The 72089-nt window shown below is 26.7% G+C and overlaps 2 protein-coding genes across 2 annotated transcripts; both read left to right on the top strand.

Moving 5' to 3' along the window:
- The first annotated feature begins 36013 nt into the window (after positions 1 to 36013).
- LOC145842143 (vasoactive intestinal polypeptide receptor-like) lies at positions 36014 to 49105 on the top strand. Its single transcript, XM_082949534.1, has 15 exons — positions 36014 to 36181; positions 38396 to 38500; positions 38988 to 39112; positions 39332 to 39444; positions 39782 to 39998; positions 42678 to 42831; positions 43293 to 43350; positions 43423 to 43498; positions 44858 to 44955; positions 45092 to 45230; positions 45571 to 45612; positions 46866 to 46997; positions 47226 to 47315; positions 47478 to 47588; positions 48158 to 49105. The coding sequence occupies exons 1-15, from the start codon at positions 36049 to 36051 to the stop codon at positions 48347 to 48349; spliced, it is 1785 nt and encodes a 594-aa protein (XP_082805660.1). The 5' UTR covers positions 36014 to 36048; the 3' UTR covers positions 48350 to 49105.
- An 8822-nt stretch (positions 49106 to 57927) lies between these two features.
- LOC145841964 (uncharacterized) lies at positions 57928 to 63215 on the top strand. The gene is made up of 9 exons (XM_082949282.1): positions 57928 to 58131; positions 58509 to 58663; positions 59261 to 59415; positions 59859 to 60076; positions 60503 to 60702; positions 61250 to 61363; positions 61716 to 61826; positions 61978 to 62084; positions 62935 to 63215. Exons 1-9 carry the CDS (start codon positions 57933 to 57935, stop codon positions 63071 to 63073), a joined length of 1398 nt encoding a protein of 465 aa, XP_082805408.1. The 5' UTR covers positions 57928 to 57932; the 3' UTR covers positions 63074 to 63215.
- Positions 63216 to 72089: the final 8874 nt, after the last annotated feature.

Below are 72089 nucleotides of genomic sequence, written 5' to 3'. Positions count from 1 at the left end.
TATAGAAAACATCGTAACTTCGAGCAAAAATTTTGTAGTGATATTACGTAAATGGTTTTGCATTAGGATGAAAATAAACGTTAAATAAAAAAAAACATATTAATATATTATAAAAAAAGAACACATTGGAATAACTTATAAATTGTAAAAACAAAATAAATGCATCAATAAACAACAACACAAATCAAAATAAATGCAGAAGTCACTCTGCGATGCTTTCATTCTTCCAATCTGGAAAGCTTTCATTCGCCCAATCAGGAGAGCTCACAGCCCGCCATTCTGTTTCGCTCGTTTCAGTCAGCCACGGATGCCCAAGTATTTCTTCCGAAGAAAACCTGTCCGCGATCTTTTTTGACATCATCCTACCTAGCAAGTCTCTCACATCATCGCCGACATGTCCTCCAAATGCAGGTTCTTTATCCGTAACGGCACTTTCCGTCTCGAAAGCTGCTCTGCCGTGAGCGCAGTAAAATACTATTTGTGCTACCCCCCACAAGTCCACATCTACACCGTTGCAATTCTTTTCATTATTGACTTGTTGGGGGGTGCGGAAGTTGTCTGTGCCACTAGACGTCACTGACAGATGATCTCTCTTGTCAACAGCGTGGCCGAAGTCAAGCAGCTTTATCCGCTGCTCCTGTGGGCAGTATAGAATGTTACTAGGCTTCAGATCAAGATGGAAAATTGAGCGCTGATGGAGTTCGGAGATCAAACTCAACAATACTTTGAAGATAATCTTGCATTCCATTTTGCTCATGTTATCGCGAAGGTCATCGTAAAGAATTTCGCGCAGCGATTTGAAGCTTTCGTCGTACTCGGTAACTATGACATAGAAGTTGTCAAAGACGTACCAATCTTCTACTTTTAAAACACTTCCTTTTCCGTTTGATACACAGATATCCTTTGCTGTATCTTGCAATAGAAACTCATATGGTACACTGTTATCATTTAGGAAGTCGTCTATGTTTTTGCCACAGTAAAACTTTTTGATAGCGACCGCTAAACTGGTAGTTCGTTTTTTTCCAACATACACAAAACTACGATTATTGTGCATGAGAACTTTGTCATTTTGCTGGTAATCGAAGTAACTTTCGTTAAAATTTTTTTCAGTACTACTCGCCCCTTTCTTCCAACTTTTTTCGTCTATACCACACGATATTTTGTCGTCGGAGTTAGAACCGTCGCACGATACTATTGAACTGTCACTCGAACCACTTGAATCTTCATACACGGTTGAAGCGCTTGAATCAGAAAGTCCGCTTGAGGCTTCACTATCACTGTTGCCGCGAGACCCGCTGCTTCGCGATTCACTTTCCAGCTTCGCTTTTTTCTTGCGGGGTTCGGTTAAGGAGCTCTGGGAGGCACGGGTGTACGGGGGAGCACCGTCATCGAGACTTTCTTCAACACCCCCGTCAGCTGCTGAGTCGCCTGGCAACCTGGCATTGCTGAATTTTTGAAACTTTTTTTCCATTTTTATGTTCAGTTTTACAAATCAAAAATGCTGTCAAAATAATTGCTTGAGTCAATCAATAATTTTATAATTGTAGGTAAAAATAAATTAAAAACCGTTAGTGAAAAAAAAGAAATAATAAAAGTATATATTAATAATAGTAAAAAGTCGAGTATTAGCAACTAGCCAAACTAAATTTAATGCGTTTTTTCACTATTCACAGTTTAAACAACAATAGTTGTTTTTCTATCAAAAATTTCTAGTAAAACATAACAGTGTTTAAGTGGTTTGTATATAGTTAGAAATATATTATAATACTATGTAAATTAACTTGATGATTTTTTTTATTGTTATTATTATCAAAAAATAAATGTTAAGTTATGTTTTAAATTCCTTTAATACAGTTCAAACACTTGTTAAGTTAAGCCTACAAAAGTTGTTGTAACAAATAAAAATTTAAACAAGTTTGTAAGACTTAAACATTATATTCTACTATTGCTAGTTTCAACTTGAAATAAGTAAGTACTATTTATACTGACAATAAATCAAGTTTTACTAATAGAACTTAGTGTATAACTGTCTTGTTATTATTACTACTTCTAAACTTCAAATTATCACTAGTTTTTTTTTTCGTTATTCACAAAAATAGTCAGAACTGTTGATTTAAAGGCATAGTGTTTTATAAATAGTTACCTTTTATACTTTTGCAGGTTTTAGAAATAGAAAAATTTTCGTTCATAAAAGCTGTCGTCTTTTTTTAAACGACAACATAAAAATTAATATATATTAACTTATTATTTTAAATTTAACTACGCTTGACAGTAACATTGCTTCACCTAAATACTATTTTGTTTACGTTATCTAAAGTTGAACATTAGTAATCTGTGATTAATTTATTCACAGTATTAAACATTTTTCATCTGACTGAGTTGAAATTCTTAGTATCATTCTTATAAGACATACAAACAAGCTTAGTCTTTTAGCGACGTTTTATGATTTCTAATTATTTTATACTTAATTTTTTCCTATTAGTTATAAACTTTACTAAAAGAAAGCATATCTATTAACAAAAAAAGCATCAATTTTTCCTAGCATACACAATCGGTAAATGATGATCTTAAAATCTAACAAGTTCTTTATGTAGCTATAGTTTTATTGGGAACGGGTCTAAACTGCGCGAAGACAAAATTGCACGAGGTTACTAAATTGCATGTGGGAACTAAATTGCACGAGAACAAAATTACACGAGTGTACAAAACTGCACGAAGATAATTTTGCACGAAGACTAGTTTGCACGCGGGCACAAAATTTTGCACGGAAGGTCAATTTTGCACGAGTGGCAGTTTTGCACGGAGGGTCAATTTGGCGCAAATAAATACTAACTTGAAATAACTAAATTTAGAATTTAAAAAACCCTTTATATTTTATATAAAAAAATAATAAGCATGTATTGGTGTAATTCATTTTGACTTAATTAGCTTTAAATCAACTTTATTTTACTTTTTTTTTATATAACTGTTTTTTAATTGAAACTAAATTATTGTGTTTAAAAACTAATATGAATTTAAAAAAAAATTTTAATAAAGATAAAACTAGAATTTTATTTTAATAAAAGTAACCCTTATTAAAGAATAGAAATGAATTGATGTAAACTTAAATTAAATTAAATTTGTACTGAACTTCAATATGAAATAAAAAAAGATTAAAAAAACAAATTAAATTATATTTACATGGGTAGGTCTTAAAATTGCACAAGCGTACAAAATTGCACGAGGGACAAAATTTCACAAAGATACTTTTGCACAGAAAGATAACGAGCATTCGAAATAGTGAGACAATTAGATAAATTTAAAAAGGAGAAAATCCGTCTGATGAAATTTTTATTGTGCACTGTATAGAAAGTTCTGTTATGGCTGTGTAGTTCATATGTATAAATATCTTTGTTTTTAAACTAAAATAAGGCAAATTAAACTCATGTTTTAATCTATTTCGATTTTTAATAGCTTGTTTAGTAGATACTAAATACAAGTTCTTAAAGTAAAAAAAGAATTCTTTTTATTACAAATATTTAACGTTAATTTAAGATTTAGGCTATATAGGGTGAAAAATACTGAAATTTTGAGATCTTTTAATTGAAAATCTGGCAAGGTATGCCAATTTTCTGTGATTTATTTTTATATCTACAAAACCTAAGAGTTTTAAAAATACAAACATAATTTATATATCGTTATTTTCTATTTGTTAAACTTTATCTTAGTTGCATCACTATTTGCACGCGTTTTACTCTAATTAGCTCTAAAAATTCTCCTGCTATTTTTTTCTTCTTATCTAATCCAGACTCGTGAAAAAGCTCTGTCAGAAGCTATTTTCTTCTTAATTTTTTAGAAGAAAAAGGAGATACAAGCTTTTGAATAAAATGAAACCAACAAAATAATACAACAGCTACAATAAGTTAATTTCTATTTTTAACAAAAAAAAGTCTTCGTTAACATAAACAAAACTTTTTTTGGTAATTATGTTTTAATAACGGTTAGAATACAATTTTACAATCTAGTATTTATTTTTATTTATATAATTATTTTTCTAAGTTTTTGTTTAATTATTTAATTTATTCATTCATTTAATTTCGCTTTTTCTATTAATTTTTATTTTAGACTTTAATTTAATGTATTTATTATTTAGTTTATTAATTTTTAATTTATATAAGTATTATTTGTTTTTTGATTTTTTAAAAACTTATTATTTAGTTACTTGATTTTTTTAATTCTGACTTTTTATTTATTTTGTTTTAATCTATTTAACATTTAATTTATAATTTTTTACTTAAATTTGTTTTTTTTTTTTAATTCACTTTTTATTCAGTTATTATTATTATTTTTTTATTCATTATTCGATTTGTTTTTTTTTACTTAATTTTTTTGTTTACTTTCTTTATTAGATTTTTAATTCTGAGTTTTTTATTTTTTCAAGTACTGTATAAATCTTTTTCGTGCAAAATTGTCACTCGTGCAATTTTGTCTACGTTCAATTTTATTTTCGTGCAATTTTGTGCTCTCGTGCAAATTAGTCTTCGTGCAAAAGTATCTTCGTGCAATTTTGTGTTTTCGTGCAATTTTGTCCACTCGTGCAATTTTGTAAGCTCGCGCAATTTAGACAGCTACCCGTTATTTGTATTTTAGTTAATCAAAAATTATATATCAGTAATAAAATTGTATCTGTTCACTTATACTTAATTCCATTGTATTAAACAAATTTAATTATATAACATCATATCACTTCTAACATGCTACTTTACAGCAAGATAAATGAAGTACTAAAATAAAAGGAATGTTATAACCTAGTGAAGAAACACACTTTGGATATTTTATATATGTACTATAGATAAAAAGGCAACTTACAACACAAGTTAAAAATAAAAAGAAAAGTAAATACCATGTTTAAAAGTCGCTGTTAATTATGTATATGTTATGGTTTTGAATAACTTTGCTTAAATTAAAATAACACATTTTTATTTTGAGTTTTTGTTATTCATGTTTTAATCCTTTTAAACTATAAACTTTAAAAATTTTTAAAACAAAATAGAACACAGAAAAAATGGACACTATTTGAATATCAACGGGTGAACTCTTGTCTACTTATTTTTTAACCAAGGTTGTCTGAATTTTAGTGGTGATTTAAGGTTATGTTATATATTTGTATGTTAGTTTTTTCTTAAAACTGAGTTCTTTTTTTATATTTAGATGTTTTTATATTGAGTAATAAAGAATAAATACCAGTATATTATTAGTTTTTAGCACATACTTTATTAACAATGGTAATAAAAAACCTGCTTTTTAGTTTTTAAAAGACACATCTTTTATGAAATGTGATAAAAAACGCTAAAAATAAATTTGCAATTGTTTCAAGAATTTATAAATTGGAACTAGTTTGGATCTTTATTCAGAAATATTTTGCAAATAAAACTTTATCATAGCAGAAAACATAGAAATAAATTAGTGGTATCTAAAAGAGCTAAGATGAACGCATTTAAAACTAAAGAGTTTTTATAAAAATAAAGTATACTTGATTTTAAAATACTAATTTTTTGAGTTTTTGAGAATGTCAAGATGAGCTTTGACCACTTTTAATTGCTAAATTTCTATTAGTACTATTATACAGGGTTGCGACTTTACCTGGAAATCTGGAAAAACTTGGAAAAATTTTTGAAAAAACGAAAGGCCACCCTGTATTATATCTCTATTCTGTTTTAATATACTTTTATACCTTCCTAAACTTTTAAAATAAAATAATTAGTTTTAGAGGTAAAGGTATAAACATTTATTGACATCATTATTTATAATGTATTATATTTACTAGCGGATTTTTTTCGTCTATGTAGTTTAAAAAATTTCAAATATAAAAGTTAGTTTTGATGTGTTTGTTTAATAAAATTTCTTTACGAGTTTTTTTAAATAAGCTTAAAAATTTATTTTTTTCTAATTTCCTGGCTTGTTTGCACTTTCCCAATAAATTCACTATAGTTTTGATAACTGAAGAATTTTTTCTTATACCAGGTATTAGATTTCAATTGAAAAGAATTCGTTTATCATTAAAAATAACATTAACAGTTTCAGTTTTTTCTATCGCAGATTCATTTTATAAATTCAGGTTGAATTTATGACAACCCTGTAAATATGAAAAGATTAGTTTATAATAAGTTTTAAGAATAAGAACTTGAAGTTGAAAAAAACTATTGGTGAATTTAAAAGGTTTTACTCTAAACAATGAAGATTTGTAGCTAAAACAATTATGTTTAGTAATTTCATATATTTGTTATCCAATTCTTACAATATTTACAATAAAACAAGGTCAAAAACAAAGCATAGTAAATGCTAGCTAACTTTATTGTTCGTTTAAAGTTGCAAAAAACAGATCCGATTCCGGCCAGAACATAATTTGGGAAAAAAATATTCTAATACTAAAATGTAAAGTTTGTGCTACCCAACATAAAATTCCTAAAACCACCCTTGATACTTGATAAATATTGTGAATAATTGAGTTTTTGCAATAATATTTTTCTGTTTAAGTTATTTTTTGAAATGTAGTATGTTTTTTTAGACAACCTCATATTAAAAAAATATTTAATGTAGTTTATTAGCTTCCTAGTTTACGTTTAATAAGTACAAGTATTTGAAAACTAAATATTACATACTGGCTTTTTATACAAAATTGATATTAACCCTTACTTTAGTAGCACATAAATGAAACTATGTTTACATTTTCAGTGCAGAATATTAGTTTGTAGTCTCGATAGTCTTAATTTTAGTTTGGTTATTGGTTAATAAAAAATGTTTTAAGTTTCTGTAAAAGTACGTGTTTAAAAAAAGATATGTGGAGTCTAGATTAACTGAATTTATTTCTAAAAGAATAATGACTTAGTTGCTGTAGTATTTTTTTGTGGATATCTATTAGTAAGTTTGCGATGTAATAGTAATGATTTTTTGTTTGATATTTAAAACTTTATATCATAAGTTACAGCATCTATACTTTTATAGAAGTTGAAATTTTAAAAGCTACGATTTCTAAAACTTAAATAATTCAAAAATTTATTTGATTTTGTTTAATTAAAAAACTAAAAGTATCAATGTTCATAAAAAAATGTTTTTCAATCATAATAAAAACGCAATACCTACAGTAATAAAAACTTTATTTATGACTATTTACGTGATGTTTATTTTTACCTTGCTTATTTTTTTTACTTGTCTGGTTCATTACTTAAAAAAATTTGGAATAAGCATAAAAACAGTGTGGTTATCATTAGCCTATAAAACAAAAATTAATTTAAATTTTTAATAAAACGATTTTATATTAAACAAATGTCATGAAGTGATTACAGTACACTATAAAACTTGTTTTATATGGAATACACCTTGTTACAAAACTTAGAGAGAATCCTAATAACGTTTAAATTAGTTATAATTTTTCTTAAACTGTCTTTAGTGTATCTTTCTTAACTTGTTTTAGCTGTTCCTTACCAAACTGTTGTAAAAAAAAACTTTTTAATTAATGCAAAAAAATTAAACAAGTGGTTTATAAAATTGACAATTACTAAAAATGCATATAAAAAACCCGAAAATTAAACTACTCTTGATTACCTGCTTCTCAGAACTAACTAATATTATTACTTACCAATAAAACTTAGTGATAATATCGGATTCAATACTATGGTGACAATTTAAACCTCTCTAAAGCTTCTTTATTATATGAAATAAGACAAAAAAACAAAGATCTTGGTAAGTCTCTAATTTACTCATGTCAAGGTTTCATTTTGCTAAATACTTTACTTTGTTTTTTACTTTTGCATAAAGTTTGAACGTTTAGAAAACTAAAACTACTTTGTGATTTTTTCTACATTTTCTTAAAAATTTTTTTTTACTCCATAACATTTTAAGCGCCTCGAAAAGCTCGTGATGAAGCAACTGCCGACTTGAATCCTTTTCACGATTATTTCTCTGAAAACTACTGCAAGCAAAAAGTTGGTCCCCATTTTTCAACAAAATCTTTTGCAGAAGTTTTAGATGAAGCATTCAAAAATAAAAAAAACATTAAATAGTGAACAAAAAAGTTGTTGATAACTTAAATTTCTATATAGTTAACAACCAAACCACTTAAATGTTTAAAACATGGACGCTTGTAAAACGAATAGAAGTTTGAACTTTAGTTTTGTTAAAACACGCGAAACATATACTATGTTTTACGCATTACCAAAGTGCTCTAATTGTTGCTTATTTGAGTTTTACATTTCAAAATATTTTCTTAATGAACACATTTAATTTATTTAATTAAAAACCAATAATTAGTGTACTATTGATTTATATAACAAAAACAATCAAATTGTTTAAGATTCAAAAGTAACTTAAATTGAAATATTGTAAAGTTTAATTTTACGTCAAATAGTTGTTATATGTATGATTTTTTTTTCACAGCAATGTATCTCCACAATAAAAAAAGCATTGGTTCAAATTATATCTGCTCAAATGTTTTATGCGATGAGAATATTTCAAAACTTTTAAATTCTTGTTTTGTCTGTTGGGGTCAGAGTATAACTAGTGTCTTCAATAGAGAAAAGTTTGATTCTACAACAGTTTTAGTTTTAATAAATTTAAATTTTAGTTTAACGTTTTACTTTTTAGCTTTTAAAATACTTGTTTACAATATTTTTTTGGTTCACTAGTTTATATTTAAAACAATGTTTCTCTAAAATAACACTAATAATGACATCGTCAATTGTAACAAATATAATTTCCAAAAAAAAATATTATACACCGTAACTTTATTAAATTGCTTTTACATTGGTAAAGAAAACCTTATGGTTTTTAATATAAAGTTATTAAAGAAACATTTCACTGTGTTTTTTAATATTGTTTATTTAATTTTTGACATGTGTAAAGCACTTTTTTTACGCTACATAACAAATATATACTTTTGTCAATGTTCGATTTAGTGTTTAAAATCAAAATCTACCTGATCAAGTACCTTGATCCAAAAACTGCTAGATCATGAATTTTTTTGCTGAGATCGAGATCCGACCATATTCTACTTAAAGAAAAACATCCGGAACCTATTTGAAAACCCTCTTTTTTTGATCTAGTAAAACACTAGCTAAAAAACAATTATTTGTTAGTATATGAAATTTAACTTATTTGTATTACTTTTTTACTAAGTTCCATTATTTTTCTATTGTTTAATTTATTTTAATAAATTAATATATAACTTTAGGAGATAAAATTTTTTTAAAGTTAAGATAAAATAACAACATCAAATATTTGTTAAACTAAATTATTTAAATAGCTGTTCAATTTGGACTGTTGTTATCTTATCATGTCGTATTTGATACTATTTCAATCTAAGTCGTATAAATTAAAGATTTTTTAGTTGTACTTAACAATTTATCAAACAAAACAATTGGGTTTATAAGTACTGTCTACAAACACATTTTTGGAATTCAGTAGAGTTTTAATGTTTCTACCAAGAAGAGAGCTCCTTACTAACTTTGATAAGAGTTGAAGACATGTTCAATTAAGTATATGACTTTATGGTTGGTAAAAATTGTTTGACGTTTAAAATAAAAAAGTATTTATATTATTTTTTACGTTTACTTAGTTTTTTGTGGGTTTCAAACTTCATCAGCCCATACTTAGCCGAAACTTATAAAATTTAAAAGTATATTTAACTACTTTAAAAACTAAAAATTTAAGTAAAATATATATAGACTATAAAATTTAACTTTAAAATGAGAATTGAAACCTTACAAAAGTAATTAAAAGTAATCTGAAAGAATAAAATTAACATCTATGTAAAAAACTAAAAAAAAACACTCCAAAAATTCTAAGTACTTAGTCAATCGATTTAATCAATTGTTTACTGCGGTTTACTATCATTTCTAACCCGCTATCATTTCTAACCCGATCACTTCTAACCCAATCATTTCTAACCCGATCATTTCTAACCCGATCATTTCTAACCCGATTTATTCTAACCCGATCATTTCTAACCCGATCATTTCTAACCCGATCACTTCTAACCCGATCACTTCTAACCCGATCACTTTTAACCCGATCACTTCTAACCCGATCATTTATAACCCGATCACTTCTAACCCGATCACTTCTAACCCGATCACTTCTAACCTGATCACTTCTAACCCGATCACTTCTAACCCGATCACTTCTAACCCGATCATTTCTAACCCGATCACTTCTAACCCGATCACTTCTAACCCGATCACTTCTAACCCAATCACTTCTAACCCGATCACTTCTAACCCGATCACTTCTAACCCGATCACTTCTAACCCGATCACTTCTAACCCGATCATTTCTAACCCGACCACTTTTAACCCAATCACTTCTAACCCGATCACTTCTAACCTGATCACTTTTAACCCGATCACTTCTAACCCGATCACTTCTAACCTGATCACTTCTAACCCGATCACTTCTAACCCGATCACTTCTAACCCGATCAATTCTAACCCGATCACTTTTAACCCAACCACTTCTAACTAGATCATTTCTAACCCGATCACTTCTAACCCGATTTAACCCGATCACTTCTAACCCGATCACTTCTAACCCGATCACTTCTAACCCGATCACTTCTAACCTGATCACTTCTAACCCGATCACTTCTAACCCGATCACTTCTAACCCGATCAATTCTAACCCGATCACTTCTAACCCAACCACTTCTAACTAGATCATTTCTAACCCGATCACTTCTAACCCGATCACTTCTAAACCGATCACTTCTGACTAGATAATTTCTAATCCGATCACTTCTAGCCTGATCGTTTCTAACCCATTTTATTTGTTTTTATTATTTTTTTGTTATCTAGATTTCATGCAAAAACAAACTAGTCTTAATAAAGTTTTCAAAATAATAAAATTTTCTCAAATATTTATTTACATTAAAAAATAATGATTTTAATGTGTTACGTAAAACCTTATTTTAGTATAAATTTTAATTTTGTACTAAAAAAATTTAAGTTAAATTGATTTTTATTACCTCATTTTTATATTTTTCATGCTTCACATACTTTCTTTTTTCGTTATTTATTACTTTTTGTTTTTTCAATCTAATAAAACAGACTTTTTTCGTTAATCGTATTTAATTTACTAAATCATTAATTTTACAATAATTTAAACTCTTATTTGTAGGATTTTAAATTAAGCAGTTAAAACTTTAATTAAATTGGAGCTCCTTATAATTCACGTGACTTTAATAATTTTAGTTTAAGCAAATATTAAAAATTTGTAAACTTTTATAATTGTAATATTCAGATACAAAAACTTTTATATTTCGGTATAAAAGTATACTGTAAGTCTGACGTAAATGTTGTATTATTGCTCACTAATTTATTAATATTTTATAGTAGGTTCGTTTCAAGTTTCATCTTAATTACTTATACAAATTGTTTAACAACTTGTATAGGCTTAGTAAGATAATGGAATTCAAACAAACACTAGGAGAAATAAAATACATTTGTTATATTAAGTGAAAAAGCATGACTTTTAGGTATAACCTAGGTATTAAAACAGTTATGTCATATAAAAAATCGCAAAAGTAATCGATTGACCGTCTTGATTTCACACCATTAATAAATTGCTACTTAGTGTAAGTCCTAGAACAAAAAAATCCACTAATAAATAAATAAACATGTTTATTTTCTATAACAAGTCCGACGGTAATTAATTTTCGCCTAAATATTATTTTTCAAAACGTTTACTTAATTTATATAATAAACGAAATGTTTCTATTACGACTTAAATTAGTATTTTAGTTGACAAATATTTTAAAATAAATAATAAATAAATGATAAAAATTAAAAAGAAGTAGTTGGTATTACACTATTAGAACTTTTTACCTATTGTAGTAGAGTGCCTCAAGAAAAGGTTATTGGTCAACTCTTATTTATAACTTTGCAAATGATATGATAAAAAATGAAGTTAATGTTGGTAGCAAAATTAATCTCTTTGCAGACAAAACAAATATTTTGCCATTCTTATTTAGTTTAAAAAAATTGTTTAGAAAAAATTTACCATTGGCTAAAGAAAAAAAAAAAATTTAAGTTCTTATAAATGACAGGTTCTAAGTATAAAAAAAACGTCAACGTCTACTTTGACTTAGTATTAAGCAGTATACAGTTTCGTTTTAAGAACTCAGAATTTAATGATAATGATTTTAAATGAAACCACTTACAAATTACGATAATTGAATTTTATGAAATGTTTTATTAAATGTTTAATGTATACTGATATTAATGTTCTTAAAAAAAATATATCATAAAAACTAGCCCTAAATTTATATACAACTTGCTAATCTTGCATCCACAAAAATATATACTAAACATATAGAGTTTTCTTCAAAGAAAAGATACAAAACAGTCTTTTACCGCATCATTACTTATTATTTTTCTATCATTGACAACTATCATAATCTTAAGATCACAGAACTTTTATACTTTTCCTAGTGCTTTTAAAACTAGTTAACTACAGTTAATTTATAATCCATTTTTGAACCAGATTAAAATAGTTAACTAACACAAAAATAAAACGATAAATTCATGCAGTCATGGTTTTTTTTCAATTTAAATTTGGACTAAGCTTTTAAACAAAAGTAATTTTTGCAAAAAAAAAAGAACAACTTTGATGTAAGTTTACTTTATTAAGATAAAATACTTAATATTTGAAACTATAAGTAGTTTAACAATTCAATGCACTCAAATTTTTGATTTTTTTTACAATTGTCTGTACACTGACTTCAATAATGTTTGTTTTGATGGTATTGATTATGCTTTATCAAGGCTACAAAGTCAAATTATAAAAAATAAATGAAATACAGAAAGATTGCACAAAAGTGCAAAACCTAACTCTAAAAGTCAAGATGTGTATATACGGTTGATGTTTAACAAGAAGAAAATTCATTTATGAATTTTTGTAGTTTGTTTGAATAATGAGATTCTGCTATGTTCTTAATGAGTTTAATAAAATTAACCCTGAATCTTATTATTATGTAGAATTGCGTGATTCAGACTATTTTACTGATTGTTGCACTAAAATCTTAAAAATAATTTATTAAATCGTCTCAATTTAAGTTGTTGAATTTCGCTGAGAAGGTTTTTTTGTTAATAATAAATTGGAAGTTGAATCTAAAATGAAAGATTGTGTAGCTGTGTTTGGTTTTATTTGAAGTCACTGATCGTTGAAAGAGTTGATGTTAAATTTGCTTATTATAAAGTTAAAACCAATCTTTTTAACAATCCTCTACTCCAAATCATAAATAAGTTAATTAGTATTATATTAAAGTGTTGATTTAATTTACTATAAATCTTTTAAAAGTTAGTTAAAACTGTAGATTTTGAATTTTAAGTATATAAATTTTCGTCTCTTTGCTTTGTGTCATTCAGTATAAATGACCCAGATTTTGATGCCTTGGTCTAGCGTAGGACAACAAACTTCCAATAGAAATGAACGTCAATATTTAAATTTTAACTTAAAAACTATCTGAACATTATGTTTTATTTTAGACAAAATAAACAAAACTTTAATAAATGAAAACTTTGTTGAGAATAGTTTCTTTTGAAAAACAAATCCTTTTGTTAAAAAATTATAGATAACATTTTTTTAAACTATGTGTAAAAGCTCGTAAAAAACTTTATAAGCATGTGGTATACGACTCAATAACCGAAACGTCCTTTTGTACACCAGGTCTTTAGACCAAACTTTTTGAGCGCTTTTATGTCTTACTTTTCAATTTCAATTAACAACCTCTTCAGATCTTTTTTTTTAGTTGTTTTTTTTTCTGGTAATATTTATTGAATAGCTTTTAGAATTTAAATAAACCTATCCGTTAAAGTACTCCAAATCATCTCAAAAAAAAAAACACGAAACCTCATACAGATCGGGTTAGAAATGATCGGTTTAGAAGTGATCGGGTTAGAAGTGATCGGGTTAGAAGTGATCGGGTTAGAAATGATCGGGTTAGAAGTGATCGGGTTAGAAGTGATCGGGTTAGAAGTGATCGGGTTAAAAGTGATCGGGTTAGAAGTGATTGGGTTAGAAGTAATCGGGTTAGAAGTGATCGGGTTAAAAGTGATCGGGTTAGAAATGATCGGGTTAGAAATGATCGGGTTAGAAATGATCGGGTTAGAAGTGATCGGGTTAGAAGTGATCGGGTTAGAAGTGACCGGGTTAGAAATGATAGCGGGTTAGAAATGATCGGCTCTCGTTTACTGCATTGAATACATTACTTCATCAATAAAACTTTCTAATATAATAGTACTCTTTCTTAAAATCTAAGAACTATAAATTGTTTCTTTAAAATGTATTTTGTGCTAATTTTGTAAAACTTAAAACGAACATTTCTTCTCCAAGCTTTTTTTGGGTTCTTCGCATAAAAGTGTTAGTAAGAATTTAATGTTGTGAAATGTACTATAAAGGTATTTTTATTCAAAGACTACGTGAAGCTTTCACTTAAAAAGGTCGCAAATTGATAAAGTCCTTACTTAATTACTGTAAAATTTACTTTGAAGTTTTTAGATAATTTTACTATTGTTTTCACTAGTGAACTACCGGATCTATAATTAGGATCCGGATCTTATTCACAAATTATGATCCGGTAGGATCTAAATATAGTATAACTTTCGAATTTATGCCATAATATCTAGTATAAAATTAAAAGTTTTCTATAATATATAGTGTAAGTTTCAAACCTCATTTCAAGTCCGGATCCGGCCAGATACATCTTTTTAGTATATTTTCTATTTTCGATGGTCAGTTATTCTGTATTAGTGATTAGTGATGTCGCGTGGTATTTTTGTTAGGGGTTGCGGCGAATAAAAAAAATCTTGAAACTTCAAACTTAAATTTTGAATAATTTGATTATTGTATCTAAAGATCTACTCTTAGATAGTGAGACTTAAAACATACTAATAAACGTGACTGAACGCCTTGTTAATTTTGAACTAATTTAAGAATTTTTGATATTACAACTACACATTTGTTAGCGTAGAAAATTTTTTTTTTTTAATAAAGTCAAAGTAATTATAAAAAATATTTAGTCAAATAAATTACAATTTCTTTATATTTATAATTACTTTTTATCACATAAAAACTATGCTAATCCTACTCGAATAGTTCCTGTTCGAGTTGTCACTGCTCGAGATGCTCCTGCTCAAGTTTAAGTTGTCACTATCTGTCTTATTGTTTTAGCGTTGTAGTTAATTTTCAATAACGTAAGATTACTACTTCTAACTCACATGGTGCTGAAGTTTAATCAGCTCCAGAATCAAGCTACTCAATAAAGTTATGTTTGAAAATTTGTATATGTTTAAGATGCAGCTGACACATATTGAGCTTTCAGCTCCGACTTATCAAATGTTTGAAGGTCAAAGGTATTAATTTGAAAAAAAAACAAATATATCAAATAAATTCAATGAATAAGCAAAAATCTGAATTTATTCGTAAATTTTATTTTTCTTCTTTTAGTTTTGACTACGTGGAACAACACCTCCAGCGTTCCACCCTGTTTTATGTATAGTATTTTTATGGATTTTATGAATTTTGTTCGACCTCACTCTTATTTAGGATTACTACTTTTTACTCTTAAGATATTTAATGAAAACAACATTTCAAAAGTTTTGTTTACAATCCTTATCTAAACTTTGAAACCTCTTGTTTGTAGATGTTGTTATGCGAAAAAAAAAATTAAATTAAAAAACACCAGTTTATAGATAACGAAATATTTTAGATGTTTTAATTTAATTCACTTTAATTGAATATTCAAATGTTGTAAACCATTTTGATATTTTGATATGTTTTTATAACTTTAAGTAATTACAATTATAAAGTTTAGAAAAAAAGTTAAGTAGTTAAAGTAAGTGATTGTGTACATATGTTTCACTGACTAAAAAATACATATTATTTTTTTAACAGATGGTTGTGCTCCTGAGTTAGTTTATAAAAAAAATGATTGAAATAAAGGAAGAAGATCAAAGTACGGCCAATGGATCCGGCCCCTCAAGCCTACAGTTTGTTACGTTTTATTTAGGCTAATAACAACTTTCCAAAAAAAAATATTTTACAGTTAATTTTCACAATTTTTTTATGAGTTATACAGTGTTTTCAATATAGTTTTCAATGTTCAAATGGACTGAAAATATTTTTTGACCCGTGTGCTTTTCCTAAATAAGTCTGATTCTTTACGTATAAAAGGCTACTAAGCCTTTGTTAACAAATAAATATTTGATTTATTACAATATTTAAAACTAGTTAGCTGAATTGAACTAAGTATATTGACTTTAACGTAGACAACTTTAAACTGTCTTAGAAGCTTTTATTAAAATGTTTTATCTACAAATTCATACGTTTAGATTTAATTAATCTAAATACATTCTCTAAACATTATTAACATCTAGACCAGGGGTCGACAGGCAGTTGGTGCTCGCGGGCCAAATTTCAAGTTTTCAAAATCTTTGCGGCCACAGTTTTAGTTTTAGTGATATTTGAATAAACTTTTGGCTTTAGTTTTGGTCACACCAGAGATAGTTTTATTTTATTCACTTTATTACTTCAAATGACTTTTAGCTGCACATAGAATGCCTACTTAATAAATAAATATCTATTGGGATAGAATTTACATTGCTTAATATGCTTAAGTCTTAATGAAATATGTATTTTCTTAAACACTTAATGAGTTAAACTTAATAAGTTTTTTTTTATTTACAATCTAACTCTCTATAAAAACCGAGCTTGAAAAACATGTACGGGTCACTTTTGTACATTTTTTTTATTATGAACCACCTTTTCATATTTAAAAAAATGTTTACTTTTAAAAGTAGTTTTTGCGTCTTAAATAGTTTGCACCACTCTTTAGAAAACTTAGTAATTAGTAAACTAAATAAAATTATACCTATTTGTACTGTAGATAAGCTAAACCAAGTTTTTTAACACAATTTATGCTCGAATACTTTAATAAAATACCTTATTAGTAATTTATTAGTCTTTTACACGGTAGCCACTTTAAAAGAAATAATGTCTGAATTATATTAAAAGTTTACTTAAAGTTAAAAAAGCTAAAACATTCTCTAAATCAAGCTTAAATACATAACTAAAATATCATTATTATAAAAAAGCACAATATGTAAATATACAAAAAAATTACAATTAGTAAACTACACTACAGTCATAAAAACTATTCTGAGAATTTGAAGATTCATTCAAAGTGTTTTAAATAAAAGTTTCAGGTACACCTGAGTTTTATAACAATTTCTTAAACAGCTTAACATAGTCTGACTTTAAATTTTTTTAAACTAAACTGTTTGATTGGCAACCCTGTTTAAAATAAAGTTCACAAAACAAAGAAATATCGAAGTTTCTTAACAGAGAATTAATTATATAACTAAAAAAAATATTATAATTCAGCTAGCTTGAATAGACAATTAAGTTTTTAAACATTTCTAACAATTGTATAAAAATTTATTAAGCTATTAATGATTTAGAAAAATGATTTAATGATTTTATTGAGCATTATAGCAATTCTTTATCTGCAATAAAAATATTGCATTTAAAAAGAGCAAACATGGATTATAAGATTAGCTATAAGAACTATAATACGTTAGTTTGGAGTTATTGCAAGAAGCGAAAAAAAAAAATCGTATAAGTCAGTTTCAACAACGCACATGATTAATTTCAGTAACTACAGACTGATCAGAAAAAACTGTTGAGAAACGTTATAAAGTAGGAAAAGCAATTACTAAAAAAAGATACCGTTTAGAGTTGAAAACTTATTTAAATAATTTGTGTTGGCACTAATAAAATATTTTTGTTTATTTCTTCAATTTCAACAAGAAGTCGTTTCTAGGAAACGTCTGAAGATTATTAAGCCGCATAATTCAAGTTAGGACTTGAATCAATCTGTTAAGATGAGAATACTGATACAACAGATGTTGCTCATTTTAGAACTTTTATTTCAGGTGGTTTCACTAATTTTGAAATTTTAGAAGAATTTTTAGGTTTAGTTCGAATACAAAGCACGACAATAGGTAAAGAGATTTTAAAAGTAAAGGTACAATGCACCAATATAAAGTTTTTAAAAGTACAACTTTTTGATTCTATTTTTAGTACATAATTAAGTTAAAGGTAAAAAAATGTCTTGAATAATATAGAAAAAATTAAAAGGTACTGTTAAGCTACTTTGATGTGTTCATTAATAAAAATTATATATATGGTAAAAATATTGTGTCAAATCGAAATTTTATTACTTAACATGTAAAAATTGTTTAAAATTCCAGGTTTTTTCGATAATTCTTAAATTCAAGGCTTTTTCTGATTTTTTTTTAGCGAAAAATGTCAAATTCCAAGCTTTCCTGGGACTTTTTTACAACACTAGTTGATCACACTTAAATGTATACAATTAACATAAATAATAATTCAGATTATATCAGCTACAAGACTTAAAATTTGAAATAAACTTTAATTCAAAACAATACTGTGCATTGAACAAAACATACATCATAATTTTTTTACCACTTTTTAAAGCAAAAAAGTCAGTCCGAGTGAAAAAAACTAGACTGATATTTTAGCATACAAAAAGCAATCAAGCCAAAAACTTAAAAATGACTAAACTTTGCCTGAGATCTAAAATCTTCAAATAGTCATAGTCTGAGTGTGTGGCAATTTTAATTTGTTTATTTGATCTAATTTTGATTAAAAATGTACAAACTTAGTAAATAACCATTTCTCAATCTAAATTGTATTAAATAGGTTGTTAAAAAAACAGCAACTATTTATATTAGTGTGCAACGCATAAAAATTAACTTATTTTGCCAAAAAACATTGTTTGAAAAATAAAAGTGTATACCTAACAAAAACTTTTTAATTTATGTCATATATTTTGTTTTAAATGTGTCTGTACGCACTTAGATATTACATGTAGAAACAATAATGTTGTAAATTTATGCATAAATTAAATTTTATCTCGTTAAGTATTAAATAAAAAGTGGTTTAAAATATGAGCATCTTTGTTCATTGGTGTGCATAGGAATTAATTTTAAATGCAAAGAAAACTTCTAAAAAAATAAAGGTGCCAAAATCAAAATAAAATTAACCCTATTTTTTTATTATTCTGTTGTCTTAAACATTTTTGTGCACACTAAAACATAACATTTATTAATAAAACATCTGTAATAGAAACTTAGGTATCAAAAACGTGTAAAAAAACTAAACGTTAAAGAAATGACATTTTATTTAATTACTGTGCATTACTTTTGTACAAAACGGAAAACATTTGCATTTAGTTTATTTACTAAATAGGTATAATATAACTATTTTAGTAATTCATAGCACTTTTTGCAATCTTTTTTCAGAAAATGTTTTGCTGTTGTAAGAAGAAAGTTATTATGAAATTGAGAAAAAAAGTTTAGTGGAATGCTAACCTGTCTTTTTCACATTTTTAAGCTAAATCAGTAAAGTCTTTTAATTGTTTTAAAATGTTATACAGAGACTAAAAAGTAAATTAGTCAAAGAAATTTAACTTATAATATATTTTTGCTCAGCGGGACACATTTATATGCTCGCGGGCCGCAAAATTTTCTTTTGCGGGCCGCATTCCATTCAAAAAAATAATGTGCTCGCGGGCCGCAGTTTGCCGACCCCTGATCTAGACAGATGCATATTCTTGCGCATTAATTCTAAAAAATTGACTTTAATACAACAGCTCAGTAATTTTATCCTAAAAATATTTTTAAATTATTCCTACTTTTTATGTTCTAATGAAACATTTTTAAATTATTTGTTTTAAATATTTATTTTATCGTTTTTTTTTCTTAATATTTAGTAGATAGCTTGGAAAAGGCATTTGAAAAATAAAATAAAAAACGTTAGACTGACTAGAAAAATGTTTTTAAAAGGTCTACAAATGTATATTAAAAGTTATAAGAATATAACTTTGTTTAGAATTTTTTAGTTTAAAACAAAAAGAGCGTACAATTTTATATTTTCTAATTGCATGCATTCCTTAAACAAAATCAAGCAAGAGAGCTAGAAAACATTGTTAAAAATTGAAATTAAATGTTTGAATGCTTAACATCTTTCTCAGCTTGTATTCAAAGCTACAGGAAAAGTTTGATAATATCTACCTTTGGTTGTCTTTTAAATGAGGTAGTGTTAAGACCTCGTACAAATAACAAAAACTGCCGCGATGTTTATTTAAAAGTTGCAGTAAAGTAGTTAAGCAGTTATTTAGAATTCTCTTAGTAAGACTTGAGTATTTTGTTTGATATTAAACTTTCCAAAAGTTTTTTAAATTGTTACAAACTTTTATACATTTTACTTATGTTTTTGCATAACCATTAATTCTTCTTTTTAAAAGGGATACTTTTTATAATTTAAAATTGTGAATGTAGAGCAAATGTTAATATTCAAAGATAGGTTATAATCCCTGAATGCAAGCATATAAATAAAAATAATGATGTTTTTGTTAATAACATATACAACTTTTATTACTATAAATATCAATACAAAACGCATAATGTTAATTTTGAAAAAAAATTACTCTGGTCTTCTATAAAACAACGGTCAGTTTATTTTATTTAACTTTTAAAAACCCTTATAAAACTTACCAAAAAACCTGAACATCAACAGTACCATGTACAAAGAAGACTATTTATTCTCAATGTACGTTTTGAAGGAAATCGCCTCCACCGACGGCGACTTCAAGCTGATCAAGAAGTGCTTCGAAGAAACGATGACCAGAAAAAAAGTTGACACTCGCAAGATTTACCGCGCAACAACGCGCACGCAAAGTGTTTTGGCGGGAAAAAGCGACAACGTCATGCTCTTCCACGGCACGAACGACGAGTGCTGCGCCGGAATTGTCAAGGACGGATTTAAAAGTCAGCTGAACGTTCGGGAAGGTCAACGGAACGTTCGGGCCGGGGGTATACCTCACGGCGAGCTCCAAGTTGGCAGTCATGTACTCAACTGGCAAAAGAAAACTTAAAAAGGGCTGTTACCGCTTGAAGAGAAGCGGCAAATCGACCACTTTGTTCACTGTCATCGTCAACGAAGTGCTTGGGTCGGACAGGTTGAAAGTCTTGGAATCTTTTCCCGGCTAAAGCGCGCCCAAAAACAGTTTCACGAGGTACGTCGTGCAAGGGAGGGTTGATGAGAACGAAACTTACGAAAGGGACAGCGGGGTAGGAGGATCAGGAGTAGCAAGGCATATTTTTTCAGACGATTCCAACCACTACGTTTGCCACGAAAGCTGCGTGATACCGAGGTATTTCGTTCAGTTTACCCAAGTATAACTTGAAATACTGCGTTTTTAGTTTATCGTTGTTAAAGAATAAAAGTTATAATTGAAAAAACTTTTAGATATAATTTATATTTAGTAATGTTTAGAATTTTGTGTTTGATAAACTCTGCCTTTAGAAGTGAACAATCTAAAATGTTAAGAAATACTCTTTGATTATTTAAACTGTAATGTTGAACTAACTGCAAAGTTTTTAACTATAATCTATTTATACCTAAGAAGTTTTAATTTGTTCCTCACTGCTCATCGTGCATTCAGCTGTTGACCTGTATACATTCTTGGTTAATACCTATTTTTTTAAACGAATCTATCCAATTCGTGTATACTGAAAAGCATTCGACTCAATTTCGAACCAAAGGTTTAGAAAACTTTAATTCGATATTAAATGCATGAAATCTTAGTTAATTTTTGTTTATTAAGCTAAGCTAATTTGATTTAGTTTAAGTTTTCTAGCTAACAGAACACAAAAAGTACTTGTTAAAAGACTTTATAAAATTATTTGACTGTTTCTATTTAAGTACTAGAGGTTAGATTAATCGGACCGCGTCTATTCATTATTTGTGTAAATGACATCGCATGAAAGCATTCAAAAACGGAAACAAATTTGTTAGCAGATGACGCGAAAATATTCAGTTTAGTCAAAAGATGCCTTACAATTAAGTCTTCATAACTTTTAACAGTGGTTAAACACAAAAAAAAAACTAAATCCCTAATAAGTTTCAAATCCTCAACGTTCTTAAAAGCAAACCTAACCCTGTTGATCTCCTAATAAATAAAGTTTAAATACCCTCAGTCACAGTATTAAAAGGCTTCGGAATCTATATTTCTGAAAGTTTAAAATGATCTTATTAAATATGCACTCAAATTTGCATCAATATCATCTAACATATATTAAAAATAAAAAAGCTATGAGCACAACCGCACTACCAACTTTACAGAACAAAGTCTAAAGAAAGTGGAGCTTTCTGTCAAAAGAATTTTGTTTTAACGCTTAGTTTAAACAAGAATATTCAAAATTTAAAGAATTTCTTGATAGTAAGTTGCAAGGAAAGCTAAACAAAATTTTTGAAGCAAAGCTTAAGAAAGCAAATACTACTGATAGATAAATTTCTGGGTGAGAAAGTACAATCACACTAACTTTGCAAAACAAAGCCGAAAGAAAGCGGAACTTTTATTTTATTATCTAATTTTGATTAAGCAATTTCGAATGATTTCTAAAACATTTAGTCGTAACAAATTCTCCATCTAAGTGGTATAAACAAATGTTAAAAAAATAATGAATTTTATACACAAGTGATAAAAACTAGTTTTTCTACATTAAACAATTTTTAAATTGTAGGTGAAAGTTTAATATTAAATCGTTTCAAATTTTAAAAAGTACATAAGTATTTTGGTCCTAAAAAAGACGTTAGAAGGTATCCAAGTGGTGAAAGACTCGATAACCATAAGGTTTTTTTCGTGCACCAGGCCCTAGAAAAAAAAAATGTTTAGAGCGCTTTTTTTGGTGTTCAATAAACAATAGTAATAAGTTTCGTGTATACATTTTAAGGTGCTTTCAATGTTTTTAAACAGCGAGAGTTTGAAACTGTTCTACTTTGAATTAAAGACGTTAGTAAATTAAATATCGTATATTAAATGCGCACAAACGTCTAGTAGTCAGTAACATAAAAAAAAAGTTAACACGAAACGCTATAAGAGTATTTTTATCAGTAATTAGGGTACTTGATAGAAATTAATATGATTTTTTTAAGTTTTATACGATCTTATCTAATTACGAAGGTGATTTATCATTAAACTAATTATTTTTTGTTGAAACAGCGACAAAGCGTCGATAAGCATCAAAGTTGTACGATATTCTCCTTTTAGAAACAAATAATATAATGCTTGTTTGTTTATACGCTTTTACTTATATTAATTATAACTTTGAACTCTTAAGGTGTTATTTAATTGTGATAAAAACAGCTCATCTTTACTTAGTTAAATCCCTGTAAAAGTGTTTAGTTTTTACACAACTTATTGTTTTATGTACGAATTTTTATAAACTAAGCAACGTATTCATAAACTAAGCAAAATATAAATCATGAAAATTTGTGTTAGTTTTATAAAGACTTTTATGAATAAAAAATAAATAAAAAGTATAAAAAATTACCGTTTATTGTTTATATAAAAATACTTAATAAAACTTATTGACAAAATTTTATAACTTAAAAATATTAAAGTTCGAAGGTACTTTGTTAATTAAGAAGTTCAAAAAAGGGAGCTTGCAATTTAATAAAACCAACACGATTTTTAAATTGTTTTGATCATTATAAACAAAATAGTTTTCTTAACTGGTAAATTCAGAGGCAAGACAAACCTTTGTAACTTGTTTACGAGTATTATAAAAAATTCAAATTATTTTCAAATATATAAACTAAATACAACGTGTATAAGTTATTTCGGTTTACTATTTTTTATAAAGTTATAAAACTTTACAAATAATTTTACTGTATTATCAATCGTTTTTTTTTTTTACTTTTTAATATAGGTAGGACTTTTACAGCTTTGTCATTTTTATAAAATTTACTCTTTTGGTTTGCAGTAAGCGATAACACACCACGTAGTATCAAAACTAACAAACAAAAAAATTTTTGTCAGCTATAGTTCACATTACTGTTAAAGTAGTATACACACAAAATTTCAAAAGTATTTTAAGCTGATCCGAAAAAAATATAGTTTCCTAAGCTTTTTGTTTAGTAATTCTAAAATGTTTTTTTCTTTTAGAACTACTTTTTTTGGCTAATAATTTTAATTTTCTAGCTAATATTTATTTTATAAATTTAATAGCTATTGCTACATTCAAATACAATAAAGTTTTAGATAAAAATCTAAAAATGAGTAATCTACTCGTCATAATATATCTATTTGTATTTAAAAACTCAGTACTAAAATAAATACATACAAACATCAACGTAAAAATATATATTTTTAGTTTTGTTAGAAGTATGAATTTTTAAAAACATATTATTTAAAACGTATAAAATAGTAATTATACATTGAAGTCAAGCTATAAACATTTTTTCACTTACCAATGATACTTCCTTCAAAACCAATGATAAATTAATAAAATTTAACCTAGTAAAGTGTTTTAAAAAATAAGTTTTGTAATAATGATTTTTTTCAAAGAAAATAATAAAATAAAAGTCATCTTAGATTCAATGATAATTTATCAATTTAATGACTATTTTATGTCAGTTTAATAAATGTTTGTTATCTTTTACTTTTATAGTTTAAAAAAAATCACAAAAAAACCCAAATTTTAAGGAATTAAAAAAATATTATTCATAAAAATATTTACTCTATTGCCAAAAGTGAGAATTTTTAGTTTAAGAGTATATATACTAATATAAAGCTTATAAAACATACTCTTCTTTTAAGGCCCATGGTAATAAATAGATTTTAAAATGTTAAAAAAAGAACGTTTTTATGGTTTTTTATGTGTTTTAAAGTTTTAAAGTATATATAAATATTTCAATTTAGTATTATTAATTATTAGTTTGTATTTTTTTAATATCATTTTTATTTTCTATGAAAGACTTGCTGGTTTTTGTGTCTATTCACTCTTTATCTTAACTAAAACAAGTGTACACTATTAAGATACATTCTTATTTCAGAACCTTAAGTACAACATACAACAAATATTAATAACATATTTTAATATTATACTATGAAGTTTTTTCTGATAAACAGTTGCTCATAGAATCATAGAAAATTTTTTGGAAAAGATGATATTTTTAGTACTTAGCTAAACTCCTGCTGTATTTAAATATTATAAAATTATTTTTAAACTTGTATTTGTAGGCAATATCGCAACTTCTAACTTTGTTTATTAGTTGCACAATAATATTAATAAAATGCTTTATTTATACGTTTTGTTTTAAAAAATTTTATAGCCATATTTTGTTTGATAGGATATTTTTTTTTGAGATCAAACATTATGTTTGCATAATAATAGTTATACTTTGTTTGAAAAAGTTGGTTCTTTTTAAAACTAAAATATAAATTTTAACTTAATTGATTTTTCTACTTCATTGTTGTTCAATAACAAAGACTTAGGTTTAATTTACCATAAGAGGACTACATTAAAACTTTAAATTATGTATATAATAAATTATAAACTTATAACTCAATTGATCAGTTTCAAATTAAAATTTAATTAATTATAAATATTATTTAAACTGTATCGGTTACGAAATAGCACTACTATTTTAATGTAAAAAATATAAAACTTGTTTCATGTTAAATTTATGTTCGTAAGAGTAAAATTAGAAATAAAACTTGTGCGAAACTTTTATATGTATACTATTTAAGCATTTTTTGTTTAATTTCTTCGTACTGCGATAAACTGTAAATGTTAAATTTGTTTTTGCAACAAACCACTCGAAAATAGATTGATATTTACAATTAAAACAATTTAGAAATGTTAAATTATCTAATATAAGTGTTAATATCGATATATATTATCTTGTGTACAAATAAAAATAAAATAAAAACTGTATATTAATTATTAAGACACTTAAAATTAAAAATTTAGATAGAACAAATAAAAAAATAGTAGTTTTTTAAGAGTATTTATATAAAAGAATAAAAGTTTACTGACTAGCCAAAGTTTTAAAAAAATATATTTCTGTTTGTGTTCCAGATACAGTTTAAATATTTTTTCTATATACTATAAGCTTTTAAAATCTAAATCAATTTAACAAACTTAGTCTTACCTCTTATCAAAATATTTTGATTTAAAAAGTATATGGAAAATATTTTTTGTACAAGATATACAAGTATCTACTTTTACAGCAATGTTTAAACCTAAGCTTGAAGGTACGTAAGTATTAAAAAAAAAGAGCATTTGTTTTTGACAACACATCTGTATTGCTACTCTTTTTTTAATATTTTTTACTTTTGTTACATAGCTTTTTAGGTGTTTTTACTGGAACAGACATTAAATTATGACCATTGTCGTGGATGACTCGACAACCGAAAGGTTTTTTTGTGCACCTGGTCCTCATAAAAAACTTTTTGAGCGCTATTTTTTGTTCAACAAAAATACGAGCTTTAGTTTTCCCATATTGGTCTTTTTTTGTCAGTTCTTACAAGCCAATGTGGTATTTTTTTTGTTAAGACAAGCTTAAAAAGCTAAATAAATTGTTTAGTAAAACAAATCTGTCAATAGAGATTGAAACGTTTATGATTTTGTTTTGCACAAAATAAAAGATCACTAAAGTTTGAACTTTTGTTCTGCAGCATAAAGCTTTAATAAACCGAATAGTTCTAAATGTTATTCAAATACATTATAAAATTTTTACAGTAAACAGTTTTAATTCAATCTGTAAGATTTTCTATAATATTTATATAAACTCAAATTAAACTAAGTTTTTTTTCAAATATAGACTCAAAGTTAGGACCGGCAAACTGCGGCCTAAGTGGCAAATGCGATTCCCAAGTAAAATATTCGGCTCGCGACATACTTTTTACCTAAAAAACATGCATTTATAAAACAAGAACAGGTAGTTTGTTAATCATTTATCAGTTATCACTACAGCCTTGTTATTGATTTTTTCGAATCTTTATTTTTAATACGATTCTTTTATCAACTACTAGGATTTTTTTTAATAAATACGGCCAAAAAGCAAATTTTTATTAAAAAAATTATCCGTTACTTATATAAGGCTGCTCACCCCTGTCTTAAAATGGAGAATAATCTAGTTTGTTATTTAAATAGGTCTAAATTATCATAAATAGAGCTAAAATTTATAATTTTCTAACTAAATAAAAAAATTTAAAACACTGTTACGTTGTAATAAAAGCATCAACACCTTAAAAATTGTCGTTGTTTTTAAGTTTTTAAAATTTGTATAAAAAACCAAACACAATAAAATGTAATAAACTGTTTAAATTTTTGAAATTTAAAGTTCTTAGAATAAACTATAATAATAACAGACGTAAATAAAATGTTATTTTTTTCAATCCTTAAGACTTTACGTAAGTTCAAACAATTTTTATAAAGTATTACAAAAATTAAAAATTAAATAAAATTAGTATTTTTAATTTTTATAAAAGCACCTTCTGTTTCAAGAGTTTTGAAATTTTTTTACTATATTTGTTTGTTGACGAAAATGTTTAATATTTCTCCTTAAGTTTTAAACAACCACTTTAAAAAAATTTTATCGCAGCAGATGTGACATTTAGGTTATTACTTATAGTTACAGTATTCAGAAAAAATGAGTTTAAGAAATAGATGTTTTAGAATATGTAATGATGGTTAGGACTTTGTAGTTCTATAAACATGTTATAGTGAGCGGTTGGGCAACTTTTATTATTCGTCTGTCCAGGTTTTTGTAATAATTATTTTTCGACCGTACTTATCTGAACATTTTCCGCAGGCAGTGTATTTCAAAATATTAATCTATTAATATTTTAAAAGTATAATTCTAAAGTACAAATAATGCAATGAAAAATTTATTAATCAAGTGGTTTACAAATTAAATTATATATAAATAAAAAACTAGTACAACTTATACAAGTATAATTTAAACTGTTTATCATAAATAGCTCAATATTATTTGTTTTGCAGAAGTTTTTTAAGAGAAAATACTTCGCGGCCCTCAGGTTGACTTGTGTTAAGCTATTGGATACATTCTGTAAAAATAAAGTTGTTTAAAGTAAAAGTAAACAATTTAAAACATAATTAAACAGTTAGTTTTATGTATAAGAAACAACCAATACCATACCCCACCCTACGATCAATTCAAAACTTTCAATAATCTTTTTTCATAATTTCTTACTAAATTATTCATAAATTAAGGCGCCGGTAGCTTGATGGCTGGCATGTTGTGTTATCATTGAAATATCTTTAAAAGTTAATAAAATTGTTTGTAGTGTAAATATGCAGAATCGTATAGAAGTTGTTTTATTTTACAAATTTGGTTAAAAATAAAAATTACGAGTTTATATAGTCAACAATTTTAAAATACTAAGAAATATAAACTTGAGGTTTATTTTTCCAAATTTGGCTTTAAAACTAATAACTTTTAACTTTCAATTGAATGTTACTTTTAAAACAATATAAATATTTGTCTATGCATTAACAAAATCATGCTGTAAAAATAGTCGTAATTTTTATTTTAAACGTTATTTAAAAAAAAGGTATAATAGCTTACTTAAACTAAAATAGTTGTATGTTAAAAACTAATAAAAACTTTAAGTTGCCGACAAAAGAAACATATACATCAAGTACTCATTCAATTTTACTTTGAAAATCGACTTCCGATAAAAAGGAAATACAAATTTAGATAGTCTATTTTAAAAAGAAACTTTATAGTTGTTTGTCTTAACTAAAAAAGATTGCTCTATTTACTGAAATGTAAAGAGCTTGCTTAAATAAAAATAAACAAAGTAATTATTTAACTTTTATTTACAAAAAAAAAACAATATATTTTAGATCAAAAATTGTTTTGAATGTAAAAAATCAATTAAATATATTCACTGTTGAACAGTTGTCTCAAAACTTTGATTTTTTGTTTTAATAAAAAAATTCACATGACTATATTAAGCCTCAAGTAAAATTTCCATTCACTAAATTTACCAAAGTGTTAAAAAAGTAAGACAGCGATTGAATGGCATAAAAATTTATGACGCACGGCTAGTTTTGACAAAAACAAAACAACCTATTGAGAAACTTATGGAACACAATCATTATGAAACATACCTTTTAATTTCATTTGTAACCACATATAGTTTTGTCAATTAACTTTACTATGGATAACTACTATTAATTATTATAGATTTCGGCAAAGAAAAAAATCGTTTCACATTTTTGATGTAATCTTAAAGTTTTTCTTTGTAAAGTTGTCGTTTTAAAATTTTATAATTAGAAAACTAACAACAAATTTATCGCAATTTTACTTTTCGTAAAATTTTAAACCAAATCAACACCAGACAGCAATACACAGTTTGAAGGCTATTCTTAGAATAGTTCAGAAAAATAAACCTACTTGAAGCTGAAAAACGAGGGGGGATTGCGAGGCTCCAATGGCCAAAAAAGGAGAGAGCACTTCAAGTGGCGGCCGCTATTGTGCGGCAAAAGTCCTTACCAAAAAATTTCAATTGATTTCAGTCGCGCTCCCGAGTAGATGCATGTATGTGCTTGCTGGAAGAAGTTTTTATTAGAAAAGGTATTCTATAACCTTGTGTTGTTTATTACTAGTGATTGACGCGAGGGTTAAATCAATATTTTAAAGTTATGAAGGTTGTAAACCGACGATGAAAGCCTTGCGGTTTGCTCGCATGTGGTAGCTGGTGCAACAGACGTTCAGAGTTTTTTGAAAGCTTAGTTTGTGTTGAGTTGTATAACTTTCCTAATCTATTTAAAGTTTTTTTAAAAACTGGTGAAAAATTGTTTTTAGTCGATTTAAGTTTAAAAGTATAGACTGTTTAAATAAAATTTTTTGCCTTAGTGAAACGAAAGTACTTTAAAGTTTAATGCTTTTAACTAAAACTTGTATGTATAAATTGCTTCTGACTTATCAATTTTTTATACAAACGTCTCATTTTTATTGATTACTGGAGGCTAGGATAGGCAAAATTTAAAACACAGTTTTCGTTAAATAATTAAAAACTTGTAAAAAAGTACGTAACTGAGTTTGAATTTTACCTACTGAGTTAAACAGCTTTTAGAATTTTTATCTGTATATACTGAGCTTAGTTTTTTGATTTTGTTTTAAATAGCTAACACTTAGAAATAAAGAAATATTTTACATGTATCTTTATCTAGACCGCAACCTGATTTTTTATTATAAGAATCTTCTTATTCAATTATGTTTGTTTTATTTATAGTAAAATATTAAAACTTATAGAATGCTTTTAAACTAGAAAAGAACACATGGTTATAATCTAATGCTTTTTTAAAGCCCTTTAAACTTAAATAACGTTTTCTTTGATTTGAACTACGTAAATCTTAATTTGAACTGTTAACTTACTAGCATATTATAATCAAGCACAGACTTACTTTACTCGATTACTTGTGTAGTACTTTGAAATAGTTTACTAAAGATTTTTTTGAGGAACGGTAATCATACAAAAATATTTTGCATAGTTTTTTTCCTAACTTGTTATACCTGATTTTTTTATTTCGACATGTTTATTACTTTACTTGAATATTTCAAAGTGCAGTTTAAACAACTAAACAAAAATAAAATTTGTTTTTCTCGAAAACTCATAAAGCAGAATAAAAACAATTTTACTAAACAACAAAATAATTAATTGTATATGGCTTATTAATAATTTCATACTTGTAAACCATAATCAATAAATTTTAATTTAATACTTCAAAGTTAAAAACAACCGTAAAAGGGTTGACCAAGTATAACCCGTAAACAACAAATTTAAATTTTAACCTAAAACATTAGGAGTTTATTATTTTGGTTTTAAATGAATGATCTTTTTAAAATTTCAACATCCGGCTAAAACGACTAAGGTATACTCCAAATATATCTTGACTAATTTGCGTATGTGCTCTTTGAGATGATCAATTTTCCAATAAAGTCCAAAAAAAGGTAAACCACCTTACAATTTATTTTTGCTATAAACTCGTTACTTTATAAAAAAGTAAAAAAGAAAAAAAACGTTTAGTACTTTTAAACACCGACCTTTGGTTGGCAGTATTGAAGACGCTGCTGTGTCTCAGAAAGTAGAATGTTAAAAAAAACCGATCGCTCGGAAAAGCATATGTTTTCGCCGAGTCTGATCGATATTGCACAAAAGAGCGTATTGAGCGGAGACACAACACTGCTGTTGCTTAATTAATCGCTCAGCTTGCAACAAAGGACGTATTTCTTGATTTGATTTCTCGGCCTTTGCTTCTTGTTCTGCTAACGTTCAACGTTGACTAGCCTTTTGAAACTGTCTTGCGCTGAAAAGAAGCTGATCAATCAAGGTTGTTCAATGTTGTTATAAGCCGTCATGTGTTGTAAAGATTAGTGTACTTTTGTTAATATGGAAACGTGCACTTAATTTTGAGTTTATCGAAATTTTAGTAACCAAAAGGAAAAGTAGGTGGATTATATTTATGTAATAAACACTGTAGACAGTGCATAGTTAGTTAAACTAAGTTACACAGAGGTCTAAAACGTCTAACAAAAACAACTTTTTCTAATTGAAATCTGAATTCAATTAACTTGTACTACTACTTGACATACACAAACATAAGATTTCCGCTTGGATTTAGAGAATTAGTGCTACATTTGGACAGACAATCGATTGCTTAATGTAAAAATTAGGATGCAATATCAAACATGATTTTGTTTGAATTCTCATACTACCTTGATTTAAGAAATAGAAATCTCAGGTCAATTTTAAAACATAAACAGTTTGCTGATTTAGTTGAAGTAAGCTAAAGCTAAAATTTACAGTTAAATAGTTTTATGTTTTCTTTTTTTTTTTCAAAGAAAAAAATAAAACTATTTTTCATAAACGTAGTAGTTAAGTTTGTACTAAGAAAATTTCTTAAAACTTTGCTCAAATTCTAAAAACACATTTATATTTCTATAGAATTTACACGGTTTACTTACTAATATTCAGAGAAATTTCAGTTTTAAAAAGTTAGGTTTGTAAAGAGAGAAACTATTACACAAAATTTAATGTGTGCAATTGTAGTTAAAAAACTTCAATAAATTTCAAATTATTTAAAACTAAAATTTAAAGTTATATGATTGTGTTATTATTGTTGTAAAGTATATTGTTGCTGAGTAGACATTACACAGCGAGTTATTTTAGAGGTAAACTTTAAAAAAAAGTGTATATAACGTCTAAAGCTTGTTTTTACAAAGGACATTGATTTGAAGTGCTTATCGATAGCGATTAACATAAAAACGCCACGCAAAAATAAAAAAGCCTACCCTTAAACTTTTTTCTTTCGCTTTTCGTTCGCGCATTGAACTTAAGCTAATGTCAAAGTTACGGCGGAATCGAAGGCAACATCTGCCGTGCAAGAAAGTTGCCATTCAAACTCACAACGTATTGCCGCTGTATGAGTGCTGTACCACAGCTATATTTATCTCAGTTGGGTCAATAGGTTGATGCGTTTCAGTTGCATTAGTTGTTGGTTTAACATGTTTAGTTTTTTGTTGGTGAGACTAGACAGCTGTGTGAAAGCTTTACCTAAAAATGTTTGTTTGTTTAAAGTGTTTTATTTTAGTTATTGTATTTGAAAGTTCTAAATTATTAGGAAAAAGTAGGTATTTTTAAACATTTCTACTTGAGATGAGCTAAAATATCAGTTTTTAAATTATAAGTAAAATGAATCATTTTTGTGTTTTAGGTACAATGAGATTATTTAATTTATTTTATTGAACTGCTGTTTATTTTTTACTGTCTCTAATTTTCAAAGTGCTTCTCATTTTGAAATCTAAAAGTACCTCATAAAAGTTTTAAGTTCTAAATTACATTAAGTATTTTGAAATTTCCCAACTTAAGCTATCGTTGTATAACTGTTTTCAAATTAAGATATACAAATAAGCAAAGTTTGTTGTAGCAATTCGTTTCATACCTACCACATGTTCAAATTTCAGATTATAAGTTGTCAACGGTAAACCTGTTGTGTGTCAGTTAGACCGCAAATAAAACTAATTGCCTTGTAAAATCTAGATTCCCTCGAGGAGTTTAATAAGGTAGTTAGAGCGAATTATAACTGATAATAAAGGCAAGTTACAGTTAATACGTAAAGTAACCGTTATGATAGTTAGTATATATAAGTTGGTCTGGCATGAGTCGTTGTTATTTTATATTTTAGACACTTTTGTGCTACTTCACTATAGCTTGTTTAAAAAAAAAGATTGGTTAGTTTAATTATTTACTGGTTAATGTATTATATTATTAAATGGTTAACTTAGAAAAAACAAAAATGATATTTAGTCAGTCTAACTTCGTAGAATTTATTTTCAAATGCAGCAATTTGTATACTAGATTTAAATTTTATTTTCTATTTTTTTATTTTTTACTATTTTACGAATATTTTGTTAAGTTTGAATAATGTTAAAACTATAATTGTGTTTTAATATTTTTTAAACAGTTTTATAGGTTAAAGGAATAATGTTAAACATTTCGTGAATGAAATATTCAAACTAATACACCAAACCTAATCTAAACTTAAATATAGTCACGACTGACTAGCAATAAATCAAATAAAGTAATAAAGAACACTTAAGATTTTTTAATAATGAAAATATGTAGTTCTGCACAAAAAAACACAATTTGAGCTTTTAAGAATTTAATTTAAAGATCACACTTTGGTTTATGAACATCAAGTAGTAAATATTTTGATATAACTGTCAAATTCAAAACCTTTTATTAAGTTTGAAATTTTAAAATAATTGAAAAAAAAACTAATATAAACTCAAACTAGAACTTTTATTTTATTAAAATTAAACCAAAGTATTGTTTTATAAAAAATATACAACTTTTGACTGTTAAATATTTAGTTTTTAAAGCTTTAATCTATTATTTGATGACATGAAATAAGTATTTAAAGTTTATACTCTTCACAGTTTTACAATTAAAGTACAGTTTTCTTTAAAGTTCTAGTAATTTACATGCGTAAGTTAAATTCCATAGTAATCTAATTTCTATATAGTGTTGTACACCAGTGATTAAAATCTTGTAAGGAATTAAACCAGGTAAAGTAAAGTGGCAGTTAATAGTTGTTTTTACAAACCAATAAATTAAAACAAAATAGTTAACATTTCTTGTCAACTTACAGCACAACAGTATGTTTGAACATTTAAAGTTACGTTTAAAACCATTTTAAAAAAGTATTAAAACTTGCGTAAAAACAAAAACGACCTACAAATACCTTTTAAAACTATGCTATTTAAGCATTGAAACTGATACAAAGTTTTTTGTGGCGTACTTACAGGCATGAAATCCTCTAATAAAAATAAAAGAAGCAATTGTATTCAAACAAAAGATGCGGCCAGCTTAAGTCGGTTACAAAAAAAAAAACAGATTGTAACCAAATTGCACACTTTTCAATTAACATAATTCTTCTTACAGGGCATTAAGTTTGAGGCGCTACACAAGGCTCCTGCGAACTTTCTTGTAAGTGCAATCGATTTTACATTGAATGCAGATTTAAAACAATAAAGTTTTATTTTCTTTTCGCCTGTAGTGAGGTGCAAAAAACAATTTTCTTTGTTTGTTTTTTGTTTGATAGCAATGTCGGTGATTAAACAGTTACAGTTGGTTCAATTAGATGTTGTAAGTTTTTAATCACAGATTTTTTTTTAATTAATTTTTAAAAGTTGGAGTTCGATTCTCTGATCTATTAGATAAACACTTTTAAAAGCGGTGTGGTTTTTTTTTGTACTAAAGAATACCTTTTTTTTAAAAACTTAGAATATTAAGTTTGTTCTAATTAAAATTTTTGAGATATATTTGTTTGTAGATAGCTTAAAACATTATCTATGTAAATTTCAAATAAATGTTAACAATTTTAATTAAATAAAAACATAAACAATCATTAATATAATAAATCATAATTTTAGTTAAAAGTTTTGTAAATTGATAATATTGACTAATTAAATTTTATTTAAAAACTACTTTTGTGTTATTTTACCGTGATTATAGTCAATGGCATTAAAATACATTCAGTAATACTTTTTTTTCTACTTTGAACTTTATTAATAACCACAGTGTTAACCTTTTTTATCTGTCAAAACCATACAGTATAGTACTTTCGCTATATCGTATTAATATATGTTTTATTAGTTATTTACAACACTGACGTGGATTGAACTTTGCATTAGTATAAAGTTCAACTATTAAAAGTATATAACTAGAAAAACGATGGATCAAAAGTTGTTAGTACTTAATAACAGTAAATAAAAGTTTTGGATAAAACTTTTATAAACTAACTGTTTTTTTGTTGTCTAAAAGGTTGCGGAAATTGTAAAACAAAGTACTAAAATTACTTTTTAATTTGTTTTTTTCAACAAGGCTTATGCGACAAAAATACTATAGAGTGTTTTAAACCAGCTAATATATATTTGTATGTCAAATGAGATGTTTTTCTTGTACCATATGTTTTTCAGGCATTATTCATGATGAATATTTTATTAAGTCTTTCGGACAACCACAAGTATTTTATAATTTCTAATAAGATACAAATTTTTCTTCACGTAACTAACTAAGCTATGAAGTTTCTTATCAATTATTTATAAAATCATAAGTTTTTTGTCTAATTTCAGTGTGTACTAAAACACTACCTTCATAAACTAGGTAGTAGTAAACTTGAATTAACGTAGTTTTTGACAAAAATATTTTGTAAAAGCTGTTTAAATAAAAACTCAATGTTTTTATGTTGTTTTAGCTATTAAATCAGTTATAAGCTTGTAGCAGTGTATTCTCTTTCAATCTAAAATAACACGGTTGGAACGTAAACTTAATTTACTTTTCATTACTATTTTAACTAATACTTTTACATTTGCAAGAAGAAAATACCATAAAGAATATTTTTTAATTTGAAAAAAACTGTTTTAAACAGTATAGATTAAAAAGGTTGTTTTAAAAATCTTTATTGCCAGTGTACTTTATGACTGCTATAGTATTTAAAAACTTTTAGTAATTTAATACTTGTTTTAGATCAGATAGAAGTTAACAAAAGTGTTATTTTTGACAGTACTTATGATAACAATAATCTTTAATAAGTAACAAACAAAATGTCTGTTGAGGAAAATCTAAGGAAAACTCATGGTCTTCTGGAACAACGTTTTCCTAATTTTAGGAAAGCAGCCGAAGAAAGTAGAAGAAAATGCAATGAAACCATGGAAGCTATGAGCGAAAAACTGAAAGGTATTTTCAATCACTCAGTTTTTGAAAAAAAATGCTAAAATGAGTTGTAAATAATTTATTGATTCATTACTTCAAGCAAAAGTCAAAAGATCTTAGTTATAATTAATAACACTTTGATCAAACTATTAAGTTAAGTCATTTCTATTAAGTTTATGCTTGAAATTTAAGGAGAATTGCTCTTTTTTAGGTATGATAGGTAGTTACCGTGTTTTATGTAGAGTTGCCTACTTACCACAAACTTATTGCTCGATATGTTGATGTAATGACTTCATAAAGATTTTGTTCTGCTGAAAATTGTTATTTCGACTAGTTTTAAGCATTATCAACAAGTACTTAAGAGTGGTGTTTTTTATTTTAAACATTATTTATTTCTGAACAACAACATTATTTATTATTAGTTTAAAACTTAACAATTGTTCCTTTTACAAGAATTTCGCTTATTTTAAAACTGCTTCGTAAGATAATAATAAAAGCTAAGCTGATTAAAAAAAACGATTAAAAATAATTCATCGTTTTGTAATTACGTAGAATTTGGTATAAAGACGACTGCAAATAGATCAAGCTAAAAAATATGTTAAGTTTTTGTGGGAAGTTGTAGCTTTAAAATGAAAGTAGTATTTAATTCAATCTGTCATTAATGATAATGATAAATAGCAAAATATATATTTTCTTTTGAAACAATTTTTTTTACAACACAAGACAATCAAAATAAAGATAATCAAAAAGAAAAAAAAATCATTTCTAACATTTTTCAATTAAAACTTAGCTGTGTCAGGCATAAAAAACAACAGGCGTTCATTAAAGTTTAATTAAGAGAAAGTAGTGGTTTGTGTTTGATCAAGCAAGTTTACAATTCACTTGGCTGTCAAGTGAGCTTGCAAAGTTGACAGTGTTTATACATAGGCGCATGTGAGCGGTCAAGTATCTGCACTGTTTTTACAGCCAGCCGAAAATCACTGAGCCTCTTTTGATTTGTGTGCCGATACGCGTCCTGCCTTTGCATGGTTTGAAACGAGTATTTATAACTTTTTTTTTACTGGAATACCGGAGCGGGTTTCATTGAACTGTGAATAATGTGCTGCAAGCTAAAGCTGGAAAACATACTTTATATTTTTAGTTTAATAATTTAACCACAATTTAAAAAAAATTGCCAGTTTTTTATGTAGATAAAACAGTAAAACAAAGTTTTATATAAAAAACACACATATACTTAGGGTACAAAAAGCAAATATAAAACCCCTATAAATAGATTAATTACACCTTTTTAAATTCTAAAATTGCAAACGAGCAACCTTTCAAACTTCCAAAGCACTCCTTCAAAACTCAAACGCGTCGACCTTCGAACTCGGTGAAAGAACAAACTTGCAAACATTTGGGCAGGTGAGGCGCAAATCAGCGTTCGCATCGATTGCGTGAACTTGCCTGTCATCTGATCACTGATAAAACAAACCCGCTGCGCACAATTCGTCTCGGCCACTGTGCATGAGGGCTCTCTCCTGCACAACCAGAGATAATGGTGAAAAGCTGCCCTTTTGCTGATTTTAAATTTCAGCGAAAGCACTTAGGCGGAGGTGCTTTGGCGACGTAGATGTTGCTTGTGCACTTTCTTGTTTTGTTTTAAAGTAAATTACTTACAAAAGCGATTTGAATTGAATTTTTAAAAGGATGCCTTTTTGTACAACGCGTCTAAAAACTTGTATTTTTTCTTTGTTTACAACGTTTATGATGTTGAAGGTTTATCTTTTTAGTTAAATGTTAACTAGTAAAAAACCAAGTCAGATCTATAAGTTATAGACTAGCTTTTTTATAATGCTGAAATAATTGCATACTTGTTTATCAAACGACCTGAAAAGCAATTTATTACTTATTAAAAAATAATTTTATTCTTCTGAATAAAGTTATGGAGAAAATTTTTCATGATAATCCCTAGCAAAAACTAGCTGTTAATCCTTAAAACAACTGTTTGTTTAAGTCTTTTTCATATCAACCTGGTTTCAACTAATTTCGTATAGATGCATCATTATTAGTATTTGAACGCTACACGGTAAATAATTTCAATAATTATTTTACGCTTCAAACTTACTTCGCTGTTCATCGTGTTTCAATACTACTAATCTAAACTTAATACGCCGTACAATCGATTATAGCTTTCAGCGTTTCCTGACCTTAATTTTCGTTTAAAACTATCTCAAGGTGTAAATACTGTTTCTACAGGCCAGTTGCATTGTCCTTGGGAATTCGATGTGACGGAAACGTGTTGGCCTCCCACTCTTGCCGGCAAGAAAGTTTATACTCAGTGCCCGAACTTTCCAAACAGAAGTTAGTTTTACATTTTCACAGTGTTTGATAACGGTTGAAATTTTACTTAAGTTTCAGTTCTACAATACACTGAACCGCACGACCATCAACTTCACGCGACCTATTTGCACAAATTTAACGTTTTTTTTTAGATTAAAATTTAGTACTAAGTAAGCTGAAAACTTTTTTATATCTAATTTATTTTAAAGTATGTTAATTAACAACTATAAGGATTGTATACTAGATATTGCATGTAATCTAGTTTTCAGTATAAAGTAAACCAAATAAGTTAATAAAACAGAATTTTATTTATAAGAAACTTAATTCTTAAACTTAGACTAGAAATACAAAGCCCAAAAAACTTTTTAAAAAAATTTTCAAAAGACAAGAGCTTTTGTTGCATAGACTTACACAAAAGTAAAGTATCAATAAAAAAACAATGAAAATGAAAAATAAAGTACTATTTTATTGCATTTATATTTGCATCACATATGTATTAATTTTAAAGGGATTAATTTGGCTACACGTGAGTGTCTCGATGACGGGACGTGGAAAATGGACGCCAATGGAACAAGCGTTCACGTGGACTTCAACACGTGCTTGAACTTCAGCAAGATGTTATCTTTAGCAGAGGTAAACTTTCCTTTATAATTATGGTAAAATGCTATTCTGTCTTTGAACAAGCTTTTGAGTCAAAGACTGGATGTATTGAATAAAATGTCCAAACGTACATTTTAATCAGCTAGTGCTCAACAGCAGCACTAAAACACATACTCGCATTTGATTGTTAGTTGTGAATTATTTATTTTTTAAAATTAAAAATATCACGTTATTTTCAAACACTTCCCACAGGACGACGACGCACCTAAAGCGTCGGGCAACAAAATGAAGCTGCTGCTGACGACCGGCTACTCGACCTCAGCCGTGTTCCTGTTCGCCGCAATGTTCGTCTTCGTGTACTACAGGTCAGAAACGAGCAGTTGAAATTTTTTACTTTAAAATTGATAAAAAATAAAACTAAAAAAAACTTCAAATTTTCGCACAACTAGCTTGTCCTGTTCTCTTCACTTTAATTAATTGAAATAAAAAACAAGTGCGACTAAAACTGCCACGACTTTAATACAGTTAAACAAACGATTAGAATATTTTCTATTGTTTTAACTACTTAATTCCTTATCAGCAGTGAGGTTGTATCAAGTACGATTGTTACACGCAACTTTTTAAAAAGAAAATAACAACAACAAGTGCTAGTAAATGCGATACTTGAGGAAATCCTTATCAAAGTTAACTCATCGTTTTCAGGAGGCTGCACTGCACCAGGAACAGGATCCACCTGCACCTGTTCGCCTCCTTCTTCCTGCGCGCCGCGATGCTGCTGGTGAAGGACGCGGTCATCGTCAGCGTCACCGGCGTGTACGATCCCTACGCCACCATGGAGCGGTTGACTGACCCGAACCTGGACTTTGAGACGAGGAGAGCGCTGTGGGAGCGGATTACGACGCCCGACTTGAGCAACATGGTTAGTGACGTAATAGTTGAAATTTGAAACTTAGCATCGTTAGACCACACCGTGCCGTCTTGAGTTTACATTTTTTTAAAGTTGTTGACGTCTTAATGCTAAGGCTGCTTAGAATTTTTCTTTTTGGAAGTGATGTTGAGAACGACTGTATATATAGAGTTGTAAAAAAATGTAAGAAGTTTTTACAGATCGTTCCAAAAGGTCAAAGGATTACAAGTTTTTTGAGCTGAAATATACTAATTTGATAAAGTTGGATTTAATGAATGTTTTTTAATCTAGTTTGTTTTTGCACAGTAAACTTGCAATATTGTTTCAATTAATTTAGTCATTTACGGCAAAAATTGCTATTAGTTAAAGTAGACTATATTTATAACAAATAAACACAAATTAGGCTTTAACTTGAGCTTTTTAATAAATACACAATAAATTTAAATATTGTTTGAAAGCATTTATCTTAAAAAATATTTCATTATAAATAAATATTTTTACCATCGCTTCTTTAGTTTATAAAAAACTTATTTGTTAAAAACATAAACAACAAACTCATACCTCAGTTCTACAACAGACATTTAAAAACTAGTTAAAGAGGGCAGTTTACTTAAATAGTATTAAATAAACTACTAAAATAATCATTCCATACATATAAGTGTCTTTTATTGAAAGTTATTTTCATAAGAAATATAAACAGCATTTATCAATGTTGATATTGATAATAAAAATAAAAAAATCAAAACTGACATTTTGTACTGTTTATATACTAGAAGTACTTATACTTTACCTTATACTGTTTACTTAGATATTAATTAGTATATAAAACATTACGATGAGTTGTAGTTGTAAAATTGCAATTGAATTCTCAAATAAACTTTATAGAGTGAGTATTCATTGAAATACACTATAAAGTGATATTGAAAAACATTATTTTTAGAAAGTTTTTCTTAACTATATTAATAGTTGTCTACAATTCATATACATAGAATAGAACTAATAACACTTATTATGTTGTTTTTTTTTCTGTTAAATTGTTTTTAATAGGCTAATAGAATGAAATAATGGACGTAGTTTAAATTTATCGTGTTACAAAACTATCAATCGCAATTTTTAAAACATACTATGATTGTTTTAGTCAGAGATAAATTCGAAAATTTAAAAAAACTGATATTAAAATAAAGCAAAACACTTTCTAGCTTATAGTTTTTTGAATTGTTTAATTTTGACAAACTTAGTTGAGTTTGACTAGAAAATCAGTGAAATAGAAATACTTAAGTTTATTTTGTAAATTTTTAATTTTCAAATAGTACACCTAGTTAAAAAAAAATAATGTTTTGATTTAGACTAAGGGTTTCTTTCATTTAAGCTTAAGAATTTATTTAAAACCATCCTTTATTGATCTTTAATCGGATTAATTAACCATAAAAACGTTATTCCGTAAATTCACAATAATAAGTTATATAAACAAAGATTCGTAGACACCACAAACGAACTCAATTTTCAAGTATTATAAACTTTCTACTAGCTGGGAAAGGAGAGTTTTGAAATAAACTTGTATGATCTTAAATCTCAGTAAACTATGAATATTGCTTTTTAACTTTAAACAACAAATATTTTTTTTTAAACAAACCATCCTGACCTGTGATGTGTCTTATAAGACAAAAAAACAATTAAAAATTAGCATCACATCAGCTCATAACATTCAAGTTCAAAGTCAAGGTGTTTTTAAGGCGTTATTACTGAAAGCAAAGGAAATATGAAAATTTCTTCTAATTTGCAAGGAATTTCTATAGGATTTATTATTATTGAAATAAATTTAATAGTATTTAGATGTTATCTAGTTGTTAATTAAAATGTTAAAGTAAGAAATAGCTATATATATATATATGTTATTCGCAAAACGTTAACTTTTTATTATTATTCATAATTTATAATTTATTTGGATTACAATAAAAATATGTAAAGGTATTTACAAATAATTATTTAGAAAAGTGTATTAAAAAAAATGATTTACTGAAAAAAAAACTTTTTAACATAAAACCGGGTAAAAGATTGAATAAAAATGATAACCTTGTCGTTTTTAACTTTGTATATTCAACAAGGAAATGTTTGTTTTTTTTTAACTAGTATCATTGTTTATTTACCATTACTGTAATTACACATTCAAAAGTCCTACTTTAGTGATCGTGAACGTGTTTATCTTGTAAAACTTACATATGTGGTTGCAGGAAATTTTCATGCTTACTTAAATCTGATTGCAAAGTAAAAATACTTTAACTAAAAGTTTTCCAAAAATCATATATAGACACATCAAGTTTAAAATTGATTTTTCAAAAGATCAATACTTTTACCTTTATTAAGTAGTTGCTGCCTAAACCAGTAACATGGATAATTTAAAGAGCAAAAAAGTTTCTATAAAAGTATTTTTGTACAGCTCTTACCTAAAAACAATTTTATGTTGTTCTAAAGCCATAACTATTTTGAGTTGTTAGTATTTATAAAAAACTTATTGTTATTAGCAAATACAACTACTTGCTTAGTTTTAGTTTACAACATATAAAAAAAAGAATATAGTTTGATGCATTTTATAAACAGGTAGATAGATACTTCACTTTTACTTAATAACTGCAAAGTATAAAATTTTAATTACTAAGCTTAATACTAATAGTAAAAACAGTAATATTACAGAAAGCATGCAAAATTGTGGTGAGTCTTTACCACTTCTTCGTGGCTACAAACTACTTTTGGATCCTCGTTGAAGGAATCTACCTCCACTGTTTGATTTTCGTTACTTTCTTCGCGGAAAAAAAGTACATGCTGCGCTTCGTACTGATAGGCTGGGGTCAGTTCGTGTTGTTTGGCGGTTTGATTTTAAATGGTTAAAAACCGTATCCTCAGATTACTTTGAAGGCTTAACTTTAAGTATTCATTAGATGCAACCAAATTGGTTCACTCACTTTTTAATTGTGTTGCTTTTTATGCTGTGGTGTTTGAGTTTAATGTAAAAATACCAATAACAGTACTTTTGTACCGGAGTTAAATGAATTTTAAGAATTTTCTCAATAAAAAGTATTTCACGACTTTAGCTAGCTTAAGAAACAAAGAGCACTATGATTTTTTTATGTAACTTTGAGCTTTTTTTACACATTTAAATAAGTTGTGCAAAATAGTGTTTTGTCTTAGTTAAACAAGTAAAGTATATATTGTTTTTAAAGCAAAATTTAGTTGTAATTTATATTGCTTGGAACTTTATTAATTAATTATTTTTATTGTCTGTTTAAAAACCATCTCTTATAAATACAGGTTTGCCTCTACTGTTTGTAGTACCTTGGTCTCTGGTCAATGAAATCTTTTCTAAACAGTATGTCATAACAGTTGTAATTTTTTAAGTTTAAAAAGTAACAACTATTCTAAACAATAACTATAATTTAAGCAAAGACCTGTGCTGGAACGTAGAATCAGGACTACATGATTGGCTGTTCAACGGACCAATCATAGCTGCTAATTTCGTAAGTCATTGTTTATTTTCTGTTTTCTTTGCGCAATAAGATTTACAAATTAAACTCACGTTTTTTTAGATTTTACATTTCAAAGTTGAAACATTTTAATACTTAAATTTAAACTTCAAGTTTAGTTTGATGCAGCTTAGATTTAAAAGTATTAAAGTTTTAAAAACAAATTAACAAACAAAAAATTTAAATTTTATTGATTCTGTTAAAGTTAACACTGTGTTTTATCTGGTAAGTGCTGAAACTATGCTCAAAATATTTGATTAAACTAGTTTCAGAAAAATAAAAAGCTAAAGTTTGTGTATTTTAAATGTTTTAAATTTTATTGAAGTTTTTGTTGTTAAGACTGAATTTAATTTTAAAATAAAATGTTTCTCCCACGTGACTCTGTGTTAATCAATTGACGTGCTGGTTTATGAGGTTATTTTGAGGAACAAAATAGTTTCTATTGAAATTCACATTGTTTTTATTCTTAAATTAGCAAAACATTAAGTCTTTACTATTCTTTTTTTTTGTGTTTTGTTGATGACAAGTATTAGTTTAATTAAGCTAACTAAAACCTTTAAAATATTTTTTTATTAAGAAAATAAAATACTTTAACTTTGAACAGATTTTAATTTTTATTCTTTTAAACACACTGCATCTTATTTTTACTGATTCTATTCAATTAAAACCAATTTAGCAGTAAGCACTCGGCTCAAAAAGTAAAGGTTGAGATTTAAAAAGAGCAGAATAGGTTTTTCTTTAGAAAACTGCCCTAAAAGTTTTCAAGTGGTGCTTTTGAATTTCGTGCTGCTAACAATGAAAGCTGCCATCTAATACCCACTTGTGAAGCTGATTGCTGATTTTTCTGCTTTTAAGCTGCAGCTGCTGTTTTCTATTAACCAATTAAAACAAAAAAATGAGAATTTTCTTTTAAACAAGTAATTTGCACTTTATTTTTAAGTACTAAGATACAATTATGTTATAAATAAAGTGATTGTTATTTAGAAATATTTTTGTTAACTGTTACTCAAGAAACATAATCAGTTTGAAAAATAGTAAGCCAAACTATTTTACAAGAAACTCAACCAAAAAACTCTAAAACGCTTGTAAAACCTGCACTAACATAACATACATTAAGGTTATAAACGCTTAATAAAACATATAAAAATACTGAAAATGTGTTTGATGCTTATCAACTTTTTATAGTTTCGAAATATTGTTAACTAAACTAGAAATTTTGAAACATTGAAAACGTTTGGTTCTGAAATTATAATTAAATATTTTCTTCTTGAAAAATATTGCGTACATAAACAATAGGCAGATATGTTCGGCTCGTGAACTATAACTTTTCTCGAAACTCTGTTACAATTTCAGGTAAACTTTTTGCTATTTGTGAACATCGTGAGGGTTCTGTGGTACAAACTGCGGTATGCGGGTGGATGCAACCACCCTGAAATTGGAAACCAGTACAAGTAAGATTTTAACTTTAAAAAAATATGTACACTATGGTTTTGTACATTAAGACTAATTGTTCATTAATTCTATTTTGTGAAAAAAGTTTTGCATTTTTCATTTTAAGAAAAATAAACCATCAAAAAAAACTTTCAGAAAACTGGCTAGGTCAACCCTGGTTCTGATTCCGATGTTCGGTGTTCACGCGATCATATTTAGGGCAATACCCGACAGCTCGACCGGAATCGTGTGGGAAATCAGAATGTACCTTGAATTGTTCTTCGACTCTTTTCAGGTTATTATTGCATTGTTAGATTTTTATAGTATCCATACTGTTGCAGATACTTAAGGAAAGTATTTTGTTTTGGAAGATAAAATAAATTTTAATTTTAAAAGTATGTACTGCTGTGAGTTTTAAGGATATAAGAAGTAACATACATTATGTTTAAAATATACAACAAATGACGCTTGTTTTTCAAAGATATAAGATTCGATTTGAGAATGTCTATTATATATTTAAGTTTACAAAGTTTGAGTAAACTTTGAAGTGTATTCAAAAACTTTAAATTAAATTTTAAATTTAACTTTTTTTTTGTTATAAATTGATGAAAAATGAGTAACATTTTTGTTAACAGGGTTTCTTCGTTGCTATCATCTACTGCTTTATAAATGGAGAGGTATGTAAAATTTTATAATTTTAATTGGGTAAAATATGACTTAAGTTTTGCTGTAGAAATACCTAGATCTAATATGTTTGATATTTCCATGATCGTAAAAGTTGAATAAAAAAATTAACTGTAATAACTGACATATTTTACTAGGTTAATAAAAAGTTCAAAATGTTTGTATTTACGCTTTTAAGTTCTTATCAAGCATAAAAAACTTACGTTTTAGCAAGAATTTTTTAAAAATTCCTGTGTTTAAACTTTTCTTGTGGGATTAGAACCCTTCTAAAAAAGTACGAGATGGTTTAAAATTTTCAACCATTTTTATTTAGAGCTATATAAGACCAGCAACATTTTTTTTAATAACTTTATTACATCAATGATAGTTAGAACAAGTTTGGATGATATTTTACAAACTAAAATTAATTTGCAAAAAAAAATCTTGTAGGAATACTTATCGTTGATATAAACTATGTTTTACTTACTATATTTAAATGTCAATGACTGTTATTTTTATAACTTTGACTAAAAATTTACGCACTTGATATGTAAAATTTCTATGATTCTAAAATTAAAATAATGACATTTAGTTTTTTAGAACACCAAGAGCTTACACAATGACTTAATTAAAAAATAAATAAATACATATATATTTTATATTATCGGCCTGTCACTGTTTAAAAACCTTGCAAATTTTTTTTTCTAAGATGTATGTATAAGCTTTATACTAACAACTTGTCAATGTTAACCTTCTCTGATTTTTTTATCAGAACTAAAAAACATTTTTAATCTTTTTAAGTTTTCCAGTAACTTGTTTGTAAAAATTTATTGTTGTTTACAATGCAAGTTTTTTTAAAAAATTCTTAAATATGATAGAAAGTTTTAACGAAAATATTAAAACCGTGTATATATAAACTGATTTACTTAATGTAAAGGTTATTAAAATACTTTATTTAATCATTCTAAATACTTTGTGCAATAAAAATAACTTATCTGACATGCTATAAACGTGAAATAAAAGTGATGTATTAATTTTGTACATTTGCACTAGTAAAAAAACCTTTCTACGTTGACTAGCTACTAGTACTATAAACATGTAATAAAACAACTGCAAACCAGAACTTTTTTTCAATTGTTCGATCAACTTACAAAGTTTTGATTTCAACCCGTTTGTTTAATCAAGTCTAAAGTAGAAGTTTTACTACAAATTTTAAAAAGTATTGCTTTGTCACTTTAGAAAAAAAAACACGTTTGATGTTTCACAGGTGCTTGGCGAGCTGAAGAGAAGTTGGCACCTGATAAAGACCACGTGTCAGATTCAGAGAAACCAGCGCGTATCGACAAGGCCCTCCAACACTTACATGACCAACATGAGCACCTCCGCCTCCAACTTCCCGGTGTGTGCTTGCAAAACATACATAACCTTTCTTTAACAAATAAATTTCAAAAATATACTTTTTATATTTGAACTCAAAAGAAAGTTTGCAGTCTAAAATACTAGCGAACGGTGGTTAAACTTCAGTTGTGTAACGAACAGAGATGTCTGTTGTTTTGCTTTAATTGAATTCGCTCAGTCGTCTGAAGTATGTTTGATCGAATTAGTTTTAACTTTGTTTCCGTTTTAGCTGCGTTCCATGGCGAGCCCGCAGAACAAACGAATGAGCAAGTACGATGAGCTGGACGAAACGAACGTCGAAAAATCTCCTTTGAAAGAAGTTTGTTTTTAAAACAATAGACACCGCAATGAACTAAATGGCTAAGAAACATTTTTAAAATTAGTCAGAAAGACTAGCAGTTAAAAAAAATATAACATTTCAAATTGATATTTTTACAAAAATAAACTTTAAGACTTTTAAAACAAAAAAATCTATAAACAGGACATCGATGCTGACAAAGAGAAAAGCTCTATAAAAGTTATTAGTGACAAAAAATGTACTTTTGACATTGAAAATGCTCAAATTTATGAAAATGAACCACTTATAAACAAGGTTTGTTGAATTTTTTTCTTAAACACTAGCATTTTTGTAAAAACTCGTTTATTCATTTTATTGAATATTTAATAAGCTATAAAAAAATTATGTTTAACGAAATATTTAATTTTTTTTTTCTTTTTATCTAAAAAAAAGTTAAGTTCTAAAAATTAGGTAAAAACAGTTTTTAGCTTTACAGTAGTAAAAACTTAACAAAAATATAATAAAAATCAAACGTACTTGTTTTTGTTAGTCTTTCTTAATCGTAGTTCTAAAAATAATAAAAGCTTCCGTTAGCAATAGAAACCTTTTTTGTAGAATAAAAATATGTTACCATATCGATAAAAAACTTTAGGTTAAACTCACTTTTCTTAAAATTATAGTAAATAAAGTTAAAAACTGCGTAAGTCAAAAAATCTTAATCTTTTATATAAACTTTAAACATATAAATAAACATCGATTTTTTTTGTTAAGTAAAACTCGTTTGTAATTACAAGCAAAAAGTGCTATATCAAAAATAAGTTATCATAAAGTCCTGATTAGCTAACTACTTAAATATTTTAATTTCACGAAAAACTTTCTCGCAGAACGTCAACCCCGATTGCGCCACCGACGCGTCAGTTTCGCCAGTTTACGTCATCACGTCCGGCGAGAAGCGCTCCTCCACCGACTCGGGCATAAACTCGCTGCTGACGTCATCGATGAACAGAAGAAGCAGCAACCTTGACAATGACGTCACAAACTCGAAAGACAACGTCAGTGGTCAGCCCAAAGAATAGAGTTGGTCTTTTGAAGGTTTTTTTCGGTAGTTTACTTGAATAGACATTTTTACAGACTGTAAATAGCTAACTGTTGTTTTGACTGAAATTTAAGAGCTGCAAGGCTAGGCCATCGTTTAATTTGGAATTCTTTACGGGTGAAAATAAAGGTTGAAAGGCTCAAAATATTAGTTTTGATTGAGAAACGCATTGCTGATTTAATGGTCAGCTTTGTCATCACCTTTTTATATTTTTTTGACCAATTGTATTCGTCTGTATTATTAGAAAGTTTTACATTCTAAAGTTTCTTACTATGAGCATTCTAAAGTTTTGAACTCAAATTCTGTAACATTCTCTACGACTGTGTGTATTCCAGACTTTCTATTCCATTATACACTATGAATTTTTTAATTTATTTTAAACAATTTAATTTTTAAGTGTACTTGTTTGTTTGACTTTCCGTTTTTAAATTTTAGTAAGTTTTTCAAATGTTTTTCTTTTAATTATACTGCATATTTAGCATGAAACTTTTTTTTATCGTCTACAAAGTTTTGAACAACATATCATTTTACGTTTTCTTCTATCATTCTATAAAAAAAATTTAAGTGTGGAATTTTTTGCAACATTTTAAAGACTATTAGTTGTTTTAATTAAAATATCAATTTTTAAGATTGTTTATACTTTTACGTAAAATAGTGGCCAAAAATTTTACTTGTTGTTTTTTCTGTTTAAAAATTAAAGAGTATTTTAAAATAATCGATAAATAAATGTACAGTGGTTTTATTTTGTAAACAATGTGTGTAATTTTATGTACGTAAAATTAAATAACTAATTTTTTAAACTTATTTTTTTAAACGTATTTTTTGAAACTTGGTTATGCAATCTAAATCTATTTTAATTCTCATACAAATTATGATACAAATCTTTTTGTTTCATAATATTTAAAAAAATACTATTTACTAATCCAATTTCGTCTGTCAAATTGCGCGCTTCTACCCTGACTAGTTTTATAATTACATCTACATCAGTTATAAAAGTAATCTTTTAATTTATAACAAACGAAAAGTAAACGTTTCGGCTACAGCATGAGTAACAAGAACTTACTTTTACCGCATAAGTTTACAAAATTAGCTGGAAAACTAACTTATAAAAAAATTAGAAAACCTTTAGAAATAATTTTATTATACCTTAGATTTGAATTTTAACAGCTGACCAAGAAGTATTTATACGTGATTTTGGCAAACTTGGTTGAAATTTTACTTAAATATTGTTTATCAACTAAAAAGTAGCTACAAAGTATGTGTTTTATTTTTGTTTAAAGTAGTACCTAGGGTTAAGAACAGTTATGTAAGTCTATAACAGGCTTTATACTAACAGATAATTCGATATTACTAATAGATAGGCAAAAAAAAAAAAACAAGTATACAAAGATCACATAGCTAGGTCAAAAGAAAACAACTTAAGTTTTTTATTTTTATTAAAACTTTACGACGATAAAAGTTATTAATCTTGTTAGTATTCACTGCACTGCGTTTTGTAGTCAGTTCATGTTAATTAACTTCATTAGTAAGTAAATTTTACGTTTATCCGCCGTTTTTTTAAGGTTAACCATAACTGCTCATAATATTTTATTATTATTTAAACCTATTTTTATTAATTTTTAAAACCAAACTTTACCGAACAAGACAGTTTAGCTTCAACCAAATTAACTAAATAAATAAGCCATACCATTTCACTGCAGATTATGTAACTTTTTTTTACAAAGATCACTAAAGTCACATAATTGACATATTTTTCGTGAATTCGTTTTTGCTTAAAAGCTTGTTTCGATATAGTATTTAAAAATATGAATAAGTTGAGACAAAAGCAGCTTAATTAACTTATTTGGTTTTTTAACTATATATAATTTTATATGAGCATGACTTAAAAAAATATAACTTTAAAATAATACTAACTGTTTTGTAACTTTTTATTTTGTAAAAAAAAAACCTTGATACTAGCTTTGAATATATACTTTATATTAAAACTAATAGTGTCTAACAAGTTTCTCTCTTATAAATGACTTTTATAAGTTTTTTTTTTACTAATATGGGAGCTTTTAAAGTCTTTTGAAAAATCATCTTAAAACAACTATGTTGAACAAGAAAGTAAGTTCTATTAATATCTTTCAAAGTAAGTTTAACATCTTTTTAGCCAGGGAAACTAAACGTTGCTATCTGTCGGACCGCATTATTATAAGATACGCAGACTATATATTTTATTTAGTTTATTGTTTATTGAACAATAAAAAAGCGCTCAAAAAGTTTGGTCTAAGGACCTGGTGTATAAGTTCAGTGAAATAAATAAAACAAAAATACGTGAAAATTTTCATATACACTATTACAACATTTTAAATACTATCAAAAAACAGTGAAATAAAAAATAATAAGTCTTTAAACCAATAAATACAAATTTTGACCATGATAATTGCAGGCTATCATTGGCATAATTACATATACACATTCCCTAAAAAACGTTTCAAAATTTTACAGCTCATTGATCGTTCAGGTTTTGTTGCTTCTTACTAAACAAACAACTAAGAAAAAAACAATCAAAAACTCAATATTTGTTGTACATAAAAATTGTGCTGTTAAGTTAAAATTAATATAAATGAGGATGTGTTAAGTATTTTCTTGTTAAGCATAAACGTAAAAAATAAAATTGAGAAGTATTAATTTAACTTGCAACCGTGTGAGTGTATATTGTTGGTAAAAAAAGTCTAATCTGCTACCTTCAAAATATTTTTTTCAATGGTTTTGAAGTTGTAGGCTTTATAAAAAGTGTTAGGATTATTTTGTCAGATAATAGAGTTACAAGTTTTACTTTTTCAAGTTTAAGAATTTTTTAAAGTCTGAGTCTACCTGAAGTTTTTTATAATTAAGAGACGACCTTACTTAGTAGTCTGCTATCAGAGGTTTATAATTTTTAGTTAAACAAACTTGTTTTAGTAGAAAATGTATAGATTTTGAGAACATCTAAAAATTATGATAACGTCTCTGATAACTTGCTTATAATGTGTAATTAATTTACAAAAGTAAAAACAAAATGTCATAAAATATCAGATCAACACGGTAGAAAAACTGATATAAAGTCTTTAAACTGCTTTTTAGAGCTACCATTCTTTGAAATTTGTTCCGGTATTTTTACTTAAAACTTAAAATTAACAATTTGAGCAAGCCTTGATATATAGATTTTCAAAAATATTTAAAGTATTATTAAAAGGCAGGAAAGAATGTTTTTAAAACAAGGCTGATAAATAAGGTTTGTTATTTTAAACTAAACAAATAAATAATTTTAGATTTGAAGTAAAAATTATAGATAAGTTTGACTTAAAAGACTTTTAAATATTAAAGCTTCATTTGTTAATATTAGTTTTTAAAGTTGCTAAAAATATCTAACAATGATCCCATTTAAAAAATATTGTACAAGACAAATAGACCAACTAAAAATGAGGTACAGAAATACCTAAACTTATAAAATTACATATATGTATATGTTTAAATATAGGTTGTATACTTAATATTATAAAGTTGACTAATAACATAACTTAATCAATTTACACTATTAGCCTAAAAATAAATCAAGTCTAGTGTTTTTTTTTAAGTTTATTTTAGTTTTACTATAGTTTCAAATAAAGACTTTTTGAAAATGTTTACTAAAATTTTTATATAACAAAAACTATTTTAAAGCCTAACATTGCACACTTTCACATAAATAAAATTCTTATAGCAAAACATTAAATTGATTTTTTTAAACTTAAAATTTTAAGACTTACTTATTTTTTCATTTACGCTAAAACTACAAATAAATTGTTTGAAATAAATTCATTTTCTACTTCTCACCTAGTAATTGGTTTACGCATAAATACTTACTGAATCGACAGTTTTTTTCATCCGCTAGTCTGAGCTCAAGCGTTCTCTTCAAACAAAACGTTAATCAAACAATATATAACAAACACTTTTCTATACAATTTAAAATAACACAATTATAATTATAAATTGTCAACATTGTTAATAAAATTTTAGTATAGTTTGTTTTAAGTTTAATAGATGTTTGTTTGAAATTTTTAAAAGGAGAAGAATATGTAATAATGTTTCTAAATTTGTAGCAAGTTCAAGATGAATATAATTTTTTAAGTACTATAATTTTATACTATGTCTAAGATTAATATTTTTAACTTGTTTGACTTCGTTTTGTTTGTTCATTTTTTTGAAAGCTTAGTAAAGTTTTGTTTTTCTAATAACTGTTGTTACGCATTTGTTGGTAAATAGAATTGAAACTTATATTATAAAGTTAATTTATCTTAAGTCGATTAAATCTTTTATTAAATGTTTACCTACCTCTTAAAAATACCTTTTGGATACATTAAATATTTAAATACTGATTTTAAACTTTTAATAAATTTTCAAACGTTTTCATTGTTGTAATGAAGTATTCGGAAAGAGAGTTTTCAAAAATAATAAATTTTCAACACTGAATTTTTAAGCACGTTTTTTTGTTTAAACTTTGAAGTGCTCAATAGTTTTTATTAAATTGGGAGCGGTTTACTGAAAATGGGAGCTCTGGTCGGCAGCACCTTTAAATAAACATAATCTCTCGGGAACTTTTTATTTAAGTGTTTGAACGACCAAAAAAAAAAAACGCTCAAAGAACAAAATTAAATTGAAAATTAATTTAAAAAAGTTATTGCTTACTGATAAAATATATAAGTTCAAAAAAATTACAAAAATGAAATTTTTGTAAATATAGATTAAGAAAAATGGTTTAAAATGGTTAAAATAGGATTTTTTGTACAAATTGTTTTAAGAACAATTTAGTCGTTAGAAGAATTTTCCGACCGCTGATCAAAAATTATACTGCTAAAACTGTTAGATTTTTAAGAACACATTGTTTAAACTCTTTATCGATTAATTAAAGTAGGTGATGGTTAACAAAATATTTTTTTTTACTTTTAAACTGATTCATTTTAAAATTGCAAAGCATTAAATTATAGTGAAACACAAAAGTATTTTAGTTTTTTTAAAAATACTTTAACCTAATTTTTAATAATGTTTTTGGCAGTTTGTTTATTTTCTTTAGCCCTACTTTTAGCTTTTAAGCTAGCTTTTAAGAAATTATTTGGGACTCTGTAAAAGGAAAGGGGCTTTTGTAAATGTAAAAAGTGATAACTCTAAGGCTATAGCTATAAGTATCGATAAAAACAATATAAAAAGTTACATTGACGAATAAAAGGTTGTTATGATTAACTGATGAGGACAACACACAAACAAACTTTTTTTACCAAGGAAAATGTTTTTGTTTATATGTTTGATTTTAGTAATGACTATCTAAGCTATATGATTTGTATGTGTTTATCAACTCAGTAGCATTTTGACAAAAATTAAATTTAAATCGTTTTATTTTTTAGAGGTCATTTTACTTACTGTTTTAACTAGTAAAACAAACCTACAAACTTTATAACTTAATTAGCGGTCACAAAAATGATTATACTATAAACTAGAACGCTAATGCTGCTATGTTAAAAGTTGGTTTGCTTCAACGTGTGTGGCTTTTAACTAACTTAAATCTAACAACTATGCTTTACAGGCAAGCAGCTAAGTACGTTTTTGTAAATATGCAGTACCATGTTTTGTTCAAATAAAGAAGTTTTGTATCAATTTTTATTTTTATAAAGACTTTTGTTTCTTAGTTTTATAATGCATTTATACTAAGTTTAATAGTACTGCTGACTAATGACATATAATTTTTAAACATAAAAGTGTTTACTAGCTTTTAGCACAACTAGTGTTTGTATGTTTTAAGGAAAAAGATTAGTTTGTAACTTTTTGTAACTGCCAATCTCTCTTCTAAAATGATAAAACTAAAAAATAAAAAAGGAAAATAGTCGCTTTAAACTTTGGAAACTTTATTTTTTGAAATATACAAATAAATTTTTTTGTTACTTCAGTAGCAATTTTACACATTTTTTAATTACTTAATCAAGTTAAAATCAATTGTTCAAACATTTATAATAAACGATCAATTTTTAAATTAAAAACAAACAAACATTCAAAACACTTTTAATTTCAATTTTTTAATACTTTTTTAAAATGTTTTTTGAAGATACACTATCAGAACAAATAAACAACAAGATAATAAACCTTTCTATTTTTAGAAAGTTGTTCAACTATTATAAACAAAATGAAAGACATAGCACTTTAAACTTTTGGTTTATTTTAAACTGTTTATTTGCATGCATGCTTTACATATTTGTTTAAACATTGTTACTAGCGTAAGTAAAACATTTGTTGTGTATTTTAGCCAAACACTTTTAAGCCCAACCTTTTTTTTAGAGTTTTAATTTATATGAATTGTTTTTAGTTAGCCAAAGCTGGAAAACTAAGTAAAAGTCATGATTTTTTAAGCACTTTGCAATCTCATAGGTGGCCAGAGAGTGGAGCTAATAAAGTTTGCTGCAAATAAATTTATAATATGATTAGTAAATAATTCAAGTTGTTTGCTTTCCATGCGTAGTGTTTTAATATGTAAATTTTCAGAGCTTTTGTTTTCATTCTTAGTATTTTAAATATTTTGCATTATCTTTTTTTTTTGGTCTATGTAGTCAGTCAATAAGCGTAATACTTTAGTAGTTAAAAGTTTAAAGCTTGCAAATGTAATAATCATTTTCAAAAAGTGCGGAAACTAAAAATTCAGCTGTAACTAAATGGTGTCTTTCATATATATATTTTTTTTTGTTTGTTAAACCTTAAATGTTTTAATATGAATGTTTGAATGTCTAAAGTCACAAAACGAGCCCATCAGAATAAGACCCGTGCAAAAACTGATGCAACTAAAATAAACAGGGTTCCCACTTCCCAATAAATCCCTTTAGTTCCCTACAAATTCCTAGAAAAAAATTAAAAATATGTGAAAATGCCTAGAAATTACTTTTTTTTTTGCAATTGAAATTTGAAAGCCAAAACAGCGACACCACGTGATGAAAAATCACTTAATCAAAATTTAAAAATATATATATGAAATCTCAGTACCAAAATGTAACTTTATGGCGGCACCTAACGGATAGTTTAAATTTACCCTTTTTATATTGAATAAAACTTATCTAAAGTTCGCTTATTTAACTAAAATTAGAGCTCAGAAAACCTCGATCTTTTTTAACTTCTTAATAAGACTGTGCTTATAAACGGTTAATGACATATTTTACATTATGTACCATAAAAATATTTTGGTAACGTTTGAAATTCGTTGTTTTTTTTTTTTGATAATTTACCTATAAATTTGCTATATTTATAGATTTCCCTATATTTTATTTTTGAAATCAAAGTTGGAACTCTATATAAAGTAACAGTTAAGAGAAAGTTAAGAGTCTGATGCAACAATTCATGCGCATTGTGCAGATAAATATATATTCATTAGTTTGCGAAAACTAAAAGTTTGTGAACACGTGAAAATTTCAAATAAGAAAAAATTACTTTTTCATGAAACTTCAAAAGTAGCTAGCGGCTTGCCAAATGTCAAACAAATGCTTAAAAAATTCAATGAATATTTAAAATTAGTTCAATTTTAACAATACTATTACTAGCTTCTAGAAAACTAGTTTTTCATCATTACATATGATTAAAATGTTTTATTTGATACCAAAAGATTCTGTCAAACTTGTAACTCAAATATTTTAGTTGGTTATTCAATATAATCTCTTAAAATTTAAACCTTTAGTTAGACTTTTTTGACAGCAAGCTTATGTTTAAAATTAAAAGTTTTTAGAGTACTTAGTGAATAAGAATAACAAGTAGAAGGCTTAATTTCTATGAAATAAAAAAATGTTTTTTAATAACTTTTATAAGCTTTTTAATTTCGTGGGTTTATTTTACACAATAGTTTTGACAACTGGTGATTTTTGTCTTTACCAAATTAGTAAGCAAATTTCAATATTATTTGAGCATGAATAGCTTTAACAACTGTTAAGATTTAAAGTTTGCTCTTAACACACTACGTTGGATAACTAATAATAAACTCACAAGAACAATTTTTTTTAATTCCAATGCACATTAAAATTTAAAAGTAAAATAAAGCATTACCTGTTTAGTTAATTAACTTACGAGTACTAGTTTAGTTAACTTTTTATGTCAATATTGCTTATTTTTTAATATTTTGTACAACAGTTCAGGTAAAATTTTAAAAGATAAACTAGTTAAAAGCTGTATAAGCAAAGGCAACGTATTGCTTAGTAATAAGCTTATATTTTAGAATTTTATGCAAGTTATAAAAACAAGTCAATTTTTTTTTAATAATCTTATTATGAACATAATAATATAACATAAAAGTATTATGCATAGCTTTTAAGAATTCAATTACTTAATAGTTAGATTAACTAGTTAGTTTATTTCATCAAACTTTAATGCAATTATTAATAAATATAAGAAGCTTATCATAAACTTATTTTTCTCAAGATGATGAAAGGTGATACATATTATGTTATATGATACAAGTTTAGATAAGGAGAAATTAAGAGAAGTAACGAGTTAACTGATGCAAGTTTACAGTAAATCGCGTTACAGCCATATATAAGCTCTCAACAGCTGGAGCAGGCAAGCATTCTAGCCACAGCCGGTTGCAGTAAACATTTTATTCCAGAACAGAAATTTATATTGCTTTCTTGTGTTGTATAAACTATTTTTTAGTAATATTACTTTTTATAAGTATTTTTTATAAAAGTTCTAAGTATTTAAATGTTGTTCTACTTTCTTATTCTTTAAGTATAATCCTGATAGATTAAATCTTGTATAAAAGTTTTGACCACATGTAAAGTATTTTCTAAGGTATGATGTTCTTTATATATTTGTAAGTGTTTGTAAATGTTCTTTAACACAATATTTTTATTCATGCCATGCTTAGTTTTATATAGAGTAAGAGTAAGTTAAGTATTATTTAATATTAGAAAAGTTTAAATTCAATTTAGTTATAGTTTTTAGTAAATTGTACAGTACACCAGAACCCAGAGAATTATTAAACATTGTACCACACCTTTACCTTTTTTTAGTTTTGTGAATATGACTAGACTTTAAAAGTTTTAACTTATTTATTATAAAAGATTTAAGTATATAATGATCATGTTAAGTTTAATTATTCAATATCTTTTTTATTTTATAAAAAATCCTACTTTCAAAAAATTTTTATATGATAAAATCAAAACTTAAAAAAAAAAAATAGTTATGTATATATGGTGTAAATGCAAACTTTAACATGCGTACATAAATGCATAGAAGGTAATAAAAAAAGATAATTGATTTTAATATACAGTAATCTCTACACTTAAGCCTTTCAATTATTTTTAAGTGAAGCACAACTGCAAACTTCAATGTATACAACAACAATTACCCCTTTCATGTTAACATGTGTCGCCCTTGGTTTTTTTTTGTTGCACTTGCAGCTTCGTAACTTTTTTAAGTTAGCTTTGTTCTCCAACTATATAAAAACTTATGTGTTAGATTGTAAACAAATTACTGTTAATGATTGTAATATAAAACAGAACTTTATAAAATATCAACTAAGCCTTCAAATATATAAAATGAGCAACGAGGAAACGACAAAGCTTTGGGGAGGCAGATTCACGGAGTCGGTGGACAAACTGATGGAGAAGTTCAACAATTCGCTGAGAATAGACAAACTGATGTGGGATGCCGACTTGACCGGCAGCATGGCTTACGCGAGCGCTTTGATGAGGGTGAACCTCATTACAAAAGAAGAACACGAGAAAATCACGACTGGTAAGTTTTTAAAACACTTGGTTCCATAATTGATGTCTTAAATACAATCTAAAGCTTCAGTAAGCTCATTAAGCTTTATGTTTACAATCTTAGGAGCTCAACTGACTAATAAAGTTTGTTTCATTTATCAACTTTGAAAATACTTTTCAGGTAAAAAAACACATACGGTTATACATAATTTCAAGTGAAAAGTTTTTAGTATAACTAAAAAAATTAATAAAGTATTTGATGTTTATTATAAAAAAATTTAGCAAAATATTTACTGTTTATAAAACTGAGAATAAAGATAGTTTTTGGGTAGGTTTACACTCTCTTAATTATCCTTCTGCAAGTATTAGTTTTAATGAAAATCATATGTATTTAAAATGTAAACTTAGGCTTAGCGCAAGTGAAAGAGGAATGGAGAGAGAACAAGTTTGTGATCAAGGATTCAGATGAGGACATCCACACAGCAAACGAGAGAAGGTTGTGCGAGATAATCGGCAAGGATGTCGGTGGCAAGCTTCACACCGGAAGAAGCAGAAACGATCAGGTCAGTGTGCTTGTACTAAGGTTCATTTTTTGTTAAATATTGTGGTTTTTTTTATTATGTTTACTTTACTAAAGAATAATACTTTAAAAAGTATTTAAGTTTGTTTACTAAAAATTTTTTTTTTTAATTAATCACATAAGTATGGTTATTTAAAAAAAAGTTTTTGTTTTATATGTTTCATAGGGATTTAATTTAATTTTCAAAAAGAATGTTGATTATAACCGCAAAAGCTTATTATACCTTTTAGACTAATAAACTTAAAGCTTATAAATTTTTTTGTCTCAGTGAGTACAAATTATGAAGTTTTTTTACTGTTTTTTAAAGACAATGTATCAAAGATCTTGTACTTTGTATAAAGCTACGCTTTTTAAAAAATTCCACATTGAATTCCATAACAATATATCTTTGTAATCGTGCTAAATGTAAGCAGCATAGACTTATGTTTTAATAGAAACAAAATAAACTGTAATTTTTAAACTACCACCTCCAAAACTATTTAACAATAATTATTTTAAAACTAAAATATTCAAGCTTAGGTAATTACCTTTCCAAGTTACTAAAAAAAGGATATATTTTTTTAAATTAATCGTTCTACAGTGCACAACTGATGTATGCCTATGGTTGAAGCAGGAAATAAATGTAATAAAAAGTGACCTGATCAATCTTTTGGAAGCTATTGCAACTAGGGCAGAAAAAGATATTGACATTTTGATGCCCGGTTATACTCATTTACAGCGAGCCCAACCTATTAGGTAACAAACAAAGTTTTTGTCAATTTCGGTTATTGAAATCTACAGCTTACAATATTTAAGACATGTGAACTTGATGTAATAATCTCTAATAGTCATTTGATCTGTATAATTTTGTTTATAATTTGATTGTTTTTTTTTTAGTATTTTTTGGTTAAACTTTCAAAACTTATAATTAAATGCTTAATTGTATAACTTCAAGCCTAATGGTCTAGTACTTTTTTTAGTTTTGAAGTTTGTAATACAACATAAAATTTGCGGGTCGCTTGAAGTTATAAATATACAAATATTCTCTTATAAACTATCAGTATATATGAAATATTAAGTTAAGGCAATTTTAAAACTAAAAATAAGTAAAACATTAAAAAGTTTTTATTTTTTTAGTTAGACAAACTAGCTTCTAACATATTTTTACTTGCAAAAAAAAACTTAGTCATAACTTCTAGGTGGAGTCATTGGTTAATGAGCTATGCTTGTGACTTTTCCAACGACCTCAAGAAACTAGCCAATGACGTAATGAACTCGGCTGACGTCATGACTTTGGGATCTGGAGCTTTGGCGGGAAACCCGTTCAGTGTTGACCGCGAGCTGCTGGCTGAAGATTTGAAGTTCAGCCAAGTCAGCAGGAACAGCCTTTCAGCTACATCCTCTCGAGATATGATTTGTAAGTGGTTGTTAATCTTACGCAATATTTTTTAGGCTTTTTAATCGGAATTTTGCAAAGTATTTAATGTCTACATGTTTATAACATTTTTTAATATACTCGTCATCATTAAATCATATAAAAAACAATGAGAGTTTTTTTATAACTCTATTAGATTATCGGAACTATGAGCGTCTTTACCAAAATGTTTTTTATCAGTTTTTATTAAAGACGAGCTTTACATCATACAGTCTAATTAAGAACTCTTGATAAAACATAACATACAAAATTTAGCTTTTAAGAGCTAAAACATTCATAAGCTTGAATACTAAAATAAAACCTTCTCAGTTTAAAAACTCACTTAAACTTGTTTTAAATAACTGGTACGAAGTTAAACTTAAACTTTTGATAACTTTCTTAACATTCACAAAAACATTGATTTTCCAGCGCACATGCTGTTTTGGTGCACACAAGTTGGCGGCCACCTGAGCAGGTTTTCCGAAGACTTGATCACCTACAGCTCCAAGGAGTTTTCCTTCGTGCAGCTGAGCGACGCCTTCAGCACCGGCAGCAGCATCATGCCTCAGAAGAAGAACCCCGACAGCTTGGAGCTGATACGCGGCAAATCAGGAACGCTCATCGGAAAAGTTGGTGGTTTATAAGTAGAAAGCATCTAATAATATTTCAATTAATGTCATTTTTAATTTGGTAGTGAATTTTTAAAGTTTATTACAGCAAGTCTTACTTAAAGCGCACAATTCAATTCTGTATTACTAAACATTATTTAACAGTAATTTATTTATATTATTGTAGTCTAATTTTTTTATTAGAAAACAAAAATTTCCCCTGAAGGGCTCCTAGATATAATAAAATAATTTTTAAAGTATAATTACTATATTAATCAGCTAAAGTAAGTTATTAATTTTGTTTAATTTTACTGTCAATGTTTAATATATCTTGAGGAACAGTTAATTGAAACTTATGACCACGACCAGTGTTAACCAATGTTTTAACTAAATTGATTAAGAGTTTAGCTTTTAATCTAATTTAATGTGTTTTCTATATTGCAGCTCATTTAAATAAATAAAAGAGTATTTCTGATTCTTTCGTTTTTGGAAAAACTTCAAAAGAACAAAATCCCTTAAGTTTAAGAATTTTTCAAATTGAAAATTAACTTATGTTTATCTTTTAAAGCTAACTGGATTTTTGGCAACAATGAAAGGATTGCCATCTACTTACAACAAAGACATGCAAGAAGATAAAGAAACTCTCTTTGCGTCGTGCGAAACAGTCAGAGACATGATAAAGGTGAAATTCGTGCAATACTTTTACTAATCAATTTTTATTTATTTATTTTACTTTACTAGTTACTGATTAGAAACTAAATTTTGTTTACTAGTTTTCTCATACTTTAGTTTGAAGATTATTTATATTTTCGCAATATCACCGTTCTTTAACTTTTGTAATATAGTTTAAAGTTTGTAAAAAAATGTTACACTTTTAACTTGTTCTGAAATGTTTTTGCCCACAAAACTATTGACAATAAATTTTTCATTTAATTGTTTTTAGTATAAAATAAACTTCTACAATATTGATATAACACTAATGACTAAAAAAATACCAATGCTAAATTTTTTTCATTATGATTTTGAACGTTTAGATTGCTACCGGAGTAATAAGCTCATTAACAGTGAACTCGGAGAAAATGCGTCAAGCTTTAAGCTTGGACATGCTTGCAACTGACCTGGCTTACTACTTAGTGAGAAAAGGGGTTAGTACTTTTTACTGATTTAGATTAACTTTTGATGCATCTAATACTGAAGTTTTTATTATGGATACAAACAATTAATAATAAGGATTTTCTATAACAACAACTAGTCAATATTACAATTGAAAACTAAAACATTTTTTTTTTACTTCAGATGGCGTTTCGAACCGCTCATGCAATGTCGGGAAAAGTTGTTCATCTTTCGGAAACTAAAAGTTGTGAGCTTGACGAAATTTGCTTGGAAGATTTAAAACAAATCAGGTGTGCTAAATCTTTCTACGGAACAGTATGAGTTAATCAACATGAGATTAACAACAAAAATACATTTAAACTTAAATATTTGAGTTTTCAGTTAGATTATGAATTAAGAAAGTATTAGTATATAAAAAAAAATATTTATTATTTAGACCTTACTAAACACTAACAACGTGATACTTTTTTTTTACATTAACAACTTTGAACAATTTTTTTTTAGTTTTGCGTTTCAACATTTTAGTATTAGAAAAAATTTTTAAAGTTTTAATTTTGTTTTTATACTAATCACGGTTAAAAAATTTTAAGACTATTTTTAAATGTCTAGCACACACAATTTTTTGTTTTTTGTTTCAATTTACTTGTTTACATCATTCTGTAATTATGTGAATAAGTAAGGTAAATAATGAAATTGTTCATAAAGTTTTTCTGATATAAAAATGAAGTCATTCTTAAAAAAACAAAACAAATAAAGTAAAACGTGTAAAAAAAAAGAATAACCTAAGAAAAAATTATTTTGATGCATTGGCATGTTGATTATATAGTTTTTGTTGGTATTAAAAATATTTTTTTCGTATAAAATACTACAAAAAATAAAACTTCATACAAAAATGATCGCCAAACATAGTGTTAACGCATTAACTTGTTAAAAATTTTAACATGTATATTTGGAAAAAAAAAATGTTAAGTTTTCATACTCAATAAAAACTCTTTTTAAATATACAAAGGTCATTATTGACATATATATTTACAATGTACAACTTTGTGGTAATTTTTCTAAACGAAGGTAAACATAACATAACTAACGTATTCTTTAATTAATTTGTCTATTGAACTAATGAGTTAAAAAATTTTACAGTCCTTTATTTGAAGAAGATGTCAAAAACGTTTGGAACTTTGAACACTCAGTAGAACAATACCAGTCTGTTGGAGGCACCAGTAAAAGCTCAGTACTAAAACAAGTTGCTGAAACAAAACAATTGAAGAACTTATTATAGTTATTATCTCAATTACAAAAATTTTAAAAATCTAAAAATTTATTAGTGTTTTCTCGATAACCGGAAAGTTTTTCCGTGCACCAGATCCTAGGACCAAATATTTTGAGTACTTTTTTTATTGTTCAATAAACAAACCATATTAGATTACTTGTTTTATATTTTCAAGCTGCTACAAAGCGGTTGCTATTTTAAAATAAAAACTCTGCACCGTATTTTTAATTTTATAAATAAACATAGTACAACTACAAGTTTTAATAGTTCTAAACTAAAATGATTTTCTTGGTGGTTAAATAAAATTAAACACGTTTAAAAATTTGTATATAGATTATCTCTAGAAAACTTCTTAGTAATCCATAAATAGGTTGATGTCATTTTGAAATTTATAGTGTAGATTCAGTATTAAGAAACAAGATAGAAATATAAGTAGTTTAAAAACACCATTGATAGTAAGTCTACTTTTTATTAAAAAGAAATATTTGGGAAATACAAAAGTTCTAGTTTATGTGATGATTAGACAAAAAATGTTTAATAATTCTGACAAAAAGACTAGTTGAAAACATTTGTAAATTTTATTTATACTTAGATGTGCTTACCTTAATAATGTAAGAGCTATATTCGCTGTTATTATCAGCTTGAAGTAAATTAAGTGATAAAAAACACTTTTTTTAAAGAAAAATTCTCTTGATTTTACAAATAGGATGAAAATTATTAAAAAAAAACTAATTGAACGAAAATGTCATACGAAAATAATACTCTCATATAGTAAAAATATCATTTATGAAAATAATTACCAAGCAGTTTGAAGTGAACTACAAACTACTTATAAACTTAGCATTATATACATAACTGTGCAAATAGTAGTTATTTGTTTTCTTAAAGTTGTCAATTGTAGAACTAAATACTTGGGCTGAAAAGTAAGTAAGACTGGACATACTAAAAACTTAGGCTTTAAGTCGAACAAGCAAGTTTCTATGACGATACCAACCAGCGAACTAGGTGCAATTATCACTCCTTGTAACTCTCGTTCCAGACTTCGCAGTCGGCCCATTCATCATCCGAGCCTTGATTTTGTTGTCGTTCGCATCATGATCTTCTTTGCACTCCAGCAAGTATCCCACCCTCGCGTACCACGTGTTGTTTTTTTTTTTCCACGCTGGCGAAAATGGCAAAACTCTTTTGCAGTTCGGACGGGCGCCGGCTTCCAACGCTCAGCAGATCGATTGCGTCGAAGTGGTTGTTGACGGTGATCTCGTTTCCAAAGTAGAGCAGTGCATCGTCTTCGTTCACTTTGATGAAGTCGGTATTCAATTTTAGGGTTTAAACGATCCGGAGATATACTACTCGTTAGTATCTTTTGATCATCTAAAGCAGGGGTTCCCAACCAGGGGTGCTCGCACCCCTTGGGGGTGCGAGGCAGCATTCCAGGGGGTGCGAGATGGTTTTTATTTTTTGTATGACTAATAAGGATATTTTCACTCTCTGATAAAGTTTATAAAGAAAAAAAGTACATTTTGTTATAAAAACAGTTGGCGCTAATTTTCTGAATAAATTAATTTTATTAATACGTCATAGAGCAAGAGCGAATTTCTAGAAGTAAATTATTTTAACTAATTTCATTTAATAGCTGTTAGTTAGAATTAACATTTCAGTAAAGCTTTCTTAGAGTTCTACACCTGTGAATTTTAATCATCTTATGATTATAGATATCTATTCTTTAAATATTTTATTTTCTTAACTGGACATTAACTGTTTAAAACAGTTAATGAGCTAGCATCTATTTTAGTTGAAATACTTAGATAAAAATTAGGATCTTTAGCAGGTTTTTTATTAGCTGTTAAGAACAGGTTCTTTTAAGTTTATTACATTTATAATGTCATCTTTTATAAAGCTTACTTGTGCAGAAAGTGGTGCTCAAAAATTTAACATCAATAAAGTTCACAGCAACTACTGTATGTTATACCATTTTAGAAAACTTGTCTTTAGCTTTACTGAAACCAATTTTTATGGATCAGCAAAAGTATTTAATGTATAAACTTTATTTCTATTCATACCTTTTTTGAACTTAAACCGTTTACCTTTTTCAATCTACTTTTTTATATTTTTATTGTAAGCATACAAACTTTTATTGTATTTGCTTTTATACCTATCTTTTGACAATTTAAGACTTAAATCTTTTAACTTTAAAAAATCTTAACTCAAAGCTTTTTTTTATTTTGAAACCCCCTAGCTGCAAACAGTTTTGAAAATAAAACGTTACATAAGCTTAACTTAGAACAGCTGATTTTTATATTTTAAGAAGTACATATATTCAAAACAAAATGTATAAAAAGTTTATTTAAAGTTTAAGCCTAATATTTATTACTTTTCTAGACGAAGTCATAGGCTAAAGTATTGTTTTAGTATAAATTTTATGACAAAAAATGTCATAGTAATTGACTTTTTTATTTTTTACAATACAGTTTATTTAATTAGTACTCAATCATGTCAAAGATAAGGAAGTGGAATGAAAGTTATGTTCAGTTTGGTTTTACACTGAAACAGTTTAAGGCCTGCAAAACCGCAATGCATGTTATGTAACATTGTATTTTCGAACTCAAATTTGAAGCCATCTACGTTGCAAGAACATTTTAACAAACGTCATTTAGGATTTTTTATTAAATATGTAAGATTAGTTTAGTTTTTTGTTAATGTTAGTTAAAAAAAAAAAATTATAAAAATAGATTAGTTTTTTTTCGTTTAACTAAAAAGTAGTCAATTTTTTTAGTTTGTTTAAAAATGAGCAGGTAGAATTACAAGTGATGAGCTCCAAACTCACTTGCTTGACCTTCATAAAACGTTTATCGTTGCGAAGGGAAGAGTGAGTTTTGATGTTTTCTACCTTATAAAAAATAGATAAAACTTGTTCGAATATAGTTTGTTATGTTTTTAAATTTCCAAGTGTTTTATTTTTGTTAATATAGTACACTATCATAAAAATTAAAGTACAAATTATTGATTCATGAAATCAATGAAGTTATAATAAAATTATTAATAAATAATTAAGCGTATAGTGTTAGGGGTGCGAGATCAAATTAAGAGATTTTAGGGGTGCGGGGCATCAAAAAGGTTGGGAACCACTGATCTAAAGTTTGATTTAAGGATCGCCGTCCTTCGCAAAAATGTCTCCGACAACCACGTGAACTTCGTGGTTTATTCTCGCCTCTCTGTCCCTGACGCAGAGAACAGCAGTTAAGACCAAGTTATCTCCAATTGTACCGCCCCCACAGATGCAACTGCAACCTAATAACATACCGTGAAGTAGTTGGTCGTCTAGTAGTCCAACTAATAGGCAACTAGTTGGCCAATTAGCTCGGCAGCTAGTTGTTTAAGTAGTAGGCCTATGCACAACTTTAAAAAATTTCAATTTTTTTTTTGTTTATCATACAAATAGTTGTTACAGTTTTGAGACTACCTGAAGCAAACTCGGTTTTTTTTTGAATAGTTTTGAAAGTAAAATTAGTTAAAATTAACTAAAGTAATAGTTCTGATGCTAAATTTAGTTAAACTGTTTATTTTTCTTTTTGCAATATAATGACTCTTTTTTAAAGTTTTATTCTGAAGATTATCAAAAAATTGTTTAAGTGTTTAATTAAATTTTTAGAAGAAGAAAAGTTAAAAAACATATTTTTCTTAGTTCTTGTCGCACGAAATAGAATTTTTATTTTAATGTTCCTGAGAGTCTTAGCTTTCTGATGATTCATTCAAATTGACCAAGATTGACCGCATTCAGGAGATACATATGTAAACTTATGACAACTTAAGAAACTGCTGAGTTTTTTAGAGCTAAAATAAAAAATTAAAAAGTAACCTACAAAGCTAGTCTAAAATCAATCAATTAGAGTTTCAAACTAATTTTTTTTTGAAAAATGTTTAGTGTCTTTGAAATATCTGTATAATTATACTGTTTTAAAGACAAAAAGTTTTAATTGTTAAAAAAAAAAAACATTTTTAGTGTTTAAGTTTTAATAAGACCAATAACATGTTGCCATAATTTTATAGTTGAAGCAATTATAAGTGTAAACGTTACTGACAAACATAATTACTAAGTTAAATGCTAGAGGAAATTAGTAAAAAAAATCCTGCCCGTAATATATAAAAAAATAGTTATTTTTTGCGTAGGTGTAAAACTTTAAGCTTTTTTGTACTTTTTTCTTAAGTACATTGAAACTTCTAGGGCCTTTAAAAAAGCTTTAAACTTTTAGCTGGTTTAGTGTAAAGTGTTTTTTGATATCTCCAACCTACGTAAATTGTAAAAGTTTTACTTTGCCGATAAAAATGAAAAAAAAGCCTCTAAAAAGGGTCGGCAGCCTTATATAAGTCGCGTGATATTTTTGAAGTTACTCGCGAGCGCACTTAAAAAAAAACTGCGGGTCGGAATTACTTAAAACAATTGTAGTTATCACATAAATTTACTGTTTAAGATTAAAAATCTGATAAAATGACCAACAAAAGGCAATAATAGTTATTATATATGTTGTTTAGAGCTTAGTTATAAAGTTTTACCTTATAAACTTTTTTTTACTTTAAGCTTTCGGGCAACTTTTGGTGCAGGCTCATAACTATTTAACATTTTTTAGTTGTACATGTAAATAGTACGTTAATTAACACTTAAGCTATGGCATTGAAAAAAACTTCAAATAAAGACTAGCTTATCCTTTTGCATTAACATAAAATATCTATTTAATTACAGAAAATAACGTTAATAACTTTTTGTTTGTAATTTCTGGATGAATCTTTCTTAAATAATATTTTATATACAAATTTTTATCAAAAAAAATAAGTTTAAAAGTTAATATTAGCTAAGTTAATGTTGGAATTGCTGATTTCAGCTAAAATTAACATTAAAATTCTTTCAAAATTAAAATATTCAACTTTCTCAGAAAGTTTTTAGAATCAGCAAGCAAGTCAGATTTTTACGTATATGTTTTATTTTTTAAGAACAGCTTCAGAAATTTTTTACGTTTTTTTTTTTGTAGCACGTACTTAATCATTTATGCCTAGAGCCGCTCTTACCTGACTATAAAGACATGCAGTTTAAATTCTACCACATAATCCATAACAAACTAAACAAGTTTTATTAAATGCAGTAAAAAAAACAAAAAAATAAAAATAAATTCAGCACGTAAACACTTTTTTACTAACTGCATAAATATTAAAAGAGTACAGAGAACTAAATTAGTTTCTAGTTTTGAATACGTTTAACATAATTCTTACCATGTTTAAGGTTTTCGTCTGATAATTTTCACGACCCGCTAATTTGGAAAGACGTCATCTGCCACGTTGTTATTCTCATCACCTACGTCATCGTTCTCGTGAGACATGTCATCACTGTCAAGATTGTTGTCCGACGTCATTACAGCTAGGTCAGAGTAGATGACTTCCACGGGCCACAGGTTTGGATGAGACGAAGGGACGTCATCAATCTGATTAAGTACGTCATAGTTATGATGAGATACGTCATACTTTCTGGCTGCTGGCTTTTTGGCGGCAGGTTTTTTGGCTGAAAAGTAGTCAATTAGTATAAAGTTTGAAAAAGTTAAACGAACTACTTTTCACAGATATTTCCTAGAAAAAATATTACAAAACTACTAACATATTTCATGATTTTTTTTTATTACAAGTTAATTTAAAGTTTGTTAAAGTACATGGTGCAGCATGGTTAGTGCCATTTCGTCTGTTTTTTATTGTAGCTGGAAAACATCATAATTTTAAACAACTTTTATATAAGCTTAAACTGTATATAAGTGTAATGAATTTTTTAATAATTAATTATGAAGCACTCTGAATTTAAATTTAGATATTTTTGTTTAGCTGTTGCACTTGCAACTGATGCTTTCCGAAGTATCAAAAAGTATTTAAGTTTTTAGTTTATTAAAAAAAAAAAATAAAATCCTTACAAGTTATATTAGATTTTTACTTTCGTTTTCATAAGTAGCCACTAAAGAATTGAAAACATTAAACTTATTTTCTAGTTAATTCGTAACCAGCTAATAAGCTTAAAAACCAAACTTGAAAGTAGCGTTTTATTTTCGACAGTTTTGTTAAATTTGTGTTTTTTCGATTAAAGTTACCTGCTTAATTAAAATGAGCAAGTTTTAACTCACAATGTTGAATTTTAATGTCAAAAAACAACAAATATTTTTACTTGCTATCATAAATTTTTATTATAACATTCTGTAACTATTATTTATTACCGTTTATTGCTTGGAAAATTTTTATAAGTACGTTTTAAGCTTACTTTTTATATTTGCTTTCTAAAATATAAATCAAAATATTTTTAGACTACACATAGAACACTAACATCCTTTACAAAAAGCAGTTGAAAGAAAAACACAAATTACGAACGCAAACTTTAACTTCATGATATTTTAGTTGTAGCAACTATGAAATGTAAACTTTAACAAAAAATCTATTTTCTAATTTGCATGCATCAGGAAGTTGGTACAAAAAATCTCGCCCACAAAGTATAAGATAACTCGTGTTATTTTGATTAAGTTTACAATTTTACGCTTTTCGTTCATTTAGTCTGTAAAGCACTTTTTATCCTTATAAATGCATTCAATTAAAAATTTGTAGTTTTACTAAGGAAATTTTCATAGTTTGCATTTTGTTTAAGGGTTAATAGTTCTATAAAAACATCAAAAATTTAATCGTCAAACATGTAAGTCTTAAACAAGTTTTAAAACAATACTTTTATTACTTTATAGTTATATCTTTAAGATACTGCTAAATAACATACACTTTAATTTCTGCATATAAATAAAATATAATTTAAAAAATCCAACAAAGGTACTGAAATTAATTTTAAGTAAAACACAGCTTATACTTTAGCACTACTTTGAAATAGTGATTTTTTGCAGCATAAAATACAATATAGTCACAAAACAGATTTTTTTTTTAATTTAAAAATTTTTAAAAACTTGCTGTTATAACGTCTTTAAGACTTAAAAAATCTTTGCAAAGCTTTAAGTAGTATCGACATTTAAAATAGAAAATCATTTTATTTTGGTAAAAGTTTTAGCAATTTGTTTTTATTTTAACTGAATTTGAAATTTTGAAACTTGATTAAACTCTTAAACATGAGCATAAACTACTTATCACTGACTTTAAGTTTTAGTTATATTATTACGTTATAACGTTTCAGAAATGATCAACAACAACAATAAACGTAAAAGACAGTATTAAACCAAGTATTTCACTTTGAATTAAAAAATACTGATTGTATAAAATCAACTCAACCAATGTTTTATCTTTGGTAAGCAAGCATTTCATTAAGCTGTGAAAACATAAAAATTATTGTAAAAACAATCACACTTTTTTTACAATAAACAGTACAAAGAAAAAAATATTTTTCATATCTACAAAAGTATTTTGGAGTTTTTTTGGTAGTTTCTTTTTAAACACACTCGATAGTTTTACTTTTAAAAAAATATTTTTTTGGTCTAAAATTATGTGTTTTATCAAATTAGTAGTTTTACTTTCAATAAATTTAAACTATTGAATAAAACTTGGTTAAATCAAACTAGTTTCTGTTGAAAAATACTATAATCAGTCAGACAGATTACTACATATGTAAGATTATAAAATAACGAAGTTTAGCTGATACTTAACAAAATCCGAAAAAGAGTTGTAAATTTTATAAAACGAGCAAATGTAAATTGTCTGTATGTCAACTGATGTTTATTGCTGTTGTTTTCACACGCATCATTATCTTTCATTTTTTCATTTTTGAATTTCATACAAAAAAATTAAAAACTTTATTTTCTTTAAGTTGGTTAAAGTAGTTTAGAGGATTTAAAAAAACTAAATTTTTCTAACTAAAAAACCTAGCTTTAAATTTAGAAATTTCTGGTACAAAAAATTTTTATGTAAAAAATCTAATGTACAGACTAAAGAAGAATAGTTTAAATTATTTTATCAAAACTAGTCTTTATTTAAAATATACTAAAAATATTATTATAGTATTAATAATGATTCTTTTCAGTAGTTTTTTGCAATAAATTGACTTAATTTTTCAACACACGTCTGTTTTTTTTTATTGACTGAATATCAATTTAAAACAAACGAGGTATCTTAAACTTTCCTAAAGTAAACAGTAAGTTAATTAAACAATAATAATAATAATAAATCTGTATCTATTTTGAATATTTGAGTTATTTATTTAGTTCCTTGGTTAAGGAATAATTTACAATACTTTTAATTTCGTAGAAACTTAAAACATATTAAAAAATTATATTTGTTTTGCACTTACTGCTTTAAATCTTTTTATAAATCTTTACGTTCAATATTTTCGTGTTATGAAATGTTTCAAAAAGTTCGTGATTTAAATAAATACATTCTTTTTTTTTTAATTTTCGTTTTTAATTTCTTTAATTTTAAGAACTTTTTTTTTTATTGTTTAAGTTTACTTATTTACATGATTTATAAAAGTTTAAATAAAAATTAAATAAATTTAATTATTCTAGTATATTTATTATCTTTTTTAATAAAAGTAAAAACCAGTTAAAATAATTTAAGCAAAAAGAACAAAAAAACTTAAAAACATATTTTAAGTAAACTATCATAATAATTTCATAACTTTAATTAGTTAATAATGTATATGAAAAGTTTTCTTTTATCTTAAAAATTTAACTCTTGAACAAATTCATCAAACTTAGTTTTTTTGCATTCACTTCTTACAAAATAAAATATTTTGTATAACTTCAAACTGTTAAGAAATATTAGTAAACAAATGACTGATAAGTCCTAATCAGGACGAAAACGGTCTCAGTCTACCGAGGGCTTGTGGTCTGATGATCGAATTGGTATGATCAACCATTTTGTCAAACTTGAGCTTGTCTCACGGCAAACAAAATCCCAGGCTTCTGCTCTGCAGACCTTCGCCGATATTTTTGTTGAAATATTAGTAATTTATTTTGGCCTAAATAAAAATTTTGTTATAAAATATTCATCATAAATAAATACTTTCAAAAATACG

The sequence above is a fragment of the Thalia democratica genome, chromosome 8, assembly GCF_965202585.1.
Source record: "Thalia democratica chromosome 8, ktThaDemo2.hap1.1, whole genome shotgun sequence".
Taxonomy (NCBI): domain Eukaryota; kingdom Metazoa; phylum Chordata; class Thaliacea; order Salpida; family Salpidae; genus Thalia; species Thalia democratica.
This window is presented reverse-complemented; position numbering and strand designations above follow the sequence as displayed.

Coding starts and splice junctions, on each gene's coding strand:
- LOC145841964 (XM_082949282.1), top strand. CDS start 57,933: ATGAGCAACGAGGAAACGACAAAGCTTTGGGGAGGCAGATTCACGGAG. Junction 59,416..59,858: donor CAGCGAGCCCAACCTATTAG/GTAACAAACAAA, acceptor CATAACTTCTAG/GTGGAGTCATTGGTTAATGA. Junction 60,077..60,502: donor ATCCTCTCGAGATATGATTT/GTAAGTGGTTGT, acceptor TTGATTTTCCAG/CGCACATGCTGTTTTGGTGC.
- LOC145842143 (XM_082949534.1), top strand. CDS start 36,049: ATGTCTGTTGAGGAAAATCTAAGGAAAACTCATGGTCTTCTGGAACAA. Junction 44,956..45,091: donor GAAATTGGAAACCAGTACAA/GTAAGATTTTAA, acceptor AAAAACTTTCAG/AAAACTGGCTAGGTCAACCC. Junction 47,316..47,477: donor AAAAATCTCCTTTGAAAGAA/GTTTGTTTTTAA, acceptor ATCTATAAACAG/GACATCGATGCTGACAAAGA.